Here is a 63,292-nt window from a genome sequence, read left to right as displayed (position 1 = left end):
AACCTCCTTAATAAGTTATTACACAAAATTATTACAAACACATGAGGCATGTTTCATGAGTTTGACATAAAGCTTTTTGATGTTGGAGAATTACATGCAGTGTTAGTTCCAGCCATGCAAGCTGATTGGTTGAGAAGCGTTCTAGGCGTGTTGTTATTTTGCATTAACATCACAGGTTTTTCACAAACACAGTTTCACTCCACTGAGACGCCATTGCTAAGCAATGACTGACAGCTGTAGGAGACGCTCAAGCCATTTGAATGTTTTTACTTCTTTGCCACAAACAGAGAATGGACACTTTTGAGACCACATTTGACAGACAGCCGACTTTTGTAAAGTCTGTCTTAGAGCTGACTTCAAGGTTTAATAGGTTTTTACTTTTAGCCTCTAAGAAATAAATTGAATGTGTAGTTTAGTCAGATCAGCTGTCTTTGTGTAGATTGTGTTGAGTGCAAAAGATTAAACCGACTTTTCATTTACTTCACTTTAGCTGTGACATTAACGTTAAGATCTGAAGAGATCTTAAAACATGTTGTACACTTTTTAAAATGTGTTTTAATGCAAATTAAATTCCAGTCACTAGAACATGCACAGTTGGATTAATCACTTATGCTGTATATTATACAGAGCAACTCAGAAATGACACATTATCACAGATGTTAACCTCTATAGTGATGAAGTTCAGAGAATTGTTTACCTGTGACTGAGATCAGAGTGGAGAGAATAAAGATCAGCTGCAGTGACGTTGCCATTGCAGAGTGTGAGAAACTTCTATTACTGTGAAGGAGGAAGTTTTAAAAAGACCTCTTACTGACTTGTGCTTATGCTCATTACACAAGGAGGAAGTTTTGACTGCAAGATATTTTTGTATGTGCTCATTTTAATGTGGAAGGTACAAATACAAAGTTATAAAATATTCTACACTTATATTAATAATAAATAAAAACTGTGCAACCGGACAAGCCTGCATATTTTTTAAGGTTTTGCAATGACGTGGTTATAAAGTGCCATATCTGACAGTTCACCTGCTTTCCTCTGTGGTTAGTCTGCCTTCTGTTCCTAACCTTCTCTGTTAGTCTGCTCTGCTCTTCACTGCATCACTTTCAGTTTTGTTGTGGCAGCTGCACAGTCAGACTAAACACCAGTAGTTTTGGATTACAAATAAAATTCTAGATCCCTACAAAAATGATTCTGCAGGCAGTTCACTGTACACCAGCAGTTCACTGTACACCTGAAGAATATTCACAGAAATTAAGCATGGCAGAAGGAGAGGGCTGTACATGGACTACAATGTGATTGAGTAAACAAAAAATGATGGAAAAAATTTGTTACAGTAAAATATACTAAATGTTTAACTGGATTTGCTGTTGTTACCCAGACCTAAATAAATAAAATCTGAAATAAAATCAAGCATAAAGCTATGCAGTCTCAGTCGTCAAAACCTGGCAGTAGAATGGGTTGAATTAAAGAGCTCAGTAACTGTAAACATGGCACTTTCACAGTATACCACCTTTCCACATAAATGAAATAAAATTCCTGAAATGTCCTCCCTGAGCTGCCCCATCAATTGTAGAGACACTTGGTAGTAAGGAAATTTGTCCGGCGGGGGTACTTTTGAACCGTGTAACTTTTGTGGCAACAGTTTGGAGAAGGTCCTTTCCTATTTCAGCATGACAAAGGAAGGTCCAAAAAATGTAGAATTTAGTGTGGAGGAACTTGACTGGCCTGAGCCCTGACCTCAGTCCCAGCTAAGACTTTTGAAATGAACTGGAATGCAAACAGCAAGCCAGGCCTTATTGCTCACCAACCTCAGTAATGCTTTTGTGACTGAATGCAAGCAAAGTCCCTTTTCCACAATCTACTGCAAAGTCTTCCCAGAAGAGTGGAGGCTGTTATAACAGAAAAGGGGGCCAACTCCATAATCATGCTAACAAGCTGTTCAACAAGCCTATATGGATATGATGTTTGGGTGTCCACATACTTTTGGCCATGTAGTGCAGTTTTTATATATATATATATATATATATATATATATATAATATTTATAGGGGCTTAAGTAGAGCTACAGTGTACAGTCCCATGCAAAAAAGAAAAAAAGCCAGGCAAAAAAAGATAAACATTAAGATTTTAATGGTCTTAACAAATCTTTAACTTTATATGGGTGAGCTTTCTGTTTGATTTCTCTAAAAGTTGAAGTCTTGTGGGTAAACTTGCAGAAATGGTTCTATACAAAGAGGAGTCACTCACTCAGCATTTCACAGATGATTCAAATGGTTGTTTCTCTAAACGGTTTAAATCTGAACTCTGACCTAAAGCCAGCAGGAAAAGCCATTATATTTTGGACTTGGCCTGGTTCTTCATTGGTTCTTCACAGAAGTGAAATAATAAAAGGCCATATATGGTTTTAAGATGATTTGATCTCTTTATGATGTGGACGATGACTGTTGCTAACATGAGGATCAGTATGATGGAATGAAGCAGTCTTCATTTATCACACAGGACAACCAGCAGAGGGTGCCACTGCATCTGGAAAAAGCAGAATAACACATCATTATATTAACTTTGCTGACCAAATCTTATTTTTAGTCTTTAGTCTATTCTCCGTCAGTGGTTCTCCAACAGATCCTCAGGGGCCCCAGACAGCCCAGATTTTTGCTCCCACGTAACTTGCAACACACAGAGCCTGTTTACACCTGGCATTAGCATGTATTTTGTGTTGTGGATAAACTTTTTTCCATTTTAATATTTAACTAAAATGTGTGACCAGATGACAACCTGCAAAATTTTCTGCATAAAAAACACAGCAACATATACATTGTTTCCATTTTACTTTCTTCTCCTGTTACGATACGAGTCGACAAGCTTAGCTTGGGTGCTTTCATCAGCCCAGAGTGCAAGAGGGCCTTGGTTTGGGGAACTACAGCCTTGTGTATCTTTCATTTCATTGTTTAGCTTCTCACCTGCTGGTCATTTCCAAAGCATCATTCCATTTTCACTTCTGTTAAATGTCGTCCAGATCTTTCTCTGACCACCTCTTAATGATTAAAATCAGATTCCAATGCAGGCCGGGAGTATTTACAGCTTTGCGTGAAATCCGAATGTGATCTGGTCACCATAAATACATTAACCCTGGTGAAAGAAAAATGTGTTTAAGTGAACTTTTCAAAGTGTTCTTTCCAAAAAACATTCTTTTAATGTTCTCACATTAAACACTATAATATATAATAATTGTGCTATTTTGGAACAACATGTGACAAATGTTGAATGTACTTAAATTAAATACAGATGTAATGCATTTAGTTGTGTTTTTGAGTCTTTTTTTTCAAAGAATTTATGATTTAAAGTAATTTATGATTTATGTATTTGAGGAGAACTTGTAGATATATAAATATGAAATCTGCTTTAGGATAAAAACATTATCAATTCCTTTGAAAACTCTCATGCCTAATGATATTGATGATGATAATATTATTATTATTATTATTATTATTATTATTATTATTACCTCCATAATGGATAATCCATTGTATATAATAAATATACCGACTTTGTCTTAGCACACTTACTGTATGCACAAGATTAAATAAAGAAAAGAGAAAAGTACAGCATCTTAACAACAGCAGTGCTGTGCCAGGACTGCATGTTTCCTCTCACAGATTGATTCTCTGTGTTGGGTAAGTGTTATAGAAAGTCTGTACTCAGAAATAACACTGACTACATCACCAAATGTTTTTGCTTCACAGAGTCCACTGTCTGTCTTCTCTAAGTTCTTCAGCGTCAGACTGTAGGTTTCCTAATTGAACTCCACTCTGCCTTCATAACCAGGATTCAGTTTAGTTTTTCTAATTTCAATATATTATTTTAGAAAATTAGTAGTTCTATTAAAAACCCAGATTAATTCATCAAACTCCAGTACAGGATGCTTTATGTCTAGTTGAACAGAACTGCCAACTTGTGCGAACACAAGTGTGGGCACTGCAGAGAAAGAACAAAGATATGAAGGTAAGTTGTTTTGGTTGGTGTAACATTAGTATGGCATCAGTTAGAAACATTTACAGCGTTAAATGGAAATAAACCACTCAATTCAATATGAGGAGCATGGTTTCAATTATGTAGTTTTTCTACTATATTTGTGTAGTAACATTGTGTAGTCATATCTGTGATGCATTAGACTCTTGGACGTTGGTGATTAACAATATACCATTAAATCATTTTGTCTGCTGAGGAGAAAATTGTGAAGATTTAAACATTGTATATTGTCATACTCGCATTCAAGCACAATATTTTTTGCGACACTACTTTCACTAAAGTAACATGTATAAAAAGTGGAACTGTATAAATATCAGGATTTATGGGCACCTATTAAGTCTCAGTATTTGTAGAGTTAGTATCAGTATTGGTACTTGATATCAGCAGATACTTGAGAATTGATATATATATACGTGTGTGTGTGTGTGTGTGTGTGTGTGTACTCTCGCTGCTGTCTGAACAAAACCTTGTATCTCCATTTTTGTCTTTTTTTAGCTTTTGACACAGTATGAAGATGCCTGTAGGTCTTTCCATTGTGTGTAAATTTCATGATGAATAGGCCAAAAGAAACTGCCCAAAATGACTTGAAGAAATGTCTGGTTCCATTGACTTGCATTAAAAATAAAGTATGTGTTTTGCTTCTCCTGTAAAGTTGCCATTTTGGAGATACGATGTTTTATTCTGACAGCAACAAATATTATATATATATATATATTGGTGTTTAGGTGATCTTGTCTGCACAGTTTCTGAGTGATAATTACCAAATAATTCTGGGACTGTGTATTTATCTCACCTTCAGGAGAACAAAGTTGTTTAAGTTTTTCCATCTCTATGACAGCTTCCCTCCAGCTGACTGGGTTGCTATGGTTACAGATGATGGAGCAGCCACTGACAGACAGGGAAAGGAGGACACCTCTTTCTCCTTACAGGTTTCATTACAGCAGCTGGAGTTGATAGAGGTCATGACCTCTACAGGTTAACGTGATCCTACAGGTGTCTCTACTTTGCTGATGAAAGACAGGAGTCAGGACTGGACTGTCCACTGGATCTGAGGTACACATAGAGATGATGATTATGATACCCACAATGTTTGTCAGAGTGGCTTTTCGCTGCCTAAAGTTCAGTAGATACTCAGCACTAAGCTGTGGCCACATAATGATGTAATTATGTTAATTTTTCTGTTTTTACTGTTTATGGTAGGCAAGTTGGCCAACGGACATGGAGAATATTCTCCATTCTGCTGATCTTTCTGTTGCTAATCTAATGTCAACTGCAAAAGTCTAGTGTGAATGCAACTTAACGATGTCAATGCACAAAATTGTTGCCCTTCATTCTTTGATTAACTTTGGGTGAAATTTTCAAAGATTAAAAAAAAATTTCAGAAAGAGAATCGCCTTCATCTGGATCCTACTTGTAAACTGCACAAATACAAATGCATCCTCAGAAATCAACATGCAGACAAAGATAAGAGGGCTATAAGTGATTGTCATCACAGATTTCACTGACCTGACTGAGAATGGCTGTCTTCATAGCAGGGTCATTCAGACCTTTTTTCCATTAGAGCTTATTGTCAGTTTCACTATGCGTTGTCTCAGTGCTGGAGAAACAGAAATGCCAATAGTACAATAACCATTGTTCACTGATAAAAACATGAAAAGCAAACAATGTAAATTTTGATGATGATAATATGTATGCATGTAATGTTGAGCTCCATATTAAAGCCATTAGAAAAAGTCATTTTAAATGCTAGTTATAGGCTGGTGTGCCCTTTAAATGCACTGTGGCAGATGGTCTATCATGATACTGAATACAGTCAGTGCTAACAGTGAACTATCATATCGCTTATAACCTCCATTTTTGTCGTTTTTCAGTTTTTGACAATTTGAAAATGCTTGTTGCCCTTTACATTGTATGTACATTTCTTGATGAATGGACCAAAAGAAACAGCCCAAAGTTACATGGAAAAATTCTGGTTCCATTGACTTACTAAAATAAAGTAGTTTTTCCTTCTCCTGTAAAGTTACCATTTTGGAGATACGAGGTTTTGTTCTGACAACAGCGATATATGTTGTGTTACTTTTATTTGCATTGCCACAACAAATGTGACTTTTGCTGTAAAATCAATTGACCAATTGGGGAAAAATGAAGTTTTTACCATTGATGTCAATAATAATTTTTCAAATAATTCAGTTCACTTCTTTTAGTGAGTTACATCTGTGACTGGACTCCAGTCACTGACGCCATGGAAGAACATGTATCAAACTGACCTTTATAACACATGGAACATAGCTTTGTATTATACAGTGTGTCATCCCATTGTCCACTCCATGTAGTCACCACAGTAACACAGTTTGCATTGCCTGTGGGCCTCCAGGGCTGTCCTGCACTACAGTAGCGGAATGAGGTGCTTCGTCGGTCAGACCATTTCCAGTTGTCGAAGAAGAGGCCGATCCATGCGTAATCTACACTGCCCAGAAGATCTGAAATGTTCTGATGTTCCTGCTCATTGTGAATGGTGGCCAGGTCAGTGTAGTGCTTTCGGCAATAATCCTGAGCATTTCTCCAATTGTCTCGTTTGCTAACATGGATACATTTTTTAGTTTGTTCCACACACACACACACACACACACACACACATATATATATATATATATATACATACATACATACATACATACATACATACATACATACATAAACAGAAAGAAGCATAATTATCTTTAAAGTTTGCTTATTTTTACAGGCCATGCTTAAATGACGATATCATTTAAGTGATACTTTTTTAATCCCACAAATGGGGAAATTCCACCTCCACATTTAATCCATCCATGAAGTGAAACACATTTACATTTACATTTATGGCATTTTGCTGATGCTCTTATCCAGAGCGACTTACAACTTGATCATTTTTACACAGGGGGGGCCAAGGTCGTGTTAGGAGTCTTGCCCAAGGACCCTTATTGGTATAGTGTAGGGTGTTTACCCAGGTGGGGATTGAACCCCAGTCTACAGTGTAGAAGGCAAAGGTGTTGGTCATTTTTGCATTGCAGATATTGTAAATCCTCATTCTAATATTAACATTACAAACACTAAAATTACAGAGAAACCGAATTTGCTAGGTTTCTCTAGACAATAGTTTTTCAAAACACTCCTTTTGCTTAACACTCAAGTTATGCTGAGTTCCTCTCAACAGAGGCAAATATCTGGCTCAGTTTCAGGTTGTAAGTATTGAGTAGAGAACATGCTATATTTTCTTCATATTTTGATTATTGGCATTTGAATATAGTACCTCACCGCTGTAACAAACAAATTCCTAAAGACTTGTGCAATTGGCATCAATCCACCCACTAAGATTGTATTTTGCTGCACAAAGTCCATCTCTGTCTCTACTGTTTGGTTCTGAAGTTTTCAATAAACTTTGTTTATTGGTAGGGGAGTAGGGGTGGACAGACAGGGCTGGTTCAATGGTTTGGGTATGGGGAGGAAGGACTATATTAGCAGGGGTAGTTCATTAGTAGTAAAGGGATGGGGAGACAGGGCTGGTTCATTAGCAGGGGTATGAGGATACGTTTTTGGGGAATCAGGCACAGGGCTGGTTTCTTGGTAGAGATATGTAGATGTGGAGGCATATCTGGTTCATTAGCAGGGCTCTGGGCATTAATAGGGAGACAGGTCTTCTGAGGCTGAAGCTGCTTCTGTTGGAACTTGTACCAGCGGCAGGGACAATTGATATGAATAGCTTGCTGAATGTTTGCCTGCATTAAATGTTCACTAAAGAGGACTGAAATGTAAAACACTCAATTTTTTTATTAAGAATTTTAAGATATTAAGAAAATAATCTGACTGGAGCAAAAATAACCTATTTCACTGTGAACCAAGCTAACAGGTACATTTCAGCCACTCACAGACTATACCCACCTTTCTTCATGTGACATCATTTGAGCGACATACTTTCAGCTTTTCTTTTCACTCTCCTGTTTTTTCTTTCTTTTTTTTCCTTTTCATTTTTGGAAGGCAGAATTTTATTTAGGAAGCTGAGACATGGTGCTCAAATGGTACTCCTTTGGTAATCCACGCGATTCACTGTCAGCAAGTACAGTTCACAGACCGAACCATTTTGTGTAAACGGAGAGTGTGGTGGGGGCTGGGCAGTACGAAAGCTCTCTGGATATTTACTTTTTCCAAAAGCAAGAAAAGAAAAAGAAACTTAGTTTTTAAGTTTATAAGTACCTTTATCAATGAGAGTAGGTTAATAAATTATAAACATTATAATATATATACTTTTAATATCATATACATTAATTGCAAAAGTGACTGGTGACCTGTCCTGGGTGTAACCTGCCTTCCACCCAATGACTGCTGGGGTAGGCTCCAGCTCCCCCTGTGACCCAGAAGGATAAGGGGCTTAGAAGTGTGTGTGTGTGTGTTTGTGTGTATCTGCAAAAGCTATGAAAAGCATTCAATATATTTGTTAATAATGCATTTTTATAGAAAAAAGCTTTAAACTGATTTACTATTTACATTTTAAAAATGATGACTAATCTTTATATTTGTTTCCCTCAATTTTCAATAGTGAGAATTTGCTATATTAAACTTATTTTGTGCAGGGAAAATGCATTTGAATATTTAGTAGCCTAATAAAGTTAAGAGATAATGGATAACACATTTTATTTAAATTGAAACATTTTGGGACCCCAGTACAAAAAAATGGCAATGTACTTAATCAATCTTTCAATCAATCTGATTTGTATATTTTTGAAAGTAAAATGAAGTGAGTTAAAATGTAGGTGAGTTATTTCCATAAGAAACTTACTTCTTGGCACCACTGTAGCAAACCTGGCTAGCGTGAGAGGAGTGAGGACACTAGGCGCCGAAGAGGGATTATACCAAACGCAACAAATAGAAGCAGACTAAGCTTTTCAGCTGATCTAATTAAATAAGGAACACTTTGGCTCTGACTTTTCAGTCTTTTGGTTTCCCAGACTCACTGTGCATCTGCCCATCTCTCTCATCTCCAGCAGCCTGGTGAGGGAAGATTAGAATGTAAATAGAATGGGTGGGAATCTGTAGGCACCTCACGATCCGATGACGATTCAGAGAGCTGCGATGCGATTATAAAACGATTATCTTTTTTTCTATACAGGATTTCTATTTTCTCACTGTGTGAGGACTTGGTAGTTTTAAAGCAAAGTGTTTGTAATGATCCATAATGCATTTACTTCCAATATCTAGAAGGCTCTTGTTCACTGCTCTTGTTTGAGACACTGCTGCCACTAATCTGCGAGAAAATGCGCTTTTACGGTGAAATAAGATCCAGTTGTAATGGATGTCCATGCAGCACGTTACAACCATCCTGCCTGTTTAATTCAGTGATTTTATAACTCATTGTAGAAAGTCAGGGGTCACTGTGTCAGTAAAACATTTTCAAGACTGGATGCTGAATCTCTGACACTGCAGGTCACACAGCAACAAAAATTTGCCTGGCTAAACTTTGTTGCTTTGTAGCAGCAGCTACATTCGGTACCTCAGTCAGTATTTAAGGTGGAACAGGAAAATTTGAACAAGAAACTGGAGAATTTATGAACAGATTCAGAATCGTTCATGCCCGCATCGTAAAGCATCTAAGAATTGAGTTTTTCCCGCACTCCCTAGTACATAGGCTTCCAGAAACAACACACAAGTGAAAACCATAATATACTCAGCGTGCTTGTTCACTATGACTGGCACTTTGTTCTGCAGATGCACCTTATCATGCCACCACCTTCACTTGCACCTGCATTTAAAACCACTGGTCAGTAAAAGTGACATATGCATTCAAAGAAGTAAACAGAAACTTTCTGTTTCATTTTCCCCCTTTTTTTAATAAGTGGCACACACCTACAGCAGGAGTATAACAAGTCACCCCACCTTTAATCTGAGACAAATCACTAGGTAAGTCCAGCAAGACCTTACATGATACCACAAAATCGTTGTAGGGCAAATCCTCTTATGATATAATGCTAGAAAATATAAAAAGACATTAAGCATCAAAAACACAACCTTGCAACACCAAATAAGCATTTTTCAATCTGATGTCTACACATCAGATGAAAAGAACAGACCTGGCACCAACACATTTGATTACTTAGTTTTTCTTAACCGCTTACACACATTTCAGCACAAAGTGTCTCTGCTCTCAAATGTTCACACATATTCAACACAGAATTTACTAATTGTGTGTAACATTTAGCAAATTCTCCAAAACTGAGAGCAAAATGAACCTCTGGTTACAAAACCATGAACATTCTCCTGAAAATGAAACCTTCACAACACAATTCGAAACAGATCAATGATAAATTAGATACATTTCTAAACAACTCAATCAGTTGTTTACCTGGCAAAAACCAATTGAAAGCAGTTATGTCAGTGAATGTGCTGCCATCTTTGGACTGTAGAAAATGTAGATGTGCAGACTAGAGACACTGAAAAGATCATTCATATTAATTTGCTGATTTAAATCCCGCAGTCCAAAGACATGCAGTCAGGCCAATTTGACATGCTAAACTGCCCCTTTTTGGCAGTCTTTCTGAGCTCCTTTGGTCTAAATTATGTAACCAGACAGGGGAACCATTAAGAACCCTAGCTAAAGATCCTGAAACTTTAGGTAGATGGACTTATGATCACCATCTTCTGTACAGAGTGAGTCAGTCCAAGACCAGTTCATCATGGCAGTTCTTCAACTGACCTTCGGGTCCACACACAGCTGGCCTACCAGTGCAACTTGCCTGAGGCCTTGGCATTGAAGCTGGAGAGAGACATGGTCAGCTTCAGGGAGCACAGATGTTACCAGTCCGAGTTATATTAAGTATTTTTACTTACAATTAAATGGTTTCTGTATTAAACACTGATCTGTGAAGTGGAATTGTTCAGTTTTATTACTGTGTCTCAGTGTAAATGAAAAAGCTGTATGAAAAAAGTTCTGGCTCTCCTCAGCAGTGGGCCAAAGCCATCCTTTACATCCAATTAGAAAAGGGCCAGTTGTACTTTTGTGGACTCCCATGAGATGACTGCAAAATCACCGGGAATCTTCTTAGCCAACTATGCAAATCAAGAGTGGCACCGGTTTCTCACAGTGATGTGGTTCCATTCAAATTGGCTTAATTCACTTTGCTGAGACTGGAAATGGTGGTATAAATGGTTCCAGATTTCATAGGTTGTGTCTTTATGATTGAAAGGACAGAAAAAAGTACAACCAATTAACTTTCAATAAGTTTGTAGACACATAATGACTTCAAAGAATAATCATACAATAAAGCACATGTGCAGGTTTTCTCAACCAAAAGAAAGTATTACAAACCCTCAAATGGATAACAAGATTTAAGCTTCTACACTTTAAAAGCTCTTCAGTTGATTCAAATGTAGTTTTCCTTACCTGATCCGGAACTGATTCATAGATGCTAGAAATGCAAGGCTCCGCTGAGATCAAGCGCTGTTGAATAATTTTAAGAGTAAGACATGAGGTGAGTAGGGACTGAACTGAACAGAGAAAAGTCTGGGTGCTAATTGCATAGCTATGACCAACAACAGCTGTAAAGTAAAGCACCATGACTTGTGCGAAAGCAGTGTCTTTTAATAGCTGTAAACTCTACAATGTGCTTCCAGCTTTGTTTCCTGATGCTGAGCGAGTAACTCATGTTTAATGTCAGTTTTGATTGGAAATGAAAGAATGGAAGGTGATCTCTGACCTTTGCATGGGACTATTAGAGGACACAGTGATTGACGCATGTGAATTCATACAGAGGAGCAGAGGAGCACAAAACATGCCTTGATGTGGCTGCAGTATGAACTCTGAAAATAACGTTCTAATGTACTAAGCCTTTAGTTCACACATCTACAGAACATACTGTGAATTGATCACTGTTTCCTGTGTACAATATAATCAACACTCCATGTACAATATGTTTTAAACAATATCTATACAGTGTAAATACTCTAGAGCTTTCTATTTAAAATTGTTTATATCGTTAACTTATTATCCCATGTGTAATATAAAAATAGTACCTCATGTGCAAAACTCCATGTGAATTTCAGGAGAATTTCCTTACAGTGTCAATATGTTAGCTTTATATTTATTTATAATCCTTTATATTGTTAATTTTTTGTGAAGGACAGAGTTTATACTTTTAATCTTTTTATATATAGTATTATATATTGTCTATATAGTAACATGTAACAAACTGTAAAAACCCTTGTCCAGTATTTAACAAAGGTAATTACTTGCTTGTTAATTCTCTTCTTGTTACTTCTTTTTTTTCTTTGTGCCTTGCAGTCCCTTTGCTGCTGTAACACTGAGAATTTCCCCTTTGTGGGACTAATAAAGGATTATCTTATCTTATCTTTAGCTAATCAGAAACTGCACATGCAACTGTGTACTAAGTGTAGTGAAATAGAGGAGCCGTCAACAAGCTTGGGGCTAAAGAATGCAAGCTCAGTAACAAAAAGGTTTCAGTGTTATTAAATAAAATATTTCCTTATCATTAAAATGTTCTATTCTGGTTTAAAAAATACCTTTTGGGAATTAATAACATGGGAAGTCAAGGGCACTGAAACTGTTGGGTGTACTTCAGAGGAATTCTGAGAGTTGAAGCATTTTCTGTGGGCAAATTGAGTTTCAAGCTAAACAGTCAAGTGCTAGTGGCTACTGGCCACTGGCCACCCGTCATTTTTTGTGCAATCCTTGATTAAATGTGTATATATGGGGGAGAGAAACTGCTGGTGTAAATGGGTTATAGGCTCATATGCATCCTGCACCAAGCAGAGAGCTTTTTCCATGGCACAGCTCTAATCAGGCCTTTCTGAATGTGAATAAAATTGGTTGCACAAATATTTTCATCTAGCTTCAACTCTAGTGCTTTTTACAGCTCTTACTGCATGAAACAACTCCATTACTAGGATAACTCTTTAGAATTATGAACAATCAATAACAAGTGAATTTAAATGACAACTCTTTGTACATGCTGGTCATTGTCACCTGTGCAGGGGTTTGCCTGGATTGTCCAATACTTGTAGGTGGCGGTTTCTTCTGTACAGTACTGTACATAGTAGAATGCATCTCCAGTGCTGCATCGTTTCTCTGTAAGCATGATTACCAACATTATCATCATTATCAAATATGCCATGTTTCATGCTACCTTCCATAGAGGTTTTGACACAATCTAAACCTTAAAACCCTGAATCAAATCATTTACAGTATTTATTGACATTAATGGCTAAATGTCTACATGAACAAAAATTATTTATATCTTACCTGAACTTCTGCATAGACTGTGCTCTCACACTGTGTGGGACCTATGCAGTTTTGAATGAAAAAAAAAAAATTAACCCTTGATATCATAGGTGAAAAATAACACAATCCTAAATTTCCAAAGCTATTTTGTCTAACTGCTATAGAGCCACAGTTGGTGAGACATGCTAAATTACCACTGTGATGCAGAAACAGACACATCATAAATCGTACAAGAAGGACTAAAGCAGGGTTTCAACAAACCATTTCATACTGCTCTTCTATTAAAATCTACATCAACCCAGATTCTGTCTCTAGTCTTTTATGATCAATTGCAACTTATTTGTTCTCCACTGAACACAAATAGAACCCTTTCATTCTCAGCCCCCAAACTTCCCCTTATTGCTATCAGGTCACTGATCAGTGAATTGATTTAAATTACAATGAAAATATAAACAGAATTAGCCTGCATTTGGCCAGACCAATTAAAAAGATTGACCTAAATATAATTATTTTGCAAATGTGTCACAATAGTAACATTTGTTATATTTAATTACTTTTAATTAATTGTATATATTTTAAAGAATGTCATGTCACAGCCTTGTGCTAGGCCACCTCCAGCCACTAGGGTGAGACAAGGCACCACTAAGGGGTAATTAGGGCTGAGCGGTAACAGCTGTTTGCACCCTACGTAAGGGGTGCTCACCCTGCTTCTGCTCAGTCTTGTATTCATGTTGCATCTGCATGTCTCTGACTAAGCTGGTAAATTCAGTATTGGTTCTTCTTTTGAGTTTTGATTACTGGTTTCTTGAGTATCTTTCAACATAAGTAATAAAAAGGAAAAAAAACTTCAAGCACTCTTTAGATGACTGCTTTTGTCTTTAGTTTTCTGTCAGTGGTAATACACTCTGTCCCACATTGCGAGGTTGTGAGTACATTTTCATTTTACTTTGAGCTCTTGAGTCTGTACTGTTCTGAGTCCACGTTTTGTGCTTTGCTGGTGGCTTACCCCATAGTGTTTTGGTATCTATAAAGGAAACTGCCAGGTTGATCCCAGTTGGGGTAAGCCTGCTGTCACACTAACAATTTTTTTATGCTAAAAAAAGATAAACAGGTGGCCTAACGGCTCCCTAGCAGTACTACCAAGGCACAGTAGTTAAAATGTACAGAACACTCTCCTTGGATGAGATACAAAAAAACAGTTAGATTGGTTAAATCTTCTTGTGGGCCACAGAAACTTTTGTTGTTATATATGTGGGACAAAAGGTTGGCCATTTTAACATCAGTGTTCTCCCATTTTGTTTCTTGCTGTTAAATACCAAAAATAAAGTGCAAACAAAACATGGGCTTTACAAACAAATTATTTCATATTCCACCTACTGTTAAAATCTACCCCTGAAGTGGGGCAGGTTGTAACAATGGAATTCTTTGTATTTGACACAGACGTCCTCATTTTCTTCGTGGGCAATAGATTTCTACAGTGTTTTTATTTGTAATAGACAAATATGAGTAACTTTTGAAAGGTATAGAACATACCACTGCCAAGTTATAGAGATAGAGACAAAAAGGGTTTCCTGTCCCTTACCACAGAGATTATACATATGTCATATCATTTTATATATATATATATATATATATATATATATATATATATATATATATATATATATATATATATATATATATATATATGTATGTATGTATGTATGTATGTGTATATATATATATATATATATATATATATATATATATATATATATATATGTGTGTGTGCATATATATATGTGTATGTATATATATGTATGTGTGTGTGTGTGTGTGTGTGTGTGTGTGTGTGTGTGTGTGTATACACACACTGTATTTCCAAAAGTATTCGCTCATCTGCCTTCACACGCAAATGAAATTGAGTGACATCCCATTCTTAATCCATAAGGTTTAATATGATGTCTGCCCACCCTTTGCAGCTATGACAGCTTCAACTCTTCTGGGAAGGATTTCCACAAAGTTTAGGAGTGTGTTTATGGGAATTTTTTGACCGTTCTTCCAGAAGCGCATTTGTGAGGTCAGACACTGATGTTGGACGAGAAGGCCTGGCTCGCAGTCTCCACTCTAATTCATCCCAAAGGTGTTGTATCGGGTTGAGGTCAGGACTCTGTGCAGGCCAGTCAAGTTGTTCCACACCAAACTCACTCATCCATGTCTTTATGGACCTTGCTTTGTGCACTGGTGCGCAGTCTTGTTGGAACAGGTAGGGGCCGCCCCCAAACTGTTCCCACAAAGTTGGGAGCATGAAATTGTCCAAAATCTCTTGGTCTGCTGAAGCATTAAGAGTTCCTTTCACTGGAACTAAGGGGCCGAGCCCAACTCCTGAAAAACAACCCCCACCGTAACCCCCCCCCTCCACCAAACTTTACGCTTGGCAACAGTGCAGTCAGACAAGTACTGTTCTGGCAACCGCCAAACCCAGACTTGTCCATCGGACTGCCTCACAGAGAAGTGTGATTTGTCACTCCAGAGAACACCGCTCTAGAGTGCATGTTTTCCCTTGTGCTTGGTGATGTAAGGTTTGGATGCAGTTGCTCGGCCATGGATACCCATTTCATGAAGCTCTCTATGCTGTTCTTGAGCTGATCTGAAGGTCACGTGAAGTTTGAGGTCTGTAGTGATTGACTCTGCAGAAAGTTGGCGACCTCTGCGCACTATACACCTCAGCATCCGCTGACCCCGCTCCGTCATTTTAAATGGCCTACCACTTCATGGCTGAGTTGCTGACGTTCCCAAACGCTTCCCAATTGTTATAATACCACTGCCAGTTGACTGTGGAATATTTGGTACCATGCTGGAATTCACTGAGGTCCTGAGAGTGACTTATTCTTTCACAAATGTTTGTAAAAGCAGTCTGCAGGCCTAGGTGCTTGGTTTTATACACCTGTGGCCATAGAAGTGATTGGAACTCCTGAAGTCAATTACTTGTATGAGTGAGTGAATACTTTTGGAAATATAGTGTGTGTGTGTGTGTATATGTGTATATATATATATATGTATATGTATATATGTATAAAAATAACTAATTTTATGAAGAAGCCAAACAAAATCCTGGACAAAACCTTTTATATGACTGGTTTCACTGGAACAGAAAAATAAAACCGAAGACTGCTGGGTCCCCACTGCTGTAAGGTTAGGAGTTTTTCATTTTGTCTGCTTTTTGAATAGTTTCTCAAAGCTAATGTTTCTGTATCCAGCTGTGTTATCTTGCCTGTTAACAGTACCAACAGTTTAAACGACTGCTTTGACATGCAAATTACATAACTCAAAAGCATTTTTCTAACAAAAAATTGTGAATTGATAATCATAAATGTTTGTTCCCACTGAACACGCATTTGAAATAAAGACATACCTGTTGATTTCCTCCAGCAAAGATAAAAACTGATGCAGATAACTAGAAGAATGATGATCCCTATGGCAGCCACAGCAAGCAATAGCAATTGTAAAGGTAGTTCATCTTCCTCTGTACTGTGTTCTGCTAATGAGGGGCAAAAAGATTGTTATTAATCTTAGAACAAATACAGAATTGGTTAAAAGATGGCTTGTGTTCGAGCATGTGTGTGCACACCGTTATCAGAACAGAGTTGTTTAAGTTCTTCCATCTCCAAAATAGCTTTCTTCCAGCTGACTGGGTTACTGTTGTTACAGATAATGCTGTTGCCATTGACCAACAGAGAAAGGGTGATGCCTCTGGGTGATGTCACTTCCTTTTCTTCGCAGGTTTCATTATAGCAGCTGGAGTTGAGAGACAGGTCATGACCTCTACAGGTGAGAGTGATATTGCAGATGTTGTTGCGGAGCTGGTGAGAGGCAGAAGCCAAGACTGGGGCCTCCACTGGATCTGAGGTACACACATGGATACAGATCATGTATGTACAGATGCACTGCTAGTAATGTTACATTAAACACCAGACAACAATAATCACTTACAGAGCTTATTAGCCTTGTTGGTTTTTCCTAGAAATCTAGTTTTAGAGGGCTGGACTTAAGTAGGACGAAGAAAATAATTAAAATAATACTGACAATGCATCTATAGCACTTTTTAGCACCACAAAGATGCTTACAAGGGTTATTATAAAGAAAACATACAATATGAAGAATATACATGGACTAACTAGCCCTAGAGGATTCATTAAGCCCTTTTCACTTATGTATTTTTTTTTTTTTTTTACTGTGTCAGTTGTGCGGTCAATTTTATGTCTATATGGCCATCTTTTGTCATTCATGGCTGGTGGGTTTTCACTCCTCCCACCTTTCATTGCTCACTAGCAGCTCCAGCTTTTGGGGACAAAATCATTTTTGTATATATTTCATAATTAAATTATCCTGCAGAAAGAGGTCAAAAGGTCGCAAGTATTGCAAATGCCTGTTCATGCTATGTTGTTGCATATATACACGTTTTTTCTTTCTGTAAAGTTTTGTTTATTTACACTAACAGCCTGAACAGTATTGGGGTCACACAGTACAAAGTTACACACTGATTATTCTCCTGTAACAAAGTACAAGCAATGACAAGTACTGTCATTTTCATCCTTTTACTGGCTATTTCATCCTAAATGAGTGTGTTTCCTTTTGTACGTTCCTAAGACCTTTATATCTCAGCAGACTTATAATAACCTGTACTGTATGTGCATGGCTTAATAGAGAATAAAAACACATCATTTGACTGATAGCAGCAGGTTTTTGCCAGGAATGCATTTTTCTGGTCTCACACTTTCAGACTTACCTAACACAGAAAGCCTGTACTTAACAACAACTGTATTCTGTGCACCATTTGCTTTTGCTTCATACGGTCCACTATCAGTCTTCTGTAAGTTCTTCAGTGTCAGACTGTAGGTTTCTACATTAAACTCCACTCTGCCTTCGTAAGCAGGATGCTGTTTATATTTTTTTGTTTCATTATAATATTTTATAACATTTTTAGCTCCTTCAAAGACCCAGGATAAGTCATCAAACACTGGTACATGATGTGGTGTGTCTAGTTGAAAAGAACTGCCAACCAATCCAAACACATCACTGGATTCTGTAGAAAGAACACAAACAAATCATTTTTTTTTTTTTTAGTTAAGCTGTTCTTTAAGTTTGTTTTGTTGGTTAGATTGCTTTTGTCTTTTACGACAGTTTACATTTGCTTGTTTTTTGGAAAATACATGTACAATTTTTAGAGCAACTGCATTGTACTCACTAATATTGAGGTTAGAGAAAATTTGGTATCATCATCATCATATGCCCAAAGAGAATTTATCCACTGTTTTTTCCAGCTTTTCTCTCTCTCTCTCTCTCTCTCTCTCTCTCTCTCTCTCTCTCTCTCTCTCTCTCTCTCTCTCTCTCTCTCATTATAAAAGAAAGTCAGTACTGTTGAAAAATTAGAATTTTCTGGTCTCACATGATGTGACCACGTATTAATTTGTCAAACAAGATTTTATCACATACAACATTGGATTACTCCCTCTGGATGAACTGAAAATTCACCATGTTGAATTCCTAATGTTACCATACAATCTAGTTGTGTCACTCATCGTTATCGTCTGTGGGCTACATTCTGGAAATGGCTTCTGAAGTTATGTTTTGTCTCTGTGATGCTATCAAACAAAACAGCCACACAGTTTTTTTTAACAATTTCTTCTAAATGCACTACATGGTCAGGAAATTGAGGCTACAGGCACTTGCAGAGTAAACCCCCTAAAAGGAACTACAGGCAACCTCAAGACCCTCAGTGAACTAAACAAACAGGGAAAAGGAGCACCGTCTGTCAGCCAACGAGAATTTAACTGTGACAAAATGGGTTGATACATGTATCATTTATGTGGTCTGGAGATGTGATGGTAAACATCCACAGGATGTGGCACAAAGGTAGAGTAAAAAGACTTTATTGTGATCCAAATACGTCACCTAGTTAGTATATTCACATGGGGGAGTGGGTCTGGTGAACCAGTGTATTGAAATGTATCCACAGAAGAAAAAACAAAAGGTGGTGGCAAATGTTCTACCATTTCTTGAATGTGGTATGCATGAATGCAAAGGAACTTTACAAGATGAAAAACATGCAAACTTTAGACCTGTTGACTATGAAAGCAAGTCTCATTCCTGCTCCCAAGAAAAGGAACCAGGTCAACACAACCTCTAAGCTTTTATGTTGCCCTAGGGGTGCTGTCACCATTCTTGGTGGCAATGAGATGCTGTCAGTGGTGGACAGTAATGAAGTAAATGTAATTTGTTATTGTACTTAAGTAGTTTTTTTGTATATCTGTACTTTACTGAAGTATTTCCATTTTGGGTGACTTTTTATTTTCACTCCACTACATTTCAAAGTCAAATACTTACTTTTTTGTACTTTTTACTCCTTTACTTTATGGAAATCTGTCATTCCTTTTGGAATGTAACGTCAAAATGAAAGAAGCACAAAGCAAGACCACCGATCAGAGCACAGCACGCACTTTGTTTTGAGCTTGTTTTGACCTGTTGGTTATACCAACCCACTTTAAGCTTACGGTTCAACAGCAGTGCAGCAGAGTAAAAATTTTGGGAGAGTCCATTCAACATAAATGATGGAACTAACCTTTTTAGTATTTTTACTTTCGATACTTAAGTACATTTGAAGGCAAATACTTTTGTACTCTTACTCAAGTGGAGGTCTAAAGGGAGGAACTTCTACTTTTACTGGAGTAATATTTTACCTTGGGTATCTCTACTTTAACTCAAGTACATGATTTGTGTGGTGTGTCCACCACTGGATGCTGTTATAAATTGTGCAAAAGGAAGATGAGACGTCTGTGTCCAGTGTCAGGTCCAGACTCTGTCCAGACTGTTTTGAGGGATCACATTTTCACATTTTTCAATAAAAAATTACAAAGCAGTTTTTAAACAAGAAAATTAAGCTTAGATGTAGCTTCAGCATTGTTTGTTTTAAATATTAGCTTTACAATATACACCATTTAATAGTTAATGAAAGATATAGACATGCTTAGAAACACTTTGTTTTGTTTTAATTGCTTATTGTTCCCTTAATTTTACTCCACTTACGCATGGCCCACATACATGGACAGTTCAATAACTATTTAATAAAATTGATTTTTATGTAAAATAAATTTATTTTTGTATGCTGATGTGAGTAATGAAAATATATACATATATTTTAAATCTGAAAACAATATCTACTAATTTATGCATGAAAGGGTAGAATGAGGATGAGGAAAAGGGATATCATGGCTGACCCCTCACCGTGGTCAATCTCTGCATCTAAGTGAAGACCGAGGCCCAATCCCATTTCACTCCTTGCCCCTACCACTTAGTTCTTAGCCCTCCGTTTTGCATGTTCACAACTAGGAGTAGGGTGTCCCAGTTTTTGTTGAGGTAGAGGAGTAGGGTGAAGTGTTAGGGCTACATGGCCCTTCAAACGGAGATTTTTCAGAGGCTCACTGAACGGAGTGTTATGAGAAAAAAAGAAAAACCGGCAATATGGCTGCGCAAAAGACCAAAGAAACCCACAAATGTGAGAATTGTATTATCTAAGTTTAATGTCGTTTTAATGTATTATGGTTGTTTTCTTCACAACAAGCACAAAAAATTGCTAATAACATGCTAATGTCACAGTAGCTAGCTAGCTAACTTTCCCATTCCACCTTAAATGGTCCAGTGCCAGAATGTAACTGCTGCACCATTTAAGGTGGAATGGAAAAATTAAACAAGAAGCTAGCAAATAGCTGACTTCAGCTTCGCATCACCAAAGAATTAGAGGTGGACGATAATGAATAATTCTCTTATACTCCCTCTTTGAAAGCATATGATGCCCTAAATGTAATGTAATGTAACTGTGAAGTTGCTGAACTTTTCTATTCTTTGTTATCACTGATGGGCTGGGTTACCTACAGCGCACGGCTAGTAGCTGTTAATGAAGCAATGTTGTTTTTTTTTGCTTTGTTTTGTGTTTTTGAGGGTCTCATTTCATAGGGCAAGAATTCAACCACTACCCCTTGTAACTCAGTTCCAAGGAGTTAGGGTGACACTCAAAAACAAGGGGTAGGGGTAAAAAGAAGAAATGGGAATGGGCCCAAGAGTGACAGCCCTAATGACTTGGAACAACCACATCCACGGCTTCTTTCTTCAGGCCAGCATCCTCCTAAACAAGGACCCTTCTAACATCCCTCTGCCTTAAACAGCTGTGCTTTTTTAAATGCCATAATGCTTGTGAATGTGAAACATTCCCAATTTACTGTAGTCAGTGCACATATGCACTTCAACTTGTTGCAATATACATATTTTATAAATATGTTTGCATTTACATTTGAATTTGTTGCTCAATTCTCAAATCAGTACTCCGGTACCTGGTTGTATCTGTATTTATCTTCTATTGCACATCCTTGAACTTTGCCGTTTGTGTCCTGTCTATTTTATGTTTAAATGTAGCAAGTCTTTTTCTATAGTTACTTTATTATATTTAATTTTATATTGACAGCTGCACCTAGAGAAATTCTTTGTATATCTTGAAACTAGTAACTATTTGAAAAAAGTAAAAAGCACTTTGGGGTGGATACCTGATGGAAGGAGTTTTGAAATGGTTTGTTTTCCCACTATGCAGAAGGAAAAAACATAAAATACCACATCTGTATTTATAGTCCTCCAAGTCATTGCATATCTTCAGTGTTGCAGGGAGATTCCTAATGTTGCATGACCTATTTGCACAGTGCATGCTGAGTGAACAAACACTGATGGGCAAAAAGATAATATGAATTGTGTCAAACTGATGAGCCTGAGGGATCTAGTGCTATCATGACAAATAACATATTAAACTATTGGCCTGAATGCTCCTTTTAACTACAAATTACAATGATATTATATAAAGCTGGGTCAACCAAATGATGGTTTCCGTTTTTGTTAATTACATTGGCCTCACTGCTCCAGTTAAAAAATTCAAACAACAAACATTTCTTGGCTGATCAACTACGGTTAAGGAAAACCCATGTAATTTTGACACACTGGTGAACCATTCTTTTGAATTTAGGTTACATGATTGTAAAGCTAGCAGTGAAGTGTCCCTGAAACAAATTAAAGCTAAATAATACACAAAGTACATAAACATTTCAACATTATTATTGAAAAAATGATCACTATAGAGTGTAGAGTAAGAGAGAGAAACTTTCCTGAACCACAAAATGCAGATTTTTGAGAAAGTAGACATACTGTATAAGTAATTGCTTTAGAGAGTTACAAGACACATAGATGAAATGATCTTATATCTAAGTGACTTTGTAATTGCAACTATTTTGCACATTTTCCACTGTAAATCACTGTGAAACCAGGAAACTAGTCTTTACATAAATCTTATGACCTAAACTGCAAAGTTTCCTGAAATCAGTATCGTACAATTAAAGGGACAAACCATAAAAACACAGTTTTTAGATAGTTGCTGAGATGTTCTCTCTCGAACACTTCAGGTGATTTCCCCTTCAAACGTTTCAACTAAATGCCACATGTTTGAGAAGACATTGACAAAAGATCATTTCCATAATATGGTTTGTATTTTATATAATGTACCCCTTGATAATTAAGTGAGCTTTCTGTTTACAAAAATAATGTAAAACATTTCGTTTTAAAGAGTCATTCTTCAGTGCAGTGTATTAAAGCCTTTCATTAAAGCCTTTCACTGTACACTCTGTCAAAAGAAGCACATACGGTTTTTGTTCATCAAGATGCAAACCATGTAAACGTGACTTCAACAATGGTTTTAAGGTCTAATTTTGTATCTTTAGTAAGTTTTTCGCAGAAGAAAGGTACATATTTATAGCTTTTCATGACCTAATGTTTTAAAACAGAATAATGGAATAAGAAGGCTGGAGACAAGCTGGCATGTATGGTCAAAAAAGACTTAAAAATATCCTTTCAATGGTGAATTGTACCAATTCAAAGATGGTACAATTATATTCCATAGCTAAAGGTACTGAAGACATACTTTTGAGGGTACCACCCCAGAGACAAGAGGGGTAACGCCCCAGTGACAGCTTAGTACTTTTTATCTGAGAGTGCACTACAACAACATGTATCTATCCATAATAAGTCCTTCTGACTTCATAATCTATATTTTAAAAGTACCTTGATTGTAACAATGATCATAGCATGGTTAAGTGATAGATGATGATTTCGTCATCTATGCTGTGAAAATAGTTAAGATAATCAGGGGTTATAATATAGTTGAGCCTCTATAAAGTGAAAGGAATGAAATTAATTTTTTTTTTACCTGAAAACGAGACAAAACTGAAGAGAACAAAAGTCAGCTGTGCTGTCGTGGCCATCGTGTGAGGAAGTTTCTAAACCAAGGAAGTAAGCAGAGGTTAAAACCTCCATAGTGAGCAAGTCATAAAAAAGCAAGAAATAAGTGAAGAAAAATGAACAAAGACACTAAATACTAGAAAGTCATTGTAATGTATACATAATATAAGCAATATGTCATTATACTCAAGCTGGCAAAGCACAGCAGGAATGAATAGGAAACATTTAGTTCTGTGGAAAATAAATGAGGCTGTTCAGGTTTAGCTTAAATATCTTTTCCTATAAAGTAAAAAAAAAAAAAGTGTATAATGTTATGACATTTCTTTTAAGATACTCTAAAAAGCTTGTCACTGCTAGACCCTTGAGTGGAAAACCACAGACATACAGATACAATGTGGGGGGTGACCACAATGAGGTATATATCACACATTGATTTTACTTTACTACTTATTTTGAGGACACCTGTAGACTTCAGTTTTATTGTAGCCAAGTAATACTGCACCCAGTCCTAACCTTAAACAAAAATTCTTTATTCCAAATAAGTTGAATTTGTGGTCAAAATGGCATATTTTCTTGGAAGGTCCACCAAGAAAAAGATTCAAGTTTATTCAAGTTTATTCAGGACATTTATGCATTGAAATGCTTGTGGTGAGTCACAGATGATCACTCTACAGCATCACAAGCATACTAAGAACAGTGCAAACAAAACAAGCAATATAAAACACAATATACTTAAAGACTGAATGTTAGAAAACTCTACAAATATATTAGACAAAGGGTTAACTGAGAAGAGGAGAAGAGGAGTGTGTGTGTGTGTGTGTGTGTGTGTGTGTGTGTATATATATATATATATATATATATATATATATATATATATATATATATATATATATATATATATATATATATATATATATATATATATATAGTGTATCAAATAGTTTGTGGCCAATAGACACCTATACATTTATTTAAACCGAAAAATGTATGCGCACTCAAAGTTTTGCCTTAAGCTTGACAATCTAATGCACTCAAATTGGACTCCTCTCCAAATCCCCATTTCTTTGAAACTCTTTCCTTTCCACATGAGTAGTACTTCTCAAATTATTATAGCTTGACAATTTGAGCATGATTAACATAGTACATGTGTATCAAACCAGAATCTAAATTAGAAACTCAGCTCGTGTTTTGAAATGGACATCTTCAAGACAAGCTGCTTGTGTGGGTTGTAAAACCCACATCCTTCCTGTACAGACCACAAGTCTGAAACTGCTAGTTAATTCTCATGTCAGCTCTGCTGCACTGGGGCAGATTTGAAGATCTAGAAAAAGTGGTTCTGTTGGGGTGATGGCTTAGTCCATTGCACCACTCAGGAATACAACCCCTATTGCAAATAGTCCAACAGTTTAAGAACAGCGTTTCTCAACATGCAATTGCAAGGAATTTAGGGATTTCATCATCTACAGTGCATAATATCATCAAAAGATTCAGAGAATGTGGAGAAATCTCTGCAAGTAAGCGGCAAGGCAGAAAACCAACATTGAATGCCCGTGACCTTCGATCCCTCAGACGGCACTGCATTAAAAACCGACATCATTCTGTAACGGATATTTCCACATGGGCTCAGGAACACTTCAGAAAACCACTGTCAGTGAACACAGTTCGTCGCTCCATCTACAAGTTAAAACTCCAGCAAAAGCCATATATCAACAACACCCAGAAACGCCGCCGGCTTCTCTGGGCCCGATCTGAGATGGACTGACGCAAAGTGGAAAAGTGTCCTGTGGTCTGACGAGTCCACACTTCAAATTGTTTTTGGAAATCATCGACATCATGTCCTCTGGGCGAAAGAGGAAAAGGACTGTCCGGATTGTTTTCAGCACAAAGTTCAAAAGCCAGCATCTCTGATGGTATGGGGGTGTGGTAATGCCCATGGCATGGGTAACTTGCACATCTGTGAAGGCACCATTAATGTTGAAAGGTACATACAGGTTTTGGAGCAACATATGCTGCCATCCAAGCAACGTCTTTTTCAGGGACGTCCTGCTTATTTCAGCAAGACAATGCCAAGCCACATTCTGCACGTGTTACAACAGCGTGGCTTCATAGTAAAAGAGTGCGGTTACTAGACTGGCCTGCCTGCAGTCCAGACCGGTCTCCCACTGAAAATGTGTGGCGCATTATGAAGTGCAAAATACGACAATGTCCCAACTTCACTGGAATTGGGGTTGTACATGAAGCAACTAAAGTTTTGTGTCCATTAATGTTTAATACACTGTAGAAAATATTTGTTGTTTTGCCTTTGAAGATTGTCATTGTCTCATGTGTTGCAACAGTCTAATAACTCCAAACATCAGGATATTGTGAGTTTGAATCCCACCAGTGCCACAGCTGTCCATATCTGTTGAAAAAATGTGAGGCAGGGCTGTGTGATAGAAGAAGTGCCAGAAATTGAGTGCAAAAACACATTGTTTTGTTTGTCTACCTGAGATGCAGGCCTAGAAACAGCAGCTGGAAACATTAGCTGGAAACATTTTTGACTGAACTAAACTCAGGTTGAATTAACTCAACAAAAGCCATGTAATCAGATACTATAAAATTTTAAGTCGAACAGATTGATCTATTTTACTAAAGGCCAGAAAAAATAACCCCCATAAGCATTAAAAAAAAAATGATTATAAAATAAAATAATAAAGCAATCTGTTCTGTTTATGGGGAGTGTTCTGTTTTATGTATTGCTCCTGTCTTTAAATTGTATCGTTATTTGCGGCCCTCTGCTGCCATCTACTGGCAAATGTTAGTAATGTTCTACTATGAAGGACCCAGTTGATGTCATGTTAAGTGGACGTTATTCTATATGGAAATCAGAGCATTGTGCGCTACTCTTGTTTAGCAAGGCTAAATTTCCTTTTCCCTTCTTCCTGGGCATCGAGATTCCTTTGAAGGCATCGTCGTTTTACCCTTCTTCACGACCATAAAAGGTGAATTGAATTCTGTCGTCTGGTGTGGTTTGTTGGAGAGGAGTTATCTTGCTGTTGACCCTGGCAAGGCGTTGGGGCAGAACAGTACAGTAAAACAACGTCTTCTGGCGGGCTAATCTTCGCGTCGGGAGGATCAAACGACATCTTCGAGCAACGTCCCTTCAGAATTACTGCGCAGGATCATCTTTTCAAGTAAGCACAATAAGGTCAACGTTGAGAAATGTCGGAAAGGGCTTCATCCATAGGATCCATAAAAACGAGATCTAACGCGTCTTGTTCATCTAAAGGCTCTTCGAGCCCCTCCGCTAGCAAAATAGTTGCTGCTCAAGCACGGGCAGAAGCAGAGGCGGCAAAGACGGAAACAGCATTCGCTGCAAAAGAGAACGAACTGAAATTAAAACAAGCAGAATTAGAGTTAGAAAAGAGGCGTTTGGAAATGAAGCTGGATAAGGTTCGCCTTGAAAAACGAGCTGCAGCTACAGCAGTCAAAGCAGATGTCTTAGAGGCAGCAGTACGACTAGAATTTAAGCAGGACACCAGTGACGTGGATGTGCTTACTGGCTACGTGGAAGCACGTACTAAAGACTATGTTGAACAAGTAGCGAAACGCACTTCAGCCGTCCACATAGAGAGTGCATCTGCTAGCAATCCTGACATGCATGCCTCTGAATGTGCCCATACTGTTGCTTCTTACCACACTGTAAATAAATTACCCTCTCAACAGAACTGTGCACCGCCCTACACACTACAGGCCCAAAATCCAAATTTGCTTACCGAGCAAGAGGTTATAGACCAGTGTGTGCCACCATCACAGCACACTGACTGTGAACATACAATAACGTCTCACCCTGGGACGGTGCACCAGCCTTTAGGAAACGGCTACAGCGACACTGAATATAACAAATTGTTAGTCAATCCCCACTCACTTCCCAGTGCTGCTTACCAGCAAGGGAGCCCTGAGCGTGGACGGTTTGATGAAAACAAAGGAATGTCGGACTTTGTCAGATTTCTGGCCCGACGCGAGCTTATCTCCACTGGGCTTATGCAGTACAATGACCGTCCCGAATGCTTTAGAGCCTGGAGAACATCTTTCACAAATTCAGAGACCTCAGCCTATCGGCCAGTGAGCAGCTCGACCTCCTTGTGAAATGGTTAGGTAAAGACTCAGCTGAGCAAGCTAGGCGCATAAGGACTGCTCATGTGAATCATCCAGAATATGGGCTCAGGGCAGTATGGGATCGGCTCCACGAGTACTATGGTGCACCAGAGGTCATCGAAAGCTCCTTGTTCAAAAGGCTGGAGAGCTTCCCTAAGGTTCAGAACAAGGATGGACGCAAACTAAGAGAACTGGGGGACTTACTAATGGAAATACAAGCTGCGAAAGCTGATGGAGACCTGTTTGGCCTTAGCAATCTAGACACTCCCTGGGGGGTTAACCCTATTGTGCAGAAACTGCCATTCTACCTGCAGGAAAAGTGGCTCACACAAGGCTTCAACTATAAGGAACAACATAGGGCTCCCTACCCCCCATTTAGCTTCTTTGTGAATTTTGTGTGCCAACAGGCGAGAATGCGTAACGATCCAGGCTTTACGCTAGCAGTGCCCAACAATGAACTGTCCGGTCATAACAAGCCGCCGCTAAGGTTAGAGGGTCAGAGGATGGTAGCCGTTCTCAAGACCGGAGTTGCTTCCAATGCCCCACTCGCGCCTGCGGATTCCCCATCTGCGAGTAGGGTCAGCAGCAGAGAAGACCCAGCTAAGCATTGTCTGCTGCATAACAAGCCTCACCCCCTACACAAATGTCGTGGATTTAGGGATAAGCCCTTAGAAGAAAGAAAGGCGCTCTTAAAGAAATATGGAGTGTGCTACAAGTGCTGCAAAGCACTTGTACACTTGGCAAAGAACTGTTATGACGAGGTAAGCTGTACAGAATGTGGAAGCAATATACACGTTGCGGTGCTACACCCCGGCCCAGCTCCAAAGGCCATCAGCCCAGCAGATTAGGCACCAGAGGATGGCGGGGAGGCTGTGGTTTCAGCTTCATGCACTAAAGTGTGTGGAAAAGACATCTCAGGGCGCTCCTGTACGAAAATATGCCTTGTTAGGGTGTACCCCAACACCCACCCTGGTGCTGCGATCCGTATGTATGCCATATTAGATGATCAAAGTAACCGATCGCTTGCACGGTCTGAGTTCTTCAGTGCCTTCAACATCGTAGGACGTCCCTCACCATACTCCCTGAAAACATGTACCGGGACAATAGAGACTGAGGGCAGACAAGCACATGGCTTTGGGGTAGAACCCGTTGACGGTAGCGTCGCACTCCCACTGCCACCACTGATCGAATGCAACGAAATACCAAACAATCGCACGGAAATTCCGACACCTGAGGTTGCCTCCAGTCACGCCCACTTGAAACACCTGTCAAAGTACATCCCTGACCTTGATCCACAAGCTCCCATTTGGCTTTTGTTGGGTCGAGACATAATCAGAGCCCACAAGGTGCGTCGGCAGGTGAACGGTCCACACAATGCACCCTACGCCCAGAAGCTAGACCTGGGTTGGGTGATTGTGGCCGATGTGTGCGTCGGAGACATGCACAAACCACCCCTTGTCCACTCCTACTACACCAACGTGCTGAGAAACGGACGTCCATCTCTCTTTCAGCCATGCCCAAACAGTTACACGGTGAAGGAGAGATATTGCGACACTGAACCCCTCTCACACTCCTTCCTGCACGGACACGGAGAATGCAGAAATCTTTGTGGAATTAAGTATTTCAGACAACCAAAGAAGACGACACCCAGGCCCCTTCTATCGAGGACCTACATTTTCTAGACATTATGGACAAAGGAGTCTACAGGGACAAAGGAAACAGCTGGGTGGCTCCCCTGCCTTTCAGAGCTCATCGACCACGGCTGCCAGACAATCGTGCACAAGCACTGGAACGCCTCAGCTCACTACAGCGTTCTTTCAAAAGTAAGCCTAAAATGAAAGAACAGTTCGTCACATTCATGGGAAAGACATTTCAGGATGGACATGCCGAAGAAGCCCCTACACTGAAGCCTGAAGAGGAGCACTGGTACCTACCATGCTTCGGAGTTTATCATCCTAAAAAGCCTTCTCAGATAAGAGTTGTGTTTGATTCCAGTGCACAGTATAGAGGCCTGTCTCTGAACCGAGTGCTTTTAACTGGACCAGATCTCAACAACAACCTTGTTGGTGTCCTCCTTCGTTTCAGAAAAGAACAAATCGCCTTTTCTGTTGACATACAACAAATGTTCCACTGTTTCATGGTCAAACCTGAGGACTGCAACTTCCTCAGGTTCCTTTGGTTTAGAGACAATGATCCAGAAAAGGAGGTTGCAGAATATCGCATGAATGTCCGTGTATTCGGAAATAGCCCTTCCCCAGCCGTGGCTATCTACTGTCTTAGACGTGCAGCTCAAGAAGGCCAGAGTGAGTACGGAGAAGATGCGCAGCAGTTTGTAAGCAGAGACTTTTATGTGGATGATGGGCTAAAATCCCTCCCCACCGCAGGACAGGTGATCAGTCTGCTTAAAAGGACTCAAAGCATGCTTGCCTCTTCGAATCTCAGACTGCACAAGTTGGTCTCGAACAGTAAAGAGGTCATGGCGGCCTTTCCCAGTGAAGATCGTTCCACTGACCTGTTCCACAGTGAACAGTCTGTACGACCCTCTCGGATTCGTCTCTCCTGTGACAGTCCAAGGAAAGGCACTCCTTCGCGAACTCACCACTGACTCTCTGGGCTGGGACACTCCGCTGCCTGCAGAAAAGGCGAAGTTGTGGGACGGCTGGAGATGTTCTCTCCAAGAACTGGAAAAATTAAGAATTCCCAGAGCTTACACTTGCATGTCCTCATCTACAGCCGAGCGAACCGAGCTCTGTGTCTTTTCTGACGCATCAGAAAACGCAGTCGCTGCAGTTGCCTACTTAAAAACTGTGGACAGAGAAGGACAATGCCACACAGGACTGATCTCAAGCAAGGTAAGACTCGCTCCACGTCCAGAACACACCATACCCCGATTGGAGCTGTGCGGAGCAGTCTTGGCTGTGAACCTGGCGGAAGCCATCAAGTCGGAAATTGACATCACATTTGATGCAATCACATTCTACACGGACAGCAAAATTGTACTCGGGTACATTTTTAATGAGAAAAGAAGATTCTACGTGTATGTGAGCAACAGAGTACAACGAATCAGGCAAAGCACGTCGCCTCAACAGTGGAGGTATGTACACACACGTCACAATCCTGCAGACATAGCTATGCAGTCGATCCCAGCGGACCGTTTGAAGGACACAATATGGTTTTCGGGACCGGCCTTTTTGTCCCAGCCTGTTGACATGCAGCCTAACAGACAGAACTTTTAACTCTTACGGCCAGAACAAGATCCTGAAATCCGGCCTCAAGTGACCACACTGTCCACAACAGTGCTGAATCACCTTGGCTCACACCGCTTCAGCCGATTCTCACGGTGGAGTTCCCTCACAAGGGCTGTTGGTGTGCTGATTCACACCAGTGTTTCAAAAGGGACAAGAACAGTAAACAGTTCCAACAACGGCATTTTTGCCGTACTCCCATAACAGTAGACGTTCTTAATCAGAGCGCATCATTAGAACGGTCCAGCGTGAAGCCTTTCAGAAAGAACTAGAGTGCCTCTCTTCCAACACAGGCATTTCAAAGAGCAGTCCACTCTGGTCCTTAGATCCCTTTCTTGACCAAGCAGGTCTGCTGAGAGTGGGGGGGCGTCTCGCAGCTGCTGACTTAGAATCCAATTAGAAGAGACCTCTGATCTTGCCTGGACGTCAACATGTAGCCACCCTCATTGCGCGCCATTTTCACGAACAGACGCGACACCAAGGACGCCACTTTACGGAGGGTGCGATCCGATCTGCTGGTTTCTGGCTATTGGGTGGCAAAAGATGTGTCAACAAGGTGATCTTTCGAATGCATTATTTGCCACAAACTCAGAGGAAAATGCGAAGTCCAAAAAACGGCTGACCTGCCTCCAGACAGACTCAGCACTGAGCCACTAACGTTGGCATGGATGTGTTCGGGCCCTGGGCCGTGGCTGCACATCGCACGAGGGGAGGACATGCTGAGAGCAAGAGGTGGGCAGTTCTCTTTACTTGTTTATCTGTCAGAGCCATTCACATAGAGGTCATTGAGTCCATGGACTCTTCCAGCTTTATTAATGCACTCAGAAGGTTCCAGGCAATCCGAGGGCCAATTAAACACCTACGGTCTGACCGGGGCACAAAATTTATAGGAGCCTCAAAAGCCCTAGATATCCCTTCCAAGGCAGTGGAGAGATTCCTCTCTGAACAGGGATGCACATGGACTTTTAATGCACCACACTCCTCTCACATGGGAGGGGTTTGGGAAAGGATGATCGGGGTCACGCGACGCATCCTCGATTCAATGCTCATGCAGATGGGTTCTTCTAAACTCACACACGAGGTGCTCACAACCTTCTTAGCCGAGGTCACGGCCATTGTCAATAACCGCCCGCTTGTACCTGTGTCCACTGACCCAACAGATCCCTTCATCCTCACACCTGCATCACTGCTAACTCAAAAGGTAGGACCTTGTTCTCCTCCGTCTTTAGAATTTGACCACAAGGACTTATACAGACAGCAGTGGCGCAGAGTTCAAAGCCTGTCTAACACATTCTGGGACAGGTGGCGAAAGCAGTACCTGGCTACGCTGCAACCTCGCAGGAAATGGGCAACCGACCAACCAAATCTTAAAGAAGGAAGTGTCGTACTTCTGAAAGACGTCCAATCCAAACGAAGCGACTGGCCTCTTGGCATCATCACCGAGGTGTACCCCAGCAAAGATGGACAGGTACGCAAAGTCCAGCTGAGAATTGCAAAAGGGGACGGAACTAAGCTGCTTCTCAGACCTGTGAATGAACTGGTCTTGCTCATTCCCCCAGATTAAGTGGGAGATCCTTTAAATGTTGTAAAAAAAAAAAAAAACAAGGGGTGAAACCCTCAGGGTGTCAGGCGGGGAGTGTTCTGTTTATGGGGAGTGTTCTGTTTTATGTATTGCTCCTGTCTTTAAATTTTATCGTTATTTGCAGCCCTCCACTGCCATCTACTGGCAAATGTTAGTAATGTTCTACTATGAAGGACCCAGTTGATGATGTCATGTTAAGTGGACGTTATTCTATATGGAAATCAGAGCATTGTGCGCTACTCTTGTTTAGCAAGGCTAAATTTCCTTTTCCCTTCTTCCTGGGCATCGAGATTCCTTTGAAGGCATCGTCGTTTTACCCTTCTTCACGATCATAAAAGGTGAATTGAATTCTGTCGTCTGGTGTGGTTTGTTGGAGAGGAGTTATCTCGCTGTTGACCCTGGCAAGGCGTTGGGGCAGAACAGTACACAATCAATAAAGCATAAGCAGGTCTAAATCACTCTGAACACCTTAAGAACAAATTTCCTGGATGTAGAAAGTTACTGAATGAAGAATAAGTTTGAGTTTAAATGTGAAACTTCACAGCGTCTCCACACTACTAAAGTATTGTTGGTTCAGGTTTTCTGGTTAAAGGTTCTCTTCTTTTTTTCTGTTTCTGTTTTGAACCTTACCCTGCTTCAACAAGCCCTGTGTTGTTCATCTTAAAGGGCGCTTTCACGCGTACCTTGTTTGATGTGGTCAAATGTTTGTTTGTTTGTTTGTTTGTTTGTTTTTTTATTTTTTAAATTTGGTCTGTTTTGGTCCCACCAAAGGACTGAACTGTGGTCTGCAAAAATTGCAGGTGTTGATCATTATAACACATACAGTTGTGATCAAATTTATTCAACCCCCACTGAAATAAAGTGTTTTGGCCAGTTTGACATTGATTTTGATCATTTCAGTCATCTTATTTACAATTATATCAAAGAGGCACTTATAAATTAGACAAATATAACATAACATTTATGATGAAATAACCATAAATGTCTTTTCTGTGCTCACATCATTATCAGTTTTATTCAACCCCCTAGTGACATTATTTTTTAGTACTTAGTACAACATCTTTTTCCAGTTATGACATCTTTCAAGCATGAAACATAACTTGACACAAGTGTCTTGCAGCGACCTATGGGTATCTTAACCCATTCTTCATGGGCAAAAGCCTCCAGTTCAGTCACATTCTTAGGCTTGCGCGCTGCAACTGCCTTCTTTAGGTCCCACCAGAGGTTCTCAATTGGATTTAAGTCTGGTGACTGCGATGGCCACTCTAGAATGTTCCAGGCTTTCATCTTCAACCATGCTCTAGTGGACTTGGACGTGTGCTTCAGATCATTGTCCTGTTGGAAGGTCCAACGTCTCCCAAGCCGCAGGTTTGTGACTGACTCCATCACATTTTCCTCCAAGATCTCCTGGTACTGAAGGGAATTCATGGTACCCTGCACACGTTGAAGCTTTCCTGTACCATTAGAAGCAAAACAGCCCCAAAGCATAATTGACCCCCCACCATGCTTCACAGTAGGCAAGGTGTTCTTTTGTTCATAAGCCTGGTTCTTCCTCCTCCAAACATAGCGCTGGTCCATCGGCACCAAACAGTTCTAATTTAGTTTCATCTGACCACAGTACACTGTCCCAAAACTTTTGTGGCTTGTCCACATGACTTTTGGCATACTGCAGTCGACTTTTCTTGTTCTTTGGAGTCAGCAAGGGGGTGCGCCTGGGAGTTCTGGCATGGAGTTCTATGCAGTGCGCGCCTTACTGTCTGAGCTGAAACTTTGGTGCCCACATCTGACAGGTCTTTTTTCAGTTCCTTAGCAATCACGCGGGGATTTTCCTCCACATTACGCTTCAGGTAGCGCACAGCAGTCGCGGTCAGGATCTTCTTTCTGCCACGACCAGGTAGCTTTTCCACTGTGCCCTTTAACTTGAACTTGCGAATGATACTTCCGATAGTGTCTCTTGGAATATTTAACAACTTCGCAATCTTCTTGTATCCATTGCCATTCTTGTGAAGAGAAATAACCTCTTCTCGTGTCTTCTGGGACCATTCTCTTGCCTTCACCATGCTTGTAAACACACCAGTAGATGTCTAGAAGGAGCTGAGTATCACAGTCCTTTTAAATCTGCCTAATTGGTGCTTATTATGCTTGATTGCTGCTTGTTGACATCCACAGGTGTTTTTAATACCTGATTGAAAACACTGGAATGAACCTCTGTTCTTAAGAGTGGTCACAAAAATCACAAAAAGGCCATTTAATACTTTATGACAAAAACAATTGATGCTATTTTAGTTGCATTTAGTTCTTTAACAAGTCCTTGTAAGATTTAATTATGAACGCAATTATAAATGTGCACTGAATTCCATAAAACCCTTCACAGCATTGGGGGTTGAATAAATTTGATCACAACTGTATATAAAACACTAAAGTATATTAGGCAAAAATACAGTATATATATATTATTTTCCATATGGACAGAAATGCATGTTTCTTATAGCGTTCCTCAGCCTCAGAGCTGACAAACTCTTTTCTGTTAAAGCCAAAAATTTCAAATTTTGACTCAGTCCAGAGCAGATGCTGCCACTGTTCTGCACCTCAGTCCTTCTGTTTTTATGTGTAGGTGAGTCGCTTAGCTGTGTTTCTGTCTCTGAAACATGGCATTTCGGCCTCAACTCTTCCATGAAGGCCACTTCTGGAAGACTTCTCTGAACTGTAGATTCAGTTTCCATAGACAACCACTGTGTGGTCTTCACCAATAATTAATATCTCTTTGTTATGTTTGGTTAATCCTGCACTGGGCTATATGCCTACAAAGATCTGAAGTTTTACATCTAGAAAGTGGCCTGTTCTTAATACTACTTTCTTTAAAGACACATAAAAGCTTGTAGAATTTCATATTTTGCAAAACAATGATTTGAAATCTAAAGTATTCTGTTTCCCACTGAGGAAAACTTCCTACTGCCTAAAACTTTTGCAAAGCATATTGTAGCACTCCATGTGCTGCCCTGGGTACAGAAAGGACACTGGAGGCCGGGTTGAGGGTCACAGAAACCATTTCTTTTATTTTCACTCACAAATATGAAAATATATACAAAAATATATATTTGGTTCCAATAGTTGGAACTATACATATATATGTATACATATACATGTATATAAGAGCTTTGAATACCACAGCTACAGTGAAATAGATAGAATGTGGACCAGACTGATGTAATGCAGCACAGTCTTCAGCAAACACACAGGTGCACCAGCAGAGGGAATGGCTGCATCTGAAACACACACAACAAAACCCACTGTTGATTTAACATGAAAAGCAAATATCAAGCAGCTTTCTAAATAACCTGTTTCAGCCTATGTCTCTGTCGTATTTACTTTCATGTCATATTTCATTCATTTTCAAAACAAAAGTCTCTCTTTCAAATACTGTAAAAGTTGTGAAACATCTTGAGCCAGTTCATCACCATGTTTACTAGAGAATGAGCAAACTCACTTTTTATTAACAGGAAAATTTGGCTTCCACCGTAAAGAGCTGCATGAGTTTAGCAAAATTATATTTCTGTGTCATTTTTTTAACCTTCTCTGAATCTGTCACTTAAGACAGTCAGTGAAAATTTCTCACTTCTTGCTGTAACATTTAAATCAAGAGGAAGATGCTGAGTCTCACCAAAACACAGAGCAGCAGATTTGTGATTGAGTAGCCGGTATTGGCAACACAATATATTCTTATTTTTTTTGTTCTGAACAGAAATGCCGTTTTTTCCTACTTCTGCATTCCACACTTCTCTCTTCAGGTGGTAATGAGTTAGAATTAAATAAAAAAAACAGTTAATAATAATCAGTTCATAAATTGTTTTAGGCACATAGCTTATATCAGTTAGCCAGTACGTTACCTAACTAACATTACCCAGAATCTAAGTTTTATTAACAGCAACTGTCCTTTAGAATTTTCATTGTTTAAAATTAAACCGACGCAAACACGGGGAGAACATGCAAACACCACACAGAGAGGACCCCGGTCACCCAGCAGGGGAATCGAACCTAGGCCCTCCTTGCTGCGAGGCGACAGCGCAAGCCACCGTGCCGCCCATACACATATATATATATATATATATATATATATATATATATATATATATATATATATATATATATATATATATATATATATATATATATATATATGTATATATATATATATATATATATATGTGTGTGTGTATATGTGTGTATATGTGTATATGTATGTATGTATATCCTCTCCTTGGATCACCACCTTATCGTGGTGGAGGGGTTTGCATGCTTGAATGATCTTAGGAGCTATGTTGTCTGGAGCAAAAGCTCCTGGTAGGGTCTCCCATGGCAAACTGGTCCTAGGTGACAGGTCAGACAAAGTGTGATCCATAATAACCCCTATGAAGACACAAAAGCAGGACTTGTGTACCCTGCCCGGAACAGGGTTACCGGGGCCCCACCCTGGAGCCAGGCCTGGGGGAGGGGCTCGCCAGCGAGCGTCTGGTGGCCGGGCATTTACTCATGGTGCCCGGCCGGGCCCAGCCCGAAGGAGTTACATGAGTCCCCCCTCCCATCGACCCACCACCAATGGGAGGGGCAGTAGTAGGGGTTCGGTGCGTTGTGGATCGGGCAGTGTCCGAAGGCGTGGGCCTTGGCGTTCTGATCCTCAGTTGCTGAAACTGGCTTTTGGAACTTGGAACGTTACCTCACTGGCGGGGAAGGAGCCTGAGTTGGTGCGCGAGGTTGAGAGATACCGGCTAGATATAGTCGGGCTCACCTCAACACACATCTTGGGCTCTGGGTCCAATCTCCTTGAGAGGGGCTGGACTTTATTCTTTTCTGGAGTTGCCCATGGTGAGAGGCGGCGGGCAGGTGTGGGCTTTCTCATAGCCCCTCGACTCGGTGCCTGTATGTTGGGGTTTTCTCCGGTGGACGAGAGGGCAGCTTCCCTACGCCTTCGGGTTGGGGAACGGGTCCTGACTGTTGTCTGTGCTTATGCACCGAACAGCAGTTCAGAGTACCCAGCCTTCTTAGAGTCCTTGGGAAGGGTGCTTGAAAGTGCTCCTCCTGGAGACTCGATTGTCCTACTGGGGGACTTCAACGCTCACGTGGGCAATGACAGTGAGACCTGGAGGGGTGTGATTGGGAGGAATGGCCTCTCTGATCTGAACCCGAGTGGTGTTCAGTTTTTGGACTTCTGCGCAAACCACAGTTTGTGCATCACAAACACCATGTTTGAACACAAGGATGTCCATAAGTGCACATGGCACCAGGACACCCTAGGCCGCAATTCAATGATTGACTTTGTAGTCGTGTCATCGGACTTGCGGCCATGTGTTTTGGACACTCGGGTAAAGAGAGGAGCTGAGCTGTCAACTGATCACCACCTGGTGGTGAGTTGGATCAGGTGGTGGGGGAAGATGCCGGTCAGACCAGGCAAGCCCAAACGCATAGTGAGGGTTTGCTGGGAACGTCTAGCAGAAGAACCTGTCAGATTGATCTTCAACTCACACCTCCGTCAGAACTTTGACCAGATATCGGGTGAGGTGGGGGACATTGACTCAGAATGGGCCATGTTCCGTTCCTCCATTGCTGAAGTGGCTGACTGTAGCTGTGGCCGTAAGGTAGTTGGTGCCTGTCGGGGCGGTAATCCTCGAACCCGGTGGTGGACACCCCAGGTGAGAGATGCCGTCAAGCTGAAGAAGGAGTCCTACCGGGCATGGTTGGCCTGTGGGACACCAGAGGCAGCTGGCAGGTATCGACAGGCCAAGCGATCTGCGGCTTCATTTGTCGCCAAGGCAAAAACCCGTGTATGGGAGGAGTTTGGTGAGGCCTTGGAAACTGACTTTAAGTCGGCTCCGAAAAGATTCTGGCAAACCGTCAGGCGACTCAGAAGGGGAAAGCAGTGTGCCACTAGCACTGTATATAGTGGAGATGGTGTGCTGCTGACTTCGACTGAAGACGTCATTGGGCGGTGGAAGGAATACTTTGAGGACCTTCTCAATCCCACCGACACATTCTCCAGTGAGGAGGCTGAGTCTGGGGACATGGGAATAGGCTTGTCCATTACTGAGGCCGAAGTCGCTAAGGTAGTTAAGAAGCTCCTTGGTGGCAAGGCTCCAGGGGTGGATGAGATCCGCCCTGAGTTCCTCAAGGCTCTGGATGTTGTGGGGCTGTCTTGGCTGACACGCCTTTTCAACATTGCGTGGACATCGGGGGCGGTGCCACTGGATTGGCAGACTGGGGTGGTGGTGCCTCTTTTTAAAAAAGGGGACCGGAGGGTGTGTTCCAACTACAGGGGAATCACACTCCTCAGCCTCCCTGGCAAGGTCTATGCAGGGGTACTGGAGAAGAGAGTCCGGCTTATAGTCGAACCTCGGATCCAGGAGGAACAGTGCGGGTTCCGCCCTGGTCGTGGAACACTGGACCAACTCTTCACCCTCTCCAGGATTCTGGAGGGTTCATGGGAGTTTGCCCAACCAGTCCACATGTGCTTTGTGGATCTGGAGAAGGCATTCGACTGTGTTCCCCGGGGTATTCTGTGGGAGGTGCTTCGGGAGTACGGGGTACATGGCTCTTTGCTACGAGCCATTCAGGCCCTGTACAAACAAAGCTGGAGTTTGGTTCGCATAGCCGGCAGTAAGTCAGACTCGTTCAACACACATCTTGGGCTCTGGGTCCAATCTCCTTGAGAGGGGCTGGACTTTATTCTTTTCTGGAGTTGCCCATGGTGAGAGGCGGCGGGCAGGTGTGGGCTTTCTCATAGCCCCTCGACTCGGTGCCTGTATGTTGGGGTTTTCTCCGGTGGACGAGAGGGCAGCTTCCCTACGCCTTCGGGTTGGGGAACGGGTCCTGACTGTTGTCTGTGCTTATGCACCGAACAGCAGTTCAGAGTACCCAGCCTTCTTAGAGTCCTTGGGAAGGGTGCTTGAAAGTGCTCCTCCTGGAGACTCGATTGTCCTACTGGGGGACTTCAACGCTCACGTGGGCAATGACAGTGAGACCTGGAGGGGTGTGATTGGGAGGAATGGCCTCTCTGATCTGAACCCGAGTGGTGTTCAGTTTTTGGACTTCTGCGCAAACCACAGTTTGTGCATCACAAACACCATGTTTGAACACAAGGATGTCCATAAGTGCACATGGCACCAGGACACCCTAGGCCGCAATTCAATGATTGACTTTGTAGTCGTGTCATCGGACTTGCGGCCATGTGTTTTGGACACTCGGGTAAAGAGAGGAGCTGAGCTGTCAACTGATCACCACCTGGTGGTGAGTTGGATCAGGTGGTGGGGGAAGATGCCAGTCAGACCAGGCAAGCCCAAACGCATAGTGAGGGTTTGCTGGGAACGTCTAGCAGAAGAACCTGTCAGATTGATCTTCAACTCACACCTCCGTCAGAACTTTGACCAGATATCGGGTGAGGTGGGGGACATTGACTCAGAATGGGCCATGTTCCGTTCCTCCATTGCTGAAGTGGCTGACTGTAGCTGTGGCCGTAAGGTAGTTGGTGCCTGTCGGGGCGGTAATCCTCGAACCCGGTGGTGGACACCCCAGGTGAGAGATGCCGTCAAGCTGAAGAAGGAGTCCTACCGGGCATGGTTGGCCTGTGGGACACCAGAGGCAGCTGGCAGGTATCGACAGGCCAAGCGATCTGCGGCTTCATTTGTCGCCAAGGCAAAAACCCGTGTATGGGAGGAGTTTGGTGAGGCCTTGGAAACTGACTTTAAGTCGGCTCCGAAAAGATTCTGGCAAACCGTCAGGCGACTCAGAAGGGGAAAGCAGTGTGCCACTAGCACTGTATATAGTGGAGATGGTGTGCTGCTGACTTCGACTGAAGACGTCATTGGGCGGTGGAAGGAATACTTTGAGGACCTTCTCAATCCCACCGACACGTTCTCCAGTGAGGAGGCTGAGTCTGGGGACATGGGAATAGGCTTGTCCATTACTGAGGCCGAAGTCGCTAAGGTAGTTAAGAAGCTCCTTGGTGGCAAGGCTCCAGGGGTGGATGAGATCCGCCCTGAGTTCCTCAAGGCTCTGGATGTTGTGGGGCTGTCTTGGCTGACACGCCTTTTCAACATTGCGTGGACATCGGGGGCGGTGCCACTGGATTGGCAGACTGGGGTGGTGGTGCCTCTTTTTAAAAAAGGACCAACTCTTCACCCTCTCCAGGATTCTGGAGGGTTCATGGGAGTTTGCCCAACCAGTCCACATGTGCTTTGTGGATCTGGAGAAGGCATTCGACTGTGTTCCCCGGGGTATTCTGTGGGAGGTGCTTCGGGAGTACGGGGTACATGGCTCTTTGCTACGAGCCATTCAGGCCCTGTACAAACAAAGCTGGAGTTTGGTTCGCATAGCCGGCAGTAAGTCAGACTCGTTCCCAGTGAGAGTTGGACTCCGTCAGGGCTGCCCTTTGTCACCGATTCTATTCATAATTTTTATGGATAGAATTTCTAGGCGCAGTCAGGGGATGGAGGGTGTCCGGTTTGGTGACCTCAGGGTCACATCGCTGCTGTTTGCAGATGATGTGGTCCTATTGGGGACATCAGGCCGCGAACTTCAGCTTTCGCTGGATCGGTTTGCAGCCAAGTGTGAAGCGGCTGGGATGAGAATCAGTACCTCTAAATCCAAGACCATGGTTCTCAGGCGGAAAAGGGTGGAGAGCCCTCTCTGGGTCGGGGATAGGCTCTTGCCTCAAGTGGAGGAGTTCAAGTATCTCGGGGTCTTGTTCACGAGTGATGGTACAAGGGAGCGGGAGATTGACAGGCGGATTGGTGCTGGGTCAGCAGTGATGCGGGCTCTTTACCGGTCTGTTGTGGTAAAGAAAGAGCTGAGCCATAAGGCAAGGCTCTCGATTTACCGGTCGATCTACGTTCCCACCCTCACCTATGGTCATGAGCTTTGGGAAATGACCGAAAGAATAAGATCGCGAATACAAGCGGCTGAAATGAGTTTCCTCCGCAGGGTGTCTGGACTCTCCCTTAGAGATAGGGTGAGAAGTTCAGTCATCCGGGAGGGACTCGGCGTAGAGCCGCTGCTTCTTCACGTCGAGAGGAGCCAGCTGAGGTGGTTCGGGCATCTGGTTAGGATGCCTCCTGGACGCCTCCCTCGGGAGGTGTCACAGGCGAGTCCACCTGGGAGGAGACCCCGGGGAAGACCCAGGACACGCTGGCGCGACTATATCGCCCAGCTGGCCTGGGAGCGCCTCGGAAACCCCCTTGGAGAGCTGGTGGAAGTGGCTGGGGAAAGGGAGGTCTGGGCTTCATTGCTTAGGATGCTGCCCCCGCGACCCGAACCCCGGACAAGCGGAAGATAATGGATGGATGGATGGATGGATGGATGTGTATATATATATATATGTATGTATATATATATATATATATATATGTGTGTGTGTGTGTATGTATATATATATATGTGTGTGTATATATATATATATATATATATATATGTGTGTGTGTGTGTGTGTGTGTGTGTATATATATATATATATATATATATATATATATATATACATACACTCACTGACCACTTTATTAGGCACACTTTACTTGCTAGTAAAAGGTTGGACCCCTTTTGCCTTCAGAACTGCCTTAATTCTACATGGCATACTTTCACCACTGCTCATCCACTGCTCATCCACCATCACCATAACCACCGGTGTACCACAAGGCTGTGTGATGAGTCCCTTCCTCTACTCCCTCTTCACCCATGACTGCAAGCCTGTCGATGGTTCCAATACCATCATTAAGTTTGCGGATGACATCACGGTGCTTGGCCTCATCAAAAACAACGATGAGACAGCCTATAGGGAGGAGGTGGATCGTCTGGCTGAGTGGTGCGACACTAACAACCTTCTGCTCAACGCTGAGAAAACTAAGAAGCTCATTGTGGACTTCAGAAGGAATGCTGACCCACATCCACCCATCCACATCAAGGGGACGGCAGTGGAGCGTGTGAACAGCTTCAAGTTTCTTGGTGTCCACATCTCCAAGGATCTCACCTGGACGACCAGCTGCTCCAAGCTGGTAAAGAAGGCTCACCAGCGCCTCTTCTTTCTGAGGAGGCTGAGGATGAATCACCTGTCCTCAGACATCCTGGTGAACTTCTATCGCTGCACCATTGAGAGCATCCTGACCAACTGCATCACAGTATGGTACGGGTGCTGCTCTGCCTCAGACCGGAAGGCGCTGCAAAGGGTGGTGAAAACTGCCCAGCGCATCATCGGTGCACCACTTCCTGCCATAGAGGACATCTACAGGAAGCGGTGTCTGAAGAGGGCTGGGAAAATCATCAAAGATCCCAGTCACCCAGCACACAGACTCTTCACCCCCCTGCCCTCTGGGAGGCTCTACAGGAGCCTCCGGACTAAGACCACCAGGTACCGGAACAGCTTCTTCCCAACAGCTGTCACACTCCTGAACTCTGCCTCCTGACATCTAAATAACAATGGACTGTACACACAGACTTACACACCACTCAACACCACTTACCGGCACTTACATCTGCTGTATATACTGCCCATTATTGTATATACTGTGTAAATACTCTACCTGTTCATAAGTACATACTTATCCCCCTTCATATTTATAACCTGTTCATAGTACTTTATACCCCCTCATATTTATAACCTGTTCATAGTACTTATACCCCTCATATTTATAACCTGTACATTCTTGTTTATAACCTGTATAACCTCCTTCATGTTCATACCCCCTCATATTTTTTTAACCTGTATTTACTATAATTACTGTACATTGTAAGATAAATATTTATATTGCTGCTAAGCACTTCTGGATGGATGCAAACTGCATTTCGTTGCTTTGTACCTGTGACATACGCAATGACAATAAAGTTGAATTCTATTCTATTCTATTCTATTTCAACAAGGTGTTGGAAACATTCCTCAGAGATTTTGGATTTTGGATAGCATCATGCAGTTGCTGCAGATTTGTCGGGTGCACATCTATCATGCGAATCTCCCATTCCACCACATCCCAAAGGTGCTCTATTGGATTGAGATCTGGTGACAGTGGAGGCCATTGGAGTACAGTGAACTCATTGTCATGTTCAAGAAACCAGTTTGAGGTGATATGAGCTTTGTGACATGGTGTATTATCCTCCTGGAAGTAGCCATCCGAAGATGGGTACACTGTGGTCATAAAGGGATGGACATGGTCAGCAACAATACTCAGGTAGGCTGTGGCATTTAACCGATGCTCAATTGGTACTAAGGGGCCCAAAGTGTGCCAAGAAAGCATCCCCCACACCATTACACCACCACCACCAGCCTGAACCATTGATACAACGCAGGATGGATCCATGTTGTCATGTTGTTTACATCAAATTCTAACCCTACCATCTGAATGTCCCAGCTGAAATCGAGACTCATCAGACCAGGCAACATTTTTCAATTCTTCTACTGTCCAATTTCAGTGAGCCCGTGTGAATTGTAGCCCGTGTGAATTGTAGCCCATCTTCTTCAAGGTTCGACGTGTTGTGCGTTCAGAGATGGTATTCTGCTTTCCTTGGTTATTTGAGTTCCTGCTGCCTTTCTATCATCTCGATCCAGTCTGCCCATTCTCCTCTGACCTCTCACATCAACAAGGCATTTTCGTCCACACAACTGACCACTCACTGGATATTTCCTCTTTTTTGGACCGTTCACTGTAAACCCTAGAGATGGTTGTGTGTGAAAATCAGTAGATCAGCAGTTTCTGAAATACTCAGACCAGCCCGTCTGGCACCAACAACCACGCCATGTTCAAAGTCACTTAAATCCCCTTTCTTTCCCGTTCTGATGCTTAGTCTGCACTTCAGCAAGTTGTCTTGACCACCTCTACATGCCTAAATGCATTGAGTTGCAGCCATGTGATTGGCTGATTGGCTATTTGTTTTAACAAGCAATTGAACAGGTGTACCTAGTAAAGTGGCCAGTGAGTGTATATATACATATATATTATATAATTATAATTGAATTGTAGAGAATCTTTCTTCAAAATCAGTGGAATTACCCTTTACCAGGGCTGGACTGGGACAAAAAATCATCCCTGGCATTTTTGGTTTAGACCGGTCCCTCATAATTAGCAGAGCACAACCGACTTGTAATTTATGTATGTGGGGTTACAGAGAAGTGCGACATGGAAAAAAACAAAATTAATTAAAAAATGATTGGTTAAAGTCTGGATTCAGTCTTAGCGTTATTATATCACAATCACTAATAATATTCTTACCATGTCAATATCCAAAACACTGAATACCAAATATCTCTTTAATAATGGCAACTTTAAAAAAAGTAAGTAACAGAAATGAAAAATAACTACACCTAATTACATTTTCACACTTATTGCTTACTTTGTGAAAATGAACAGTCAACAAAACCTGAGAGACAAAGGCTTCCTAAGAGAAAAAAAAGAGGGATCAATTAAAGGGAGCTGTTTCGTGCCAGATTTTGGGAAGTATGCAATACCACTAAATACTGATACTAATCAGTCGCCATTGCTCATCATTCTCATGTAACAGAGTTACCTCCATCACCTCAAAGTCCCTGTGTTATCCTAACGTTACTACCTACCTACGTACTACGCTTTCCTGCTCAGTCTGTCCCTCAGCTTCCCTTTCAAAAGCCTGCATCTTTGGCTGCTCTTCTCCTTGTCTGCTGCTGCTGCTGCTGTCTACAGAGGAAGTGGTGGCTACAGCAGCGAACACGTCTGTGATTTTTACACAATTTCTTTGCATGTACCTTCTCCGCTCTCTTTCTGCCGCTTCTGTTTCTCCATGCTGCCTCTCCTAACAAACGCGCTCAACACTGAATGTAGCGGGAGTTACAGCGGACCATGCAGAGAGAGGGTGGGGCCGCTTTTGTCCTATATCCTGATTTGGTTCAGTCCACTGTCTATATTGAAGATGGGCCAATGGGCCGCCCCCTCTAAATTGTGGGCTGGTCTCTTCCTCATGCTGAGGCATAAAATCTGCTTTAAGTAAACTCTCTTTAATGTACAATCTCTTCAGAGAGGTGATTAAGTGGAAAGTGAAAAAAATCCATAATTGTAAATTAAATGTATATTTCAGTTGTGAAATTGTAATTTACCACTTTAAATTTATCCCTCAAGCGTTCATCATAAGATAAACACATTTGTGTTTAGCTCTTTTCAGGGGACATAAAAAAGTTCAACAGCTTGTCCAGTGGTGGTGTTAGTAGCCTACACAGTGGACCAGCATGGATGCAGTATTAAAAGAGGTGTTGTACATGAGAAAGCATTACCAGCTAATGGGTCTATTCATTGAAATTTCTTCCAGCATTTGACACGGCCACTGTATTTAAATGTGATTTTGATGTTATCTACATGAATATTTCAATGTTCTTTCATAAGCATATACTCAAGGGAAGCTGAGGAGGAAAGGCAACACAGAGATGGTAAATCAAGGAGAAACACACATCCAATGTGCAAATAGAGCCAATAACATCCTTTCAATACAATAAATCATTAAAAATGTTCACCTAACTCCTTGTTTAGTAATATGGGATATATCCTGCTTTAAGTACTAGAGGTTTAATCTATTGGGGTATGCCTTTTAGTGCTGTGTGATAGCAGGTGGAAATACCATGAGACAAAAAACTATTCACTTTTTTTCACAAATTTGACTTTAAGGTTTGGGATATTGAGCATGGCCTTGGTTATATTAAACTTAAAGGGGCCAAGTAGCTTACAGAACAGTGCACTTTTTAGCCTTTAGAGTAGTTTAAAAGTACACATGGTTCAATCAAAAATAATAACAGCAGCACTGCTGTGTTTCCTCTTCAACTGACTTACAGAATACATAGACTCTGTGCTTAGCAACAACTCTGTCCTCATGATCAGATGCTTTTGCTTCATACAGTCCACTATCAGTCCTCTGTAAGTTCTTCAGTGTCAGACTGTAGGTTTCCTCATTGAACTCCGCTCTGCCTTCATAAGCAGGATACGGTTTAGTTTGTTTAGTATGACTATAATATCTTAGAATATTATTACTTCCATTAAAAACCCAGAATAAGTCATCAGATGGTAGTACAAGATCCTGTATGTCCAGATGAACAGAATCACCAACAGACACATTTCTGGGCTCTGTAAAGAGAGAAAAATGTAAAAATGTAAGAATTATTTTATGTTCTGATTTTTCTTTTTTTTTTTGGTACTGTGTGGCATATAAATTATAAAGTATTTTGTTATGATTGCTTTATCATGACATAGTAGTGTGTGGCTGTGACATGGAGCGATGAGGCAGATGCACGTGCTGAGAAAAGCGAGATTTATTTATGTGTTTTATGTAGATTTTTTTGTATAATTTGAAAGACATTGTGTGTAAACTAGAAGACAATATCAAAGAACAAAAACAGAAGTGTCTGAATGTTTCCTCTTACTGCAATGAAAAGTATTTCCAGTGTTTAGGAGCAGCAGTATCATGTAATTAGTAAAGCTAATTGCAACATTACATGTACTGCTAGTTTTAAGTCCTACTCAACAGTAAATGTGCGTTTAGCTGGAGCTGTTTGTGCAGATATAAACTCAGCAGGTGGAGTGAACAACAGAGCAGGAGGACTAAATGTGGAAACATTGCTGTCACATAATGCATGTATTAAATAGTATGTTGCCTACACTCTTAAAAAGATGGTTATTCAGTGGTTCTTTAATAAAGAAAACTGTTTTATACAGAACCGTGAACACTCAGAGAACCCATTGCATCATTACATTTTTTTTCCATGGTGAAATTGTTCTCCAGATTGATGGAGAGTGTGCTGTATATAATTCTATAAAGAATTTGAAAAGGAATCTATATCTCACCAAAAAGGTTTCTGCTGTTGTTACAATACCAAACTTGTTACGATAGCAGAACCTTTATTGGTGGTATATAGAAAACTTTTTAAAACGCTCTATATAACGTCATATACAACACATTCTCCAGAACCATTTCACCATGGGGGAAAAAAATGTATGATGCAAAGTGTTCATGGTTCTATATAACCATTTCCTTTACTAAAGAACCCTTGGATTCATTTTTAAAAGTGTAGTTTTACTCATTTTTTAAGAAAGACAGACTATGCCCAAAACTCTTCCACCTCTTCATCATACACCCTAGAAATTCGTCTCTCCCTTCAGTTTCCCATGACAAAACTTTACAAAATGTGTCTTGGAGTTCAACTGAAGGTTTGTTCAATCGATGCTAATCATAAGCTTTTTTTCTAGCCCCAAAGATACAGACTGAAAATATACAGCTTAGTCAGATCAGCTCTTTTTATGTAGATTATGTGTGTTAACAATATGAAGGATTAAACCTGCTTTTAATTTACTTATTCAGCTCACCAGTGACATTAACAGTTATTAATTAACTGATATCTACATCTCTAAAAAGTGTGTTGTACACTTTAAAAGGATGTTGTTTTAGTACAATTTCTATTCAGGTCACCAGAACATGCCCACGTGCTACAACCACACACTCTTTATTTGGCAGAGCAACTCATACATTATGATACATTTTAACCTCTTTACTGATGAAGTTCAGAGAATTGTTTACCTGTGATTGAGATCAGAGTGGAGAGAATGAAGATCAGCTGCAGCATCATCGCTGTTGCAGAGAGTGAGAGAAACTTCTCCACTTACGAAGAAGCAAGAAGTTCAAACAAACATTTCCTGCCTCTCTTCTACTGGTGTTTAGTGAAGCAGGATATTTTGCCTCAGCGAGGTTGTCTAATGTGTAGGTATTAATGCAGAAGGTATAAATACACACTAATAAAATATTATACGTTTATTTTTAACATTAAGACCTGAATGAAGGCTATAGAGGAGGCCTCACAGACTTGTAAGACTTGTAATGAAATGGTTATGAAGTCTTTCGTACTACGCTTTAATGCTGTGCTCAGCATAGTTCAGCTGGTTTCCTCTTTGGTTACTTTGACGTTTGTTCCTTATCTTCTTTGTCAGTCTGCTCCGCTCTGTATTGCATCACTATTGCAGTTTGGTTGTGGCTGGCCAAAAGTTTTATTACACACTACAATCCTGCACTGGGCTATATGCCTACAAAGTGGCCTGTTCTTAATATTACTTTCTTTAAAGACAAATAAAAGCTTGTAGAATTTCATATTTTGCAAAACAATGATTTGAAATCTAAAGTATTCTGTTTCCCACTGAGGAAAACTTCCTACTGCCTAAAACTTTTGCAAAGCATATTGTAGCACTCCATGTGCTGCCCTGGGTACAGAAAGGACAGTGGAGGCCGGGTTGAGGGTCACAGAAACCATTTCTTTTATTTTCACTCACAAATACCAAAATATATACAAAAATATATATTTGGTTCCAATAGTTGGTACTATACATACGTATGTATATAAGAGCTTTGAATACCACAGCTACAGTGAAATAGATAGAATGTGGACCAGACTGATGTAATGCAGCACAGTCTTCAGCAAACACACAGGTGCACCAGCAGAGGGAATGGCTGCATCTGAAACACACATAACAAAACCCACTGTTGATTTAACATGAAAAGCAAATATCAAGCAGCTTTCTAAATAACCTGTTTCAGCCTATGTCTCTCTTTCAAATACTGTAAAAGTTGTGAAACATCTTGAGCCAGTTCATCACCATGTTTACTAGAGAATGAGCAAACTCACTTTTTATTAACAGGAAAATTTGGCTTCCACCGTAAAGAGCTGCATGAGTTTAGCAAAATTATATTTCTGTGTCATTTTTTTTTACCTTCTCTGAAACTAATCTGTCACTTAAGACGGTCAGTGAAAATTTCTCACTTCTTGCTGCAACATTTAAATCAAGAGGAAGATGCTGAGTCTTACCAAAACACAGAGCAGCAGATTTGTGATTGAGTAGCCGGTATTGGCAACACAATATATTCTTATTTGGTTTTGTTCTGAACAGAAATGCTGTTTTTTCCTACTTCTGCATTCCACACTTCTCTCTTCAGGTGGTAATGAGTTAGAATTAAATAAAAAAAACAGTTAATAATAATCAGTTCATAAATTGTTTTAGGCACATAGCTTATATCAGTTATCCAGTACGCTACCTAACTAACATTACCCAGAATCTAAGTTTTATTAACAGCAACTGTCCTTTAGAATTTTCAGTGTTTAAAATTAAGCTGGTGAGTTGAGGGTCAAAGTTAAACCATGTTAACTAGGAATGTTACAGTTTAAATCAAAAACCAGCTAAATAAACAAGCCATTTATGCTGTAGATATGCTAACCTCGTTATTAGTAATGGCTTTATAGGAAAATTGCACTGTTGTTGCATTTGCAAACATTTTTTGCATAATTAAATCATCCATCCATCCATTTTCCAAGCCGCTTCTCCGTCAGGGTCGCGGGGGGTGCTGGAGCCTATCCCAGCAGTCTTCGGGCGAAAGGCAAGATACACCCTGGACAGGTCGCCAGGGCAGATAGACAGACACAGACAATCACTCACACACTCACACCTAGGGACAATTTAACATGTCCAATTGGCCTGACTGCATGTCTTTGGCCAGTGGGAGGAAACCGGAGAACCCGGAGGAAACCCACGCAGACACGGGGAGAACATGCAAACTCCACACAGAGAGGACCTCGGTCACCCGGCAGGGGAATCGAACCTAGGCCCTCCTTGCTGCGAGGTGACAGCGCCACCCACCACGCCACCGTGCTGCCCACATACATATATATAATTCTCACTGACCACTTTATTAGGCACACTTGCCTAACTTTACTTGCTAGGAAAAGGTTGGACTCCTTTTGCCTTCAGAACTGCCTTAATTCTACATGGCATACTTTCAACAAGGTGTTGGAAACATTCCTCAGAGATTTTGGTCCATATTAACATGATAACATCATGCAGTTGCTGCAGATTTGTCGGCTGCAAATCTATCATGCGAATCTCCCGTTCCACCACATCCCAAAGGTGCTCTATTGGATTGAGATCTGGTGACAGTGGAGGCCATTGGAGTACAGTGAACTCATTGTCATGTTCAAGAAACCAGTTTGAGGTGATGAGCTTTGTGACATGGTGTATTATCCTGCTGGAAGTAGCCATCAGAAGATGGGTACACTGTGGTCATAAAGGGATGGACATGGTCAGCAACAATACTCAGGTAGGCTGTGGCATTTAAACGATGCTCAATTGGTACTAAGGGGCCCAAAGTGTGCCAAGAAAGCATCCCCCATAACATTACACCACCACCACCAGCCTGAACCATTGATACAACACAGGATGGATCCATGTTGTCATGTTGTTTACATCAAATTCTAACCCTACCATCTGAATGTCCCAGCTGAAATCGAGACTCATCAGACCAGGCAACATTTTTCAATTCTTCTACTGTCCAATTTCAGTGAGCCCGTGTGAATTGTAGTCTGTTTCCTGTTCTTAGCTGACAGGAGTGGCACCTGGTGTGGTCTTCTGCTGCTGTAGCCCATCTTCTTCAAGGTTCGACGTGTTGTGCGTTCAGAGATGCTATTCTGCTTTCCTTGGTTATTTGAGTTCCTGCTGCCTTTCTATCATCTCGATCCAGTCTGCCCATTCTCCTCTGACCTCTCACATCAACAAGGCATTTTCGTCCACACAACTGACCGCTCACTGGATATTTCCTCTTTTTCGGACCGTTCACTGTAAACCCTAGAGATGGTTGTGTGTGAAAATCCCAGTAGATCAGCAGTTTCTGAAATACTCAGACCAGCCCGTCTGGCACCAACAACCACGCCACGTTCAAAGTCACTTAAATCCCCTTTCTTTCCCGTTCTGATGCTTAGTCTGCACTTCAGCAAGTTGTCTTGACCACCTCTTCATGCCTAAATGCATTGAGTTGCAGCCATGTGATTGGCTGATTGGCTATTTGTGTTAACAAGCAATTGAACAGGTGTACCTAGTAAAGTGGCCAGTGAGTGTATATATACATATATATTATATAATTATAATTGAATTGTAGAGAACACTGAATGTAGCGGGAGTTACAGCGGACCATGCAGAGAGAGGGTGGGGCCGCTTTTGTCCTATATCCTGATTTGGTTCAGTCCACTGTCTATATTGAAGATGTTCCAATGGGCCGCCCCCTCTAAATTGTGGGCCGGTCTCTTCCTCATGCTGAGGCATAAAATCTGCTTTAAGTAAACTCTCTTTAATGTACAATCTCTTCAGAGAGGTGATTAAGTGGAAAGTGAAAAAAATCCATAATTGTAAATTAAATGTATATTTCAGTTGTGAAATTGTAATTTACCACTTTAAATTTATCCCTCAAGCGTTCATCATAAGATAAACACATTTGTGTTTAGCTCTTTTCAGGGGACATAAAAAAGTCCAACAGCTTGTCCAGTGGTGGTGTTAGTAGCCTACACAGTGGACAAGCATGGATGCAGTATTAAAAGAGGTGTTGTACATGAGAAAGCATTACCAGCTAATGGGTCTATTCATTGAAATTTCTTCCAGCATTTGACACGGCCATTGTATTTAAATGTGATTTTGATGTTATCTACATGAATATTTCAATGTTCTTTCATAAGCATATACTCAAGGGAAGCTGAGGAGGAAAGGCAACACAGAGATGGTAAATCAAGGAGAAACACACATCCAATGTGCAAATAGAGCCAATAACATCCTTTCAATACAATAAATCATTAAAAATGTTCACCTAACTCCTTGTTTAGTAATATGGGATATATCCTGCTTTAAGTACTAGAGGTTTAATCTATTGGGGTATGCCTTTTAGTGCTGTGTGATAGCAGGTGGAAATACCATGAGACAAAAAACTATTCACTTTTTTTCACAAATTTGACTTTAAGGTTTGGGATATTGAGCATGGCCTTGGTTATATTAAACTTAAAGGGGCCAAGTAGCTTACAGAACAGTGCACTTTTTAGCCTTTAGAGTAGTTTAAAAGTACACATGGTTCAATCAAAAATAATAACAGCAGCACTGCTGTGTTTCCTCTTCAACTGACTTACCGAATACATAGACTCTGTGCTTAGCAACAACTCTGTCCTCATGATCAGACGCTTTTGCTTCATACAGTCCACTATCAGTCCTCTGTAAGTTCTTCAGTGTCAGACTGTAGGTTTCCTCATTGAACTCCACTCTGCCTTCATAAGCAGGATACGGTTTAGTTTGTTTAGTATGACTATAATATCTTAGAATATTATTACTTCCATTAAAAACCCAGAATAAGTCATCAGATGGTAGTACAAGATCCTGTATGTCCAGATGAACAGAATCACCAACAGACACATTTCTGGGCTCTGTAAAGAGAGAAAAATGTAAAAATGTAAGAATTATTTTATGTTCTGATTTTTCTTTTTTTTTTTTTTTTTTTGGTACTGTGTGGCATATAAATTCTACTTCTGCATTCCACACTTCTCTCTTCAGGTGGTAATGAGTTAGAATTAAATAAAAAAAACAGTTAATAATAATCAGTTCATAAATTGTTTTAGGCACATAGCTTATATCAGTTAGCCAGTACGCTACCTAACTAACATTACCCAGAATCTAAGTTTTATTAACAGCAACTGTCCTTTAGAATTTTCAGTGTTTAAAATTAAGCTGGTGAGTTGAGGGTCAAAGTTAAACCATGTTAACTAGGAATGTTACAGTTAAAATCAAAAACCAGCTAAATAAACAAGCCATTTATGCTGTAGATATGCTAACCTCGTTATTAGTAATGGCTTTATAGGAAAATTGCACTGTTGTTGCATTTGCAAACATTTTTTGCATAATTAAATCATCCATCCATCCATTTTCCAAGCCGCTTCTCCGTCAGGGTCGCGGGGGGTGCTGGAGCCTATCCCAGCAGTCTTCGGGCGAAAGGCAAGATACACCCTGGACAGGTCGCCAGGGCAGATAGACAGACACAGACAGTCACTCACACACTCACGCCTAGGGACAATTTAACATGTCCAATTGGCCTGACTGCATGTCTTTGGACCGTGGGAGGAAACCGGAGAACCCGGAGGAAACCCACGCAGACACGGGGAGAACATGCAAACTCCACACAGAGAGGACCTCGGTCACCCGGCAGGGGAATCGAACCTAGGCCCTCCTTGCTGCGAGGTGACAGCGCCACCCACCACGCCACCGTGCTGCCCACATACATATATATAATTCTCACTGACCACTTTATTAGGCACACTTGCCTAACTTTACTTGCTAGGAAAAGGTTGGACTCCTTTTGCCTTCAGAACTGCCTTAATTCTACATGGCATACTTTCAACAAGGTGTTGGAAACATTCCTCAGAGATTTTGGTCCATATTAACATGATAACATCATGCAGTTGCTGCAGATTTGTCAGCTGCACATCTGTCATGCGAATCTCCCGTTCCACCACATCCCAAAGGTGCTCTATTGGATTGAGATCTGGTGACAGTGGAGGCCATTGGAGTACAGTGAACTCATTGTCATGTTCAAGAAACCAGTTTGAGGTGATGAGCTTTGTGACATGGTGTATTATCCTGCTGGAAGTAGCCATCAGAAGATGGGTACACTGTGGTCATAAAGGGATGGACATGGTCAGCAACAATACTCAGGTAGGCTGTGGCATTTAAACGATGCTCAATTGGTACTAAGGGGCCCAAAGTGTGCCAAGAAAGCATCCCCCATAACATTACACCACCACCACCAGCCTGAACCATTGATACAACACAGGATGGATCCATGTTGTCATGTTGTTTACATCAAATTCTAACCCTACCATCTGAATGTCCCAGCTGAAATCGAGACTCATCAGACCAGGCAACATTTTTCAATTCTTCTACTGTCCAATTTCAGTGAGCCCGTGTGAATTGTAGTCTGTTTCCTGTTCTTAGCTGACAGGAGTGGCACCTGGTGTGGTCTTCTGCTGCTGTAGCCCATCTTCTTCAAGGTTCGACGTGTTGTGCGTTCAGAGATGCTATTCTGCTTTCCTTGGTTATTTGAGTTCCTGCTGCCTTTCTATCATCTCGATCCAGTCTGCCCATTCTCCTCTGACCTCTCACATCAACAAGGCATTTTCGTCCACACAACTGACCGCTCACTGGATATTTCCTCTTTTTCGGACCGTTCACTGTAAACCCTAGAGATGGTTGTGTGTGAAAATCCCAGTAGATCAGCAGTTTCTGAAATACTCAGACCAGCCCGTCTGGCACCAACAACCACGCCACGTTCAAAGTCACTTAAATCCCCTTTCTTTCCCGTTCTGATGCTTAGTCTGCACTTCAGCAAGTTGTCTTGACCACCTCTTCATGCCTAAATGCATTGAGTTGCAGCCATGTGATTGGCTGATTGGCTATTTGTGTTAACAAGCAATTGAACAGGTGTACCTAGTAAAGTGGCCAGTGAGTGTATATATACATATATATTATATAATTATAATTGAATTGTAGAGAATCTTTCTTCAAAATCAGTGGAATTACCCTTTACCAGGGCTAGACTGGGACAAAAAATCAGCCCTGGCATTTTTGGTTTAGACCGGTCCCTCATAATTAGCAGAGCACAACCGACTTGTAATTTATGTATGTGGGGTTACAGAGAAGTGCGACATGGAAAAAAACAAAATTAATTAAAAAATGATTGGTTAAAGTCTGGATTCAGTCTTAGCGTTATTATATCACAATCACTAATAATATTCTTATCATGTCAATATCCAAAACACTGAATACCAAATATCTCTTTAATCATGGCAACTTAAAAAAAGTAAGTAACAGAAATGAAAAATAACTACACCTAATTACATTTTCACACTTATTGCTTACTTTGTGAAAATGAACAGTCAACAAAACCTGAGAGACAAAGGCTTCCTAAGAGAAAAAAAAGAGGGATCAATTAAAGGGAGCTGTTTCGTGCCAGATTTTGGGAAGTATGCAATACCACTAAATACTGATACTAATCAGTCGCCATTGCTCATCATTCTCATGTAACAGAGTTACCTCCATCACCTCAAAGTCCCTGTGTTATCCTAACGTTACTACCTACCTACGTACTACGCTTTCCTGCTCAGTCTGTCCCTCAGCTTCCCTTTCAAAAGCCTGCATCTTTGGCTGCTCTTCTCCTTGTCTGCTGCTGCTGCTGCTGTCTACAGAGGAAGTGGTGGCTACAGCAGCGAACACGTCTGTGATTTTTACACAATTTCTTTGCATGTACCTTCTCCGCTCTCTTTCTGCCGCTTCTGTTTCTCCATGCTGCCTCTCCTAACAAACGCGCTCAACACTGAAAGTAGCGGGAGTTACAGCGGACCATGCAGAGAGAGGGTGGGGCCGCTTTTGTCCTATATCCTGATTTGGTTCAGTCCACTGTCTATATTGAAGATGGGCCAATGGGCCGCCCCCTCTAAATTGTGGGCCGGTCTCTTCCTCATGCTGAGGCATAAAATCTGCTTTAAGTAAACTCTCTTTAATGTACAATCTCTTCAGAGAGGTGATTAAGTGGAAAGTGAAAAAAATCCATAATTGTAAATTAAATGTATATTTCAGTTGTGAAATTGTAATTTACCACTTTAAATTTATCCCTCAAGCGTTCATCATAAGATAAACACATTTGTGTTTAGCTCTTTTCAGGGGACATAAAAAAGTTCAACAGCTTGTCCAGTGGTGGTGTTAGTAGCCTACACAGTGGACCAGCATGGATGCAGTATTAAAAGAGGTGTTGTACATGAGAAAGCATTACCAGCTAATGGGTCTATTCATTGAAATTTCTTCCAGCATTTGACACGGCCACTGTATTTAAATGTGATTTTGATGTTATCTACATGAATATTTCAATGTTCTTTCATAAGCATATACTCAAGGGAAGATAGCTGAGGAGGAAAGGCAACACAGAGATGGTAAATCAAGGAGAAACACACATCCAATGTGCAAATAGAGCCAATAACATCCTTTCAATACAATAAATCATTAAAAATGTTCACCATCTCCTTGTTTAGTAATATGGGATATATCCTGTTTTAAGTACTAGAGGTTTAATCTATTGGGGTATGCCTTTTAGTGCTGTGTGATAGCAGGTGGAAATACCATGAGACAAAATACTATTCACTTTTTTTCACAAATTTGACTTTAAGGTTTGGGATATTGAGCATGGCCTTGGTTATATTAAACTTAAAGGGGCCAAGTAGCTTACAGAACAGTGCACTTTTTAGCCTTTAGAGTAGTTTAAAAGTACACATGGTTCAATCAAAAATAATAACAGCAGCACTGCTGTGTTTCCTCTTCAACTGACTTACCGAATACATAGACTCTGTGCTTAGCAACAACTCTGTCCTCATGATCAGACGCTTTTGCTTCATACAGTCCACTATCAGTCCTCTGTAAGTTCTTCAGTGTCAGACTGCAGGTTGTCTCATTGAACTCCACTCTGCCTTCATAAGCAGGATACGGTTTAGTTTGTTTAGTATGACTATAATATCTTAGAATATTATTACTTCCATTAAAAACCCAGAATAAGTCATCAGATGGTAGTACAAGATCCTGTATGTCCAGATGAACAGAATCACCAACAGACACATTTCTGGGCTCTGTAAAGAGAGAAAAATGTAAAAATGTAAGAATTATTTTATGTTCTGATTTTTCTTTTTTTTTTTGGTACTGTGTGGCATATAAATTATAAAGTATTTTGTTATGATTGCTTTATCATGACATAGTAGTGTGTGGCTGTGACGTGGAGCGATGAGGCAGATGCACGTGCTGAGAAAAGCGAGATTTATTTATGTGTTTTATGTAGATTTTTTTGTATAATTTGAAAGACATTGTGTGTAAACTAGAAGACAATATCAAAGAACAAAAACAGAAGTGTCTGAATGTCTCCTCTTACTGCAATGAAAAGTATTTCCAGTGTTTAGGAGCAGCAGTATCATGTAATTAGTAAAGCTAATTGCAACATTACATGTACTGCTAGTTTTAAGTCCTACTCAACAGTAAATGTGCGTTTAGCTGGAGCTGTTTGTGCAGATATAAACTCAGCAGGTGGAGTGAACAACAGAGCAGGAGGACTAAATGTGGAAACCTTGCTGTCACATAATGCATATATTAAATAGTATGTTGCCTACACTCTTAAAAAGATGGTTATTCAGTGGTTCTTTAATAAAGAAAACTGTTTTATACAGAACCGTGAACACTCAAAGAACCCATTGCATCATTACATTTTTTTTCCATGGTGAAATTGTTCTCCAGATTGATGGAGAGTGTGCTGTATATAATTCTATAAAGAATTTGAAAAGGAATCTATATCTCACCAAAAAGGTTTCTGCTGTTGTTACAATACCAAACTTGTTACGATAGCAGAACCTTTATTGGTGGTATATAGAAAACTTTTTAAAACGCTCTATATAACGTCATATACAACACATTCTCCAGAACCATTTCACCATGGGGGAAAAAAATGTATGATGCAAAGTGTTCATGGTTCTATATAACCATTTCCTTTACTAAAGAACCCTTGGATTCATTTTTAAAAGTGTAGTTTTACTCATTTTTTAAGAAAGACAGACTATGCCCAAAACTCTTCCACCTCTTCATCATACACCCTAGAAATTCCTCTCTCCCTTCAGTTTCCCATGACAAAACTTTACAAAATGTGTCTTGGAGTTCAACTGAAGGTTTGTTCAATCGATGCTAATCATAAGCTTTTTTTCTAGCCCCAAAGATACAGACTGAAAATATACAGCTTAGTCAGATCAGCTTTTTTTATGTAGATTCAGATTCAGATTCCTTTATTGATCCCAGGGGGAAATTGCAGTTGTTACAGTTGCAGCCATTTATGTAAAAATAAACACTTTACTAATAATTTAAAACAATATATAGAATTTACAGTATGTATAATTTAAAACAATATATAGAATTTACCGTATGTATGTGCACCAGATTTAAGTACTCTACACACACAATTGTTGTTATTGCACATATGAACAGTTTTTTGAGTCACACACTGAGGGAGGAGTTATGGAGTTTGATGGCCACTGGTAAGAATGACAGATTATGTGTGTTAACAATATGAAGGATTAAACCTGCTTTTAATTTACTTATTCAGCTCATCAGTGACATTAACAGTTATTAATTAACTGATATCTACATCTCTAAAAAGCGTGTTGTACACTTTAAAAGGATGTTGTTTTAGTACAATTTCTATTCAGGTCACCAGAACATGCCCACGTGCTACAACCACACACTCTTTATTTGGCAGAGCAACTCATACATTATGATACATTTTAACCTCTTTACTGATGAAGTTCAGAGAATTGTTTACCTGTGATTGAGATCAGAGTGGAGAGAATGAAGATCAGCTGCAGCATCATCGCTGTTGCAGAGAGTGAGAGAAACTTCTCCACTTACGAAGAAGCAGGAAGTTCAAACAGACCTATTTCCTGCCTCTCTTCTGCTGCTGTTTAGTGAAACAGGATGTTTTGCCTCAGCGAGGTTGTCTAATGTGTAGGTATTAATGCAGAAGGTATAAATACACACTAATAAAATATTATACGTTTATTTTTAACATTAAGACCTGAATGAAGGCTATAGAGGAGGCCTCACAGACTTGTAAGACTTGTAATGAAATGGTTATGAAGTCTTTCGTACTACGCTTTAATGCTGTGCTCAGCATAGTTCAGCTGGTTTCCTCTTTGGTTACTTTGATGTTTGTTCCTTATCTTCTTTGTCAGTCTGCTCCGCTCTGCATTGCATCACTATTGCAGTTTGGTTGTGGCTGGCAAAAAGTTTTATTACATACTTTAATAACCTAAGAATAGCTCAGCCAGTTAGTATTGAAGTCCCTGTTGTTAATGATTAATAAGGCATGTGTATGTAATAAGCCTGGGATTTTGAGAGGTTAAACACCCGTAGTTTTGGATTTTAAGTAAAATTCTAGATATTAAAAGTCCAAAAAGAGAATACTAAGCAGTGGTCATGAAATTGAGCATGAATTCAAATGCAGAAACACACATAAGCACGTCCACCACAGACTCAAGGAGAAGAGGACTGTAGACAGACAACAACGTGATTGTGACCTAAGAAAACATTTTTTACAGTAAAATATACAACATGGCCAAAAGTGTTCAGACACCTCTTCTAATTTTTGCTATTTTTGCTACACCCACTCGTTAAGAGGTGAATAAAGTCTAGCATAAAGCTTTGCACTCTCCATAGACAAATACTGGCAATAGAATGTGTTGAACGATTGTGGTTGGTGTAGTGTAGTGGGTAACACCTCTGCCTTCTACGCTGTAGTTTGGGGTTCAATCCCCTGCCTGGACAAGCTTCCTACGCTATACAAATAAGAGTCCTTGGGCAAGACTCCTAACACCACCTTTGCCTACCTGTGTTAAATAATTAAAATTGTAAGTCGCTCTGGATAAGAGCGTCTGCCAAAATGCCGTAAAAACTAAAAAGACTTTCAATATGGCACTGTCATAGCATGCCAACTCCCCAACAAAATAGTTTGTAAACTCTTTGCCTTGCTTTAGCTGCCCCCCATCAGCTGTTGACACTTTGACAAAGATGTAGTGTCTCTTGCCTGAATGCATGGTACAAATAGTTTTGCAGTGGAGTACTGTTAGGGTTGTTTTTCATGGTTTGGGCCTCTTATTTCCAAGGAAGGAAAATCTAAATGCTACTTTTACTGTGTAGTAACAGCTTTAGGGAAGACCATTTCAAGATTTGGTGTGAAGGAGCTGGACTGGCCTGCACAGAGCCTTCCCTCACCTCAATCTCAGCCAACACTTTTGGAATGAAATGGATAGCAAACTGTAAGCTAGGGCTTAATGTCCACGATCAGAACCCAACCTCACTAATGCTCTTGTGGCTGAATATAAGCAAATCCCCATGGCGATGTTACACAATCTAGTCCCCCCAGCTTCCACAATCTAGTGCAAGGCCTTCCCAGAAGAGTGGAAGCTGCTACAACAACTCCATCTAAAATGCACATGGTTTTGGCATGAACTATTTATCAAGCACATATGGATGTGATGTGTGTGTCCACATACTTTTGGGCATGTAGTGTTTGTATGGAAAAGATTGTGGATGGCATTGTATATCCAGTACAGTGGATCTGGATCACTCATGACAGAAGGTGCTCATAACAGTCCATTAAGAATCTCTGAGACAATGTGCAGCGTGCGCCTGCCTCTACAGTTGACTGAAGCTGACTCTATGGCAGCATCAGAAATGTTACAGGCATAAACCTCTCAAGACTCTACTCCTCTCAAGTGCTGCAAAGGGCATGAATGTGGCTTCATAGTGAATGCTTGAGAAAGCACAGCTGTTGTTGTTGTGATCCACGGCCATTAAACATACTGTATGTAATGACACTGGTTTTATGCCTCCACACATAATAGAGCAAAAAGTATAAATGAAAGTCCCCACATTTCTATTAAGATAAGATTTTATTAGCATTTAACATGATATCTGTAAGGTCTGTCTATAAGTCACAGGATATCCATTGTGGGATAGGGGTAGGGGCATTAGGTACAGCTTTAGTGTATGTTATGAAAAAAAGTTACTTAATGTTATTAGAGTATTTCTGATCTGATGTAAACTATCTTGTTTAATCTTTAGTCTGTTCTCTGTCAGTGGTTGTAATTTCCATTTTACTTTTGTTTACTTTATGATACGAGTGGAAAAGCTTGGCTTGGATGTATTTATCACCCCATCTATCTAATCCTTTAATTCAGTCCGATGACTGGACTGGGTTTTTACAGTCCTGTGGCCTCCACAGATAACTGTTTGTTTTATTTTTATTGTCAGAACATTTGATTTATCAATTGCTATTGGGATGTAAACAGTATTTCAAGAAATACAACAAAAATGTTTCTAAAATAATTTCGTGCTAAGTTACTTGAATATATGTACACTTACAGTCCATTCTATTAATACTTCACCCAAATAATACCTGCTCTGTGGTGGTCCTGTGGGATCATGACCATTGATGAACAGGGTCAAAGTGGGATAACAAATTATGCAAAGAAACACACATTTGGTTCCATTTGAACAATTTTTCACTGCTTTTTAACCAAATTCAAAATGTTTTATATTCTTATGTATAAACAGGTCATAAAACATGAGAGGCAAAATCAGCTGCTTGTGTTTCAACATTGTAGTTCAAGCCTCCCCCACATTTATTTCAGACATTGTAAATGATGGGTACAGGATGATATAGCACCTTAAGAACTACATCAGCTGCATGAGGGCTGCAATATATTAATAGATTCCCACTGATGGCCATTTTATATAACTTATCTAAAACAAAGACCCTGTACTCAACAACAACTGTGACCTCATCACCAGATGCTTTTGCTTCATACAGTCCACTACCAGTCTTCTGTAAGTTCTTCAGTGTCAGACTGTAGGTTTCCTTCTATTTTATTCCATTTTATTCTTATTTTTCTGCAGGATTTTTTCGTTCCACAGTTTTCAAGATATCAACATCATTCCAATTCCAGATTGTGCTTGTGTACAAGCTTTTTGATTGGATGCACTGATTCCATGTAGCAAAATAATTTTGCTGATTTTTTTGCCTTAGGAATGAATGGGGTGAAAATTTGCATGGCAATCTTCGGTACTTTTGCTTGACCGAAAGACACCATTTCGCATGCAGTCTGCCACCTGAGTTCCCGTTCCTGTGGCCGCACCCAGCGGCACACCTGCACCCTCTGGACTCGCCGCTGATGTTGCTGCAGGCCCGCCAGCCTCCATGGACATCGCTGCAGGCCTGCCTGCCTCCGAGGACGTCGCTGTAGGCCCGCATACCTCTGTGGACATCGCTGCATGTCCGCCTGCCACCATAGACGTCGCAGCCTCTTTGTTTCCACTCACCTCCATGGACGTTGCAGCCCCTTTGTTCCTGCACATCCTGCCCTCACCTGTGTCTGCTGCTCCCCGTGGACCTCCTGTTCCTCCTTCTGTGGTGCGTTCTTGTTTTCCTCATCCTGTTGTGTCTTCTGTCGTCCCTCGTTTGGCGCTGTTTTCTGTTGTGCCTCCTCATCCTCCCTCCCAGCCCTTGTTTCGTCCTCAGTTTGCTTGTGTGTCCTCGGTTCCTGTTTCTGTGCCTTTGGCTTCTGTTCTCTTCTCTCCATCTGTGTCTGCTCCTGTTCTGCGTTGTCCTTCTGTCTCTACTCTGGTGTCTGTTTCTGTTCCTGCTTCTGTGCCTGTGTCCATGGTTCCTGTCATTCCTGATTCTGTTCCCGTGTCTGCTCCTGTTTCTGTGCCCTTGGCTTCTGCTCCTTTTTCTATGCCTGTTCTGTCCTCTGTTCCTTGTGTTCTGTGTTCTGTCCTTGTTTAGTTTTGTCTATTTTTGGGTCCTTCGTGTCTGTGTGTGTGTGTTTTTTTTTTTGTTTGTTTTGTTTTGTTTTGGCACGTTTGGTGCTGCATGCCTTAGTGGGGGGAACTGTCACGATTGGCCTCTCCCAGTCTTCCATGTGCTTTTCTGTTTTGGTCTAGTCCACGTGCTTTCTTTGTTTTGATTCTGTCCCGGTCCAGCCCCCTTGTTTTCTGACTCTGCCCCTGATTGTTGCCACCTGTGTTTTCTACCTGTATCCTATTCTCTGTTATCATCCCTGTTTGTATTTAAACCCTGTGTTTGCTGGTCTTTATATATCTTTTGTATGGTTTGTATGTCTGCTGTATGTCTTTTGTATGGTTCGTGTTTTGTTAAGTTTGGATTTCTGTGTTCCTCGTTATGTCTGTCCCTCCATTTCTCCATGTTGGATCATTGAACCTGGACAGTTTTGACCATGACCCTGGATTTACCCCAAATAAATCTTGC

The 63,292-nt window shown here is 40.8% G+C and overlaps 2 protein-coding genes across 3 annotated transcripts; both read right to left on the bottom strand.

Moving 5' to 3' along the window:
* Window positions 1-9,936: 9,936 nt before the first annotated feature.
* LOC108415035 (SLAM family member 5-like) lies at window positions 9,937-23,625 on the bottom strand. The gene is made up of 8 exons (XM_037531229.1): window positions 23,571-23,625; window positions 18,063-18,359; window positions 16,905-17,177; window positions 16,689-16,814; window positions 13,316-13,356; window positions 13,040-13,141; window positions 11,441-11,497; window positions 9,937-11,228 (listed from the first exon to the last, which is right to left on the bottom strand). Exons 1-8 carry the CDS (start codon window positions 23,623-23,625, stop codon window positions 11,166-11,168), a joined length of 1,014 nt encoding a protein of 337 aa, XP_037387126.1. The 3' UTR covers window positions 9,937-11,165.
* Window positions 23,626-35,717: 12,092 nt separating this feature from the next.
* On the bottom strand, window positions 35,718-58,905 carry LOC119266095. Of its 2 annotated transcripts, XM_037547692.1 has the most exons (5): window positions 58,787-58,905; window positions 56,769-57,059; window positions 52,530-52,820; window positions 46,387-46,677; window positions 35,718-35,832 (listed from the first exon to the last, which is right to left on the bottom strand). In XM_037547692.1, the coding sequence occupies exons 1-5, from the start codon at window positions 58,833-58,835 to the stop codon at window positions 35,738-35,740; spliced, it is 1,017 nt and encodes a 338-aa protein (XP_037403589.1). In that variant the 5' UTR covers window positions 58,836-58,905; the 3' UTR covers window positions 35,718-35,737. The 2 variants fall into 2 exon arrangements, with proteins under 2 accessions (XP_037403589.1, XP_037403590.1); XM_037547693.1 differs by lacking the exons at window positions 35,718-35,832; window positions 46,387-46,677 and adding an exon at window positions 48,829-49,051.
* Between the last annotated feature and the right edge of the window lie 4,387 nt (window positions 58,906-63,292).

Source organism: Pygocentrus nattereri, chromosome 19 (genome assembly GCF_015220715.1).
Source record: "Pygocentrus nattereri isolate fPygNat1 chromosome 19, fPygNat1.pri, whole genome shotgun sequence".
In the NCBI taxonomy this organism is placed as follows: Eukaryota; Metazoa; Chordata; class Actinopteri; order Characiformes; family Serrasalmidae; genus Pygocentrus; species Pygocentrus nattereri.
The sequence above is the reverse complement of the archived record's forward strand: the minus strand, read 5'-3'. Positions and strand labels throughout refer to the sequence as shown.

What these genes read in the sequence shown, in the direction of transcription:
- LOC119266095 (XM_037547692.1), bottom strand. Translation starts at nt 58,835, where the DNA reads ATGATGCTGCAGCTGATCTTCATTCTCTCCACTCTGATCTCAATCACA. An exon ending in GCACAGAGTCTATGTATTCG is followed by an intron (nt 52,821 to 56,768) that starts GTAAGTCAGTTG and finishes CTCTCTTTACAG; the next exon opens with AGCCCAGAAATGTGTCTGTT. An exon ending in GCACAGAGTCTATGTATTCT is followed by an intron (nt 35,833 to 46,386) that starts GTAAGTCAGTTG and finishes TGTGTGTTTCAG; the next exon opens with ATGCAGCCATTCCCTCTGCT.
- LOC108415035 (XM_037531229.1), bottom strand. Translation starts at nt 23,625, where the DNA reads ATGGCCACGACAGCACAGCTGACTTTTGTTCTCTTCAGTTTTGTCTCG. An exon ending in GTACAGGCTTTCTGTGTTAG is followed by an intron (nt 17,178 to 18,062) that starts GTAAGTCTGAAA and finishes TGTGTACCTCAG; the next exon opens with ATCCAGTGGAGGCCCCAGTC. An exon ending in ATGAATCAGTTCCGGATCAG is followed by an intron (nt 11,229 to 11,440) that starts GTAAGGAAAACT and finishes TCAATCATAAAG; the next exon opens with ACACAACCTATGAAATCTGG.